This window comes from Rhynchophorus ferrugineus, unplaced genomic scaffold (genome assembly GCF_030347505.1).
Source record: "Rhynchophorus ferrugineus isolate W39M unplaced genomic scaffold, kcgeb_rfMv2 rfM4, whole genome shotgun sequence".
NCBI lineage: Eukaryota > Metazoa > Arthropoda > Insecta > Coleoptera > Curculionidae > Rhynchophorus > Rhynchophorus ferrugineus.
In genome coordinates, this window is record NW_027472583.1 from 26,095,149 (window position 1) to 26,167,237 (window position 72,089).

At 31.1% G+C, this 72,089-nt stretch overlaps 5 protein-coding genes and 1 long non-coding RNA gene across 7 annotated transcripts in view; 5 read left to right on the forward strand and 1 right to left on the reverse strand.

Moving 5' to 3' along the window:
* The first annotated feature begins 7,867 nt into the window (after nt 1-7,867).
* LOC143194723 (venom acid phosphatase Acph-1) lies at nt 7,868-19,241 on the forward strand. Its single transcript, XM_076401372.1, has 7 exons — nt 7,868-8,218; nt 10,416-10,520; nt 12,869-13,108; nt 14,305-14,455; nt 16,914-17,075; nt 17,228-17,445; nt 18,787-19,241. Exons 1-7 carry the CDS (start codon nt 8,054-8,056, stop codon nt 18,940-18,942), a joined length of 1,197 nt encoding a protein of 398 aa, XP_076257487.1. The 5' UTR covers nt 7,868-8,053; the 3' UTR covers nt 18,943-19,241.
* Nucleotides 19,242-20,026: 785 nt separating this feature from the next.
* Nucleotides 20,027-20,425, forward strand: LOC143196076 (uncharacterized). The gene is made up of 2 exons (XR_013005659.1): nt 20,027-20,154; nt 20,214-20,425. It is a non-coding gene; the product is annotated as an uncharacterized LOC143196076 (long non-coding RNA).
* Nucleotides 20,426-23,885: 3,460 nt separating this feature from the next.
* Nucleotides 23,886-26,138, reverse strand: LOC143194724 (venom acid phosphatase Acph-1). The gene is made up of 7 exons (XM_076401373.1): nt 25,980-26,138; nt 25,362-25,466; nt 24,904-25,143; nt 24,663-24,848; nt 24,477-24,597; nt 24,215-24,420; nt 23,886-24,161 (listed from the first exon to the last, which is right to left on the reverse strand). The coding sequence occupies exons 1-7, from the start codon at nt 26,100-26,102 to the stop codon at nt 24,015-24,017; spliced, it is 1,128 nt and encodes a 375-aa protein (XP_076257488.1). The 5' UTR covers nt 26,103-26,138; the 3' UTR covers nt 23,886-24,014.
* Nucleotides 26,139-41,068: 14,930 nt separating this feature from the next.
* Nucleotides 41,069-46,585, forward strand: LOC143194725 (trypsin). Its single transcript, XM_076401374.1, has 6 exons — nt 41,069-41,176; nt 45,005-45,188; nt 45,344-45,512; nt 45,579-45,689; nt 45,746-45,895; nt 46,215-46,585. Exons 1-6 carry the CDS (start codon nt 41,119-41,121, stop codon nt 46,485-46,487), a joined length of 945 nt encoding a protein of 314 aa, XP_076257489.1. The 5' UTR covers nt 41,069-41,118; the 3' UTR covers nt 46,488-46,585.
* Nucleotides 46,586-53,967: 7,382 nt separating this feature from the next.
* Nucleotides 53,968-61,092, forward strand: LOC143194726 (trypsin-like). Its single transcript, XM_076401376.1, has 6 exons — nt 53,968-54,126; nt 56,094-56,265; nt 56,377-56,524; nt 56,584-56,694; nt 56,751-56,900; nt 60,795-61,092. The coding sequence occupies exons 1-6, from the start codon at nt 54,063-54,065 to the stop codon at nt 61,047-61,049; spliced, it is 900 nt and encodes a 299-aa protein (XP_076257491.1). The 5' UTR covers nt 53,968-54,062; the 3' UTR covers nt 61,050-61,092.
* Nucleotides 61,093-62,391: 1,299 nt separating this feature from the next.
* Nucleotides 62,392-72,089, forward strand: part of LOC143194727 (trypsin) — a 13,224-nt gene continuing 3,526 nt past the window's right edge. For both annotated transcript variants that reach the window (XM_076401378.1, XM_076401377.1), the window contains exons 1-5: nt 62,392-62,486; nt 66,602-66,773; nt 69,179-69,326; nt 69,391-69,501; nt 69,563-69,712. In XM_076401378.1, the coding sequence (XP_076257493.1) occupies nt 62,429-62,486; nt 66,602-66,773; nt 69,179-69,326; nt 69,391-69,501; nt 69,563-69,712 (639 nt within the window). In that variant the 5' untranslated portion in view covers nt 62,392-62,428. The remainder of the gene's footprint in view (nt 62,487-66,601; nt 66,774-69,178; nt 69,327-69,390; nt 69,502-69,562; nt 69,713-72,089) is intronic.

Here is a 72,089-nt window from a genome sequence, read left to right on the forward strand (position 1 = left end):
AAATAAAACACAACTATTAACGGGTTTAAAATATAGCGTAATAGTACAAATAAGTGAAAAGTAAATTTAAGGCAGAAAATCCGATTCCCTATTTGTGGTTTGGCCCTTTACGCTGAAAAGTTGGAGGGTAGTAACTATTGTAAAATAGACGACACGGAGTTCTGACCGGAAAGGATTATCTAATTTCGAACAAACAATTTTTGAAACTAAATTAACCGTGAGTAAATTACAGTACAAAACTTCCACCTTTACTTAAATAATTAATATTTCTGCTAACTGCCCAATTAAATACTGGACTACTTTGTTATTTATAAATAGAATTTTTTATTTATACCGCAGATTATAAAAATTCATTAGGTATTACTTTTATATAATTTAGAGGACGCAAATTAACAAATAGTTTTTCTATTTTAACAAACGCTGATGTTTATGTGTATATGTTTATTTTAATAAGCTTGCAAAAACAGTGTGGAGATATAATATATTAAAATATATTGAAAATGAATGTCACATATTTATTTTCAATATATTTTAATCCCAGAAGACATCCTGACCTGTCTTACCCAACCTGATTTTCACCGTGCCTGGAATGGTTATTCCTTGTTGCATTTTACATTGTTGTCTAAAGACATCTACAATTACGATGACAAGCATAAAGTAGTTCCATAGCCTGCGGGATTCGTATTCGTGACTTCTTCATATAGCAGGAGGAACGTCCTGACCCCTTAACCCACACCAAAATATATCTAAATATATTTAAATGACGTATTAAATGAAATATAAATATCGGAGCTATACTTAGGACCAGGTACCATGTAATAATCAAACTACGCTTTAAATAATACTAAAATAATAAATTAATTTCGCAATGCAAAGATTGTATTTAATCAAAAACTGAAATTATATTAACGGAGCATACTGAGTATATATTAATATTTAGATAAGAATGTATAATAAAAGTATAAATATAGTATTTATATAGTGCTGTATCAGCAATATACTAAAAAGCGGCTTGTTTTTTTTTAGTAATTGTGTTTACATGAAAATAAACCACTACATTTAATATTCTGCATTTTAAAACAACTAACAATAAAATGCCATATTTATTGTATAAATCGGACAGATCTAGGAATATACCTAATAAAAGTATGAGTTTATTTCAAACCTTAAAATCATTATTTAAACTCATCCTTATTGGTATTTTGTCCTAGAGGGAAATTAGCGTTTCTAATTAACACTTCAAAATGTGTTTGATATAACCATATAACCATATAGTTATCATACAATAATGCAAGTTTCTAACATTTATGTAAAATATATCTCAAGCTATGATAAAACGCTTTGATGGTCTATCAAGAATAAAAAATCGCGAAAAAATTACTAGCAGCATTAAATTCACCGACGGTAAACTAAGACCGCCCCTAAAGCTTGTAAGTACAACTACTACCGCTAAAAATCCCATAATGATGGATCTAAAATGCTTATACTACAATACACATGTACAAAAACACTCCTTAACTTCTAATAGCAGTTTTATTAGATTTCCACGAATGTTGTCTTGTTCTTACATTAACTTTAAATGATTTACAACAAATGGTGTATTGTGTATTAAGTAGCATCGGGTACCTTTGTAACCATCTTTATCTCGTGACCTCACTGACTGACTAGATATTCCCCTGATAGATTCATACTTGGATGGTAGGTCCTTTCAGGTGAGAATCGGTGATGCAGTCTCCTATATCCGCAGTAGTCACGCAAGGTGCTCCATTAGCCCCGCCCCTTTTATATGTCTGATTTCCCGCTCTACAAACTTTCCCACACAGCATTTTAAGCAGATTATACCGCTTTCCTCACAACCGGTTACTGTACCGACGCAATACGCAATAGATGCAAAGTGCAATTGAACCAAGCGATAACGTGGTACGTAACAAATTCTGGTGGCTACAGATTAACCCAAGCAGAACTGTTCTTCTGTTCCACCGCAAGAAGGAGTTCCGCGCCTATCGCCTCCAATTCGATAAAGTCCCTATCCCATAGGCTCCAGAAAGTTTCATACCTCGGTCTCCAGTTCGACCGCAGATTTCAATAGTCTGCCCAAACTCAGCACGCCATTTGCAAAGGAAATAGCGTGTACAGCCTATTATTTCCTCCACTCTGTAGTACTCTGCAATACTCTGCAGAAAAAGCAAACTCCCAATCCCCCAGAAAGCGACGCTGTATAAAATGCTAGTCCGTCCAATCTGCCTCAATGGGGCACAGGTATATCTCGAAGAGATAACTTGAAGTACTACAAGTGTTCCAATCCAAAAAGTCCGTGCGTTGCTCAGAGCCCCATAGTTTATGAGGAACGTCAATACATACCTCGAATCAGGCATCCCGTTTGTGAAAAATGTCATAAACATGCTCAGTGTGAGGTTCTCAATAGTAACCTTAGAACACGACAACATCTTAATAAAATCGCTACCGGTCCACAAATCCCGGTAGTAAACAAACTATGACAGTTCCAGTCGTAACATAGGGTCTCTATCGCTCGCAAAACAACCATAACCCGAACATGAACATCAGCCGAAGACCATTTGGTTCCAGCTGGACAATTTAGTAAACGAAAAAAAAACTAACAGGATTTTTCATTATGTGTCATTTCGTCGAAATGTGAACAAATATTGTTATCATTGTGTTAAAAATGTCTGAGTTTGTATCGAGTAAATCGCATTTACAGGTTTTACTTTTTTTTGCTTCAATTTGAAGAAAAATGCATAAATCTTATGGTAGTCATACTCTATAGATTTTAACATGTGAATATTAGTTTCAAAAGTGGCGATTTTGACTCCGAGTGTTATGGACAGCCAAAAAAGGGTATAAAAGCGTAACTCAATGGAAATCGCTATCGCTATTAATGCTTTCGGGCGAGCACTGTGTGGAAAACGGCCGGAATATAAACAAAAACACAACGATGTTATTCTAACGTGACAACGCTCGACCACATGTTCCAAAACCCGTAAACACATACTTGAAAACATTAAAATAGGAAGTGCTACCCCATTTTCTCTATTATACAGAACTTGCTGTTTCTAATCACTACTTGTTCCAAAATAGGAGTCGTGACATATCTGAGCAGCGCTTCACTTCTTATGAAGACACTATAAAATGGGTCTATATGTGGATAGTCCCAAAAGATACATCGTTCTTTCGAAATGAAATCCGTAAATTGCCTGAAATATGAGAAAATGACCGATTTTATATAAATCTCTTGTACGAAAACTATATGTTTCGCATGACTTTTGATGAGTGAAGTATTTAGAATTAAGAGTTTCGTTTGTAGAATAACAAAATAGTATTGATTTGACACAACACTGTCAATCGTCAATTCAACAAACATTTACTTATTTCTGCTAAAATAAAATATCCGTACAATTAATTAAAAGTTTTTGTTTCAAAACCTATACGTTTCACAACTTATATGATAAATATAAAGATATGATACGTAAAATACCTATTACATTGAATATTATCGATAATGCCGATCAGTTGCAACGAAACGGGGATTCACATTAATTTTTTCATTTTATATTTAGGAAAATATAAAGACGGAGTGTAAATAGCAACAAGTCTTAATATATGTAAACAAAATATTCTATATAAAACGTGTATCTTTCTCCTTCACTGCTTCAACTACCTTAAATATTCATTCTTTTAATTCTCCAAAACTGTGGACCAGCATCTAGGGTCCAATTATTTTTAGTTAAAACTCATAACATATTTAAAATAGAAGTTATAAAATATAATGTTATATAAATTCTAAAATGGCCATTGAGCTAATAATTGCTATAGAAATAAAGATCTGGTGAGGTTATTAAACTTACCCTGGTTCATAAAACAGCATTTTACATAAATAATTTTTTTTTTGTTTTTAACAAAACAAATTGATCTTTCAATAGAAATGTGGCGGCAATTTTTTTTAGGCAGTAAATTATTCTTTTGGGTGTCATTCAGCCATCGATACCAAACTACCATGGAAGATGATTCCGGTAAGATGGCGCAACATGCTGCACAATAAATGGCACGATGGGTATTCTGCCTGAGGTAATTTAAAATAATAAAGTGAGGTGTGAGTAACGCGATATACTACAGTTAATGCAACCGTGATCCTAGCTGAAACACAGTTGGGTCTATACTGCAGATTTAGAGGATTCGACCAACGTAATCCTACCACTTTTAGCAGCCAATCTTTAATATATTTTTTTAAATTTATTTATTACATTGTTACTGATCTTTGCCGACTAATCTATAATTTGTCTTTACACTAACTTAAATCTTAAACATATATATTTAGGAAGACCCATCGGCCCTATCTTAGTCTCTGGTGTAATAATGTTTAGGTATTAACACTATTGTACACTACACTAAACAAGATCAAATGGTCTGATCTGATTCTTCGATATTAGCATGAGAATGAAGTCTTACCTCGTGTTTCTTTGTAATTATCTTGGTTTTCTGGGAGACTTGGTGCACCTACACAATACTTCTCAGGGCTGTGTTGCTTCTCAAAACTGTCCCCATAATTAAATTCCGTATCACCATATAGGTTTCAATACTTCTTTATGCAATAGCAATTTATTATGTAGTGATAATTCTTTTTGGCATATTCCTTCCAGCGAAGTCTTGCATCAAGATTTATTCCGAAATACTTACCGTTGTTGCTATATGGAATGATATTATTATTTATTGTTATTGGTGCTTGTGCCGCCTGATTATACGTGAAGTGAATATGCACAGATTTAGTTTCGTTAATTTTTATTTTCCAAGTCTGAGTCCAATCATTTATATTATAACTTGTCTGTGGCAATTTTCATGTGGCTTCTTGGCTATTGTCTCCGACAGCTAAAATCGCAGTGTCATAAGAAAATGTCACCATCATAATATTTTACATACATGTAGAGTAGGTAAATAATTCGTCGTAATGCACTCTTTTGTGGTAAATCTACTGTAGTTTCTTCTACTGTAGAGTAGGTTTCCTCGTGTTTGACTCTAAACATTTTGGCTGTAATGTAAGATCTCAATAGCTTACTGTATTGCTTCGGTAACATTTTTTGTAGATTATGAACAAAACCATCATACCATATCATATCGTAGGTTTGTGCAACATCTAATAATATAGCTGAACATACCTTTTTTACTACATAAAATTTTTACCTTCATAGGCTTCAATATTCTATGCACCTGGTCAATAGTTGAATGTGTATTAACAAACCAAAACTTTTCCACAAGAGTTTTGCAAATACCTTAGATATTACTGGTAGCAGAGAGATAGGTCTATAGACTATTATTTCATTTGGTCATTTCTAGGTTTTGGGATCATGATAATTCCAGCAATCTACCAAACGCCCAGAATATTTTTTTAGTCAAAATGCTCCATTGATCCATTGATCAAGTTGGTGAGTTTTATAATTGCCTTTCTCGGTAGTTTTTGCAGCAATTGTTCTATTATTAAGTCATAACCTGATTTCGTTGGATTCATGTCAATCTTAATAATTACTTCTTTCCATGATATAAATAAAAATCAATTTAATTAACACCATTTTACAATACAATGCCACACACAGCTTCTTTCATTTCGACATTGACTCATTGACTTTATTCATCTTTCAAGTTTGTATTTTCCTTCTCAACCTTTTTGGTAGCTGTATAAAATATAATCCAGTTTTCTATTGATGCTAAGTAGTCTGTAACTCGGTGCCCATAATATATTAATAAAGTTCAAAAAGTTGAAATCTTAAGAGTTTATAAGATCTACCAATCGGAATTATCAATTTTTCGTACAAAATACGTTTTGCAAACAGCACTTTAAATAATATAACAATTTAGCGCATTATATTAGGATTATTATTTAAAACGTTTTAATGATCGTTCAAGTGACTAAACAATATCAATAACGCAAACGATGACGACGTTAAGTTTACTCTAATACACAAAAACTAAAACTACATCAACAACTCAATGCTGACGTAAACAATATAATTTAATCTTGACCTCTTTTAAAGAGCTCCATCCATTGACATAAACGGAGAAATATTAGATGTAAACCTAATTATGAAGAATTGAAAAATTTTCCGGTTTATATAACCGGCTATAACATATTAATTGTTGTTTATCATGTTATTAGAGGAAGAACAAACAAATTTTTTATAGTGTCTCAATCGCCTGACCATATACTTTATTTCCATATAAATTGTAATATTATTCGTTATGAATTTCTTCTACCTGAAAAAGGTATCAAGATGTTTATCTTATATGAGTATTATGCATGATTTTCCTAAAACTATCAATCTGAAAATGGAGATATTATAATCAAATAACACAAATGACACCAAACTAACAATTATATTGTAAAAAGTATAATAAATATTTAGCTGAATCGAAAACATATACAGTCCCGTAAGTCTGCAATGAGGCTTCTTTTATATATTAGGATTCAAGATTAGACCTTTGTGTTTAATTGAAATAAAATTAATTCAAATCTAATAAACTGAAACTGAGTCCGGTCGACATCTAACTAGGAATAATCACATATTGCTAAACGAAAACCACTTGTTCTTGAACAAAACCTTTGTAAACATTTGTATTGGCTTATTGGACGAAAGAAATACGATTACGATTAAAAGATATTGCTATAGAAATTATTAATTAGGCCCATTTGGACTTCAAAAGAGTCAGTGGACCCCAAGAGACTAGCCAATGTAGTAACTGTAGCGACCTTGAATCATGTAGTATTTTATATCTTAAAATAACGGCCGACTAAATACCTATAAAATATTATTCCACATGTTAAACACGTGCTGTTTGCCAGCAGCTCAGACTAGTAAACAATTACTAAGTTCTGGCAACCCCGAGACGTTGATATCGGATATTATTGAAGGGTAGTTTGGATCATACGATCACAGACGTGCCACCATCGACTGCCCAAGCTTTGTCTTCAAGTAAAATCTGCGCCGCTCCCTATTATCCATTTTATTTTATATTTTTATTTAACTCTAATAAATTCATAACTTGTAAACACTACTGTTTGATTTGTCCTATCATCATTTACCGAGATAAATGATAATAAAGATAAATAGCCTAAACAACTAAACGTGAGTGACAACAGAGAAGTGTATATATGACAGCGCAACATGTCTGATTAATTGACAGATATAGACTTCAGAGCAGGATTTAGACTAAAACAGGGACACACAGGGAATAACTTACTGAAGTGATCTTCTATACATCACGTACACTTATTCGATAAAACAATCGACACGCGTTATTGAAATGTATGACGTCGCACATCGCAATGTTGCCAAATAGCTACAATTAAAACAAGCATAGCGCCAAAACAACGTTTGCCGTTTTATAAGCCCTAAGAATTTTTCAGATATTGGTAACATAGCCCAGAGGTACCAACCCAAATCGAATGTTATGCTAACTCGGTTACACTTTCTGACGCTTCAGACAGCATTCCATCTCTTTTAAACTAGGACAAAATGACGTTCCGAATTTAAAAGGAATTTTAAATTTTTAGTAATTGCAATTGGCAATATTCCACTAATATAATTATCATAAGAAATACTTATTGCCCATTAAACAGATTGTTAAAACATTAAGAGTAATAAAAATAGAATATATAATATAGGCATACGGACCCTCTATGGCAAGGAACAACACAGTAATATTCATTACAAATATGGTGAAAGTAAAAATAAGTGTAACATTTAATTAGAAACAGTCTTTAAAACTAAATACCATAGTAAATATAAACGTACGCACCCTGTACTGTACGAAACAACACAATAATATTCCATATAAATACGGCAAAAATCAATTCGTTGACATTGCGGTACTGTACAACACAAGAACCATTTTAACAAATACCTCTGCGCCCGGTTTAAAATTCGTCGCTGGAGATCGTCAAATAGGGCCAGTGGTAGGCACAAAACGCCAATAAAACTTCGTTACTTATCATTAATTGTTTCAATGGGGCCTTTGGTCGCGTGAATCGGTCAGAAGAGACGGGTTTATGATAACGGTTTTCGTGATTTTCCTTTTAGTTTTGGTAGTTTTTAGCGTTTTTAGTCTGCTGTACAACAACATGAATTGCGCTGTGAAATTCTTACTATTCTGCACAGTATTCGCTTCTAGTCAACCGACTGATAATAATGAAGGTCTGAGACTGGTTAGTGTGGTAAGTATCATTTGTAATTTATTTAAAGTAATTTCGGTAATTTAATATAAATAGTTGATAAACGTAGAAAAAATACTATTATATATTAAATGTAAACAAAGGATATCATCCTAATTAATTCATTAATAGTACTAAGTACTTTATATATATATATATATATATATATATATATATATATATATATATATATATATATATATATATATGTTTATATACTAGCAAATAATTTCACTATTAAATTTTAAAAAAATTGTCCATTATAATTTACTATAACAGAGTTGTTCCTTTCTGGTTTTTATATACTCACTATAGTCAATCTGTCTGTTTCTGTTTTGTCTGTTGAAAGCCCGAAATGTTTGATGTCGTTATCTTCAAAACAAAAATTATCTTTGATATTAATATCGTTTATATCAATGCAAATCATTTCGACAATAATCAATATATATAAGCTGAAATTATACGTAGCTGGAATTGAATCATATTAATAATCAATTTTTCATATTGAACAATATTAAAACTAATTAAAATGATATCTTGAAATTGTTAATGTTTAAATAAGATTTATAACATAATACTATTAATATAAAATTTAACTTCGAATTCTTATGGAAAATCGCTTGCATTCAAACACCAAAGCTTTTAATTTTCTTAGATTTGCCCCTGGGAAATCTAATTGGCATATATATTTATTTAGTCATACATTTACTGAATGTCCTATCCATAATTATGTAATTATTTCGATCATGTTAATTTTTAAGCAGTGATTTTTTATGCTTCATTGCTTAGAATATAGTAACATATTTTCTGATTACTAAAAGTAATCGAACAATACTTTTTTATATATTCTACACCTAATTAATAGTTATTATATCTCAAGAATAATTGAATTCATCCAAATGTGCTACCAATCTCAAATATAGTATAGATAAGTTCGATCCGTTGTTTCTGGTTAGAAATATCGTAATTCAATACAAAGTGAATGAAAAGATTAATCAATCGTTGACTGATTAATGAGAAAGGGAAAGTCCAAGTAGTCTTTATAAATTTAGCTACATACGATCAAACGCTATTATATAGAAAAATAACTTTATAATATATCATCGTATGGGTCTTATTTCTTGCAATACACAAAAACAAATCAATTGCGTCGTATCAACAAAACCAACAGCAATTGGTAATTCATTCACTTATTCATTCATTCATTCATTCATTCAGTATAACTTTGTTATACCAGTCTTCGAATATCAATTTTTCATTTCAAAACAATATCATCCAATCTCTAGAAAAATATTTTGCCACTGAATCAGCTGCTTGTAAGTAATAATTACTTTTTCAAAGTGTATCTCATTCATTTCCACACCCAGTTATCTTACTTGAGTTTCATTGAATACGCTCATCTGGAGTTTTAGGAAAATTTTTGTCAAATAATGCCTCCGAAATCATCACCTATAAGATTTCTTTATTAAAGTATTTCAGCATAATTTCTTATCAGTACTAGGTTATAGTTTTTTTCCTAATAAAGCTTCCCACAATTGCTAACTAGTTAATTCAAAATTGAATAGGAATCTTGGGTGATATTCAAATGAGTTTTAAAATTTAATAGGCTTTTAAATAATATAATAGTGTGACAAATCCCTGAAACAAAATTATTTTTCAGAAGTGAAATGAGGAAACTAATTTATATTCCCAATACAATTAACAACTATAACCCTAACATATAATGAACTAAACAATAAATTATTTGATAAACAAAACAAAAATTAACAAAGGAAACTGTTCTGCGTCATCTCTTCCGCCCATGACAATTATAGTTTATTGCCGCTATTGATAGACAATTAGTAAAAACCAGCCAAACAAACAAAAGAAAAAGCCATCAATCTCTCGGTCAACCCGTAACCCATAAAAACAAAAGACCGTGCGTAACGATTGTTCGTTATATTGGCGTAAAATCGATTACAGCTTAATCCGTGAAATGATGGTCAAATAAAAATTAAATAAAAAACGGGGATAGTTAATAAATCAGGTAGTTATTTCACAGAAAAATCGTAGGTGTTACCGTAGAGAAACGGTCGTTTTTTATTTGCTATTATGCCGCCTATTAACCAGCGACAATTACTAAATTGTTAAACAAAATTAATAACCAGTTTGTTCTTACTCTCATTTCCTCTTGCATGGCCTCTAAAACAATTTTTAACAGTTTTTCAGACACGGGGCCAGGACTCCTGAAGCTAGCGATCTGTATCCCAATGATCCATATAAACTGGACGCTTTCTTACCCATGGGTTGGGGACAATTAACAAACGTAAGTCTTTAATTCATTAAACCACTTTCAAATAATATTGACTGAACGTATATATTAAAATATATGTCGTAATATATTTGTATTTATATTTCATCCTTCTTCAAATTTCTTTCAACCTTCTTTCGTTAAGCTATTCACAACTTTCTTTAAATCCTACCTTTCACAAACCATCAATAATATCTATCTTATTATCTATAATACTGATATGAGTTAAAATACGAAAAACATAATATATACCTTCGAATTCCTATAGAAAATGACTTGCGCTCAAATGTCATTTAAATTACTTTTCTTAGATTTACTCCTGGATATTGTAAAAGCTATAGGTCTGATTGCCATTATATAATTTACATGACTGATAATGATTCTTCATTTAAATTTCTATATTTGGAAATAAGGACATGCTAATTAATTTAAAAAAGTACTCTTCTACATATTATATATCTGAATAACAGCCAGTGTATGTCAATAATTTAATTCATACATATACGTAGGTAGCCAAGTTACAAAATTCTTTAACCACATTTCTACTAATAATGCTGTTTTATTCTAATCAATTACATTTTGAAGTTTTTTTATAGATTTTAACCATTTGAAATCTCTCACAACTTCATATGAATGATAATAATAAACAACAACTTCAAATTAAAGAAAGTTAATTTTGTTGCATTTTACTTGTACGTCAAATATTGTTCTCTCAAGCATTGTTATTCAGGTTTTAAGTTGTTTGAACATTATTCATATGGTTCTATAATGGAAAGTTGTGCTGAAGGCTCCAAGCTCCAATATTTGTATCAAACTTATATATAGGTATATCATCAGCGAACATTAGATTGTTTAATTTTTCACTAAATTCTATCTTCATATTGAATGCTACTGCTATTAAATTAAATGATTTTACATAAATATATCCTTTACAATATTAAAATATGTGGAAAAACGATACATTAATATCAAGACGAAATTAATTGTCAATAACAAACAACATTTGCACCTTACAACAACACTATATTAGACGGCTTGGTGGCGCAGTGGTAAAGGCGATGGGTCCTCCCACTGTTGTGATAGCCGCGGGTTCGAATCCTGCTAGGGCATGGTCGCAAATTGATGTTTGTGATTGTTTAAAATTTGTGAATGTTCTTGGCGAGAGTGTAAAATCCGACAAGGAAAATAATTCCAGCCACGCCAGTAAGTTGGTAAGACCAGAAGTCTTCTGGGATGATTTATAAAGTTGGTCACTCGCCAGTCGGTAGGCTTAATGCCGAGGATCGTGGTTCGGAGCCCACATTACGCTTTATATCCAGTCCAGATAAACCCATAGTTGGTAAAAGGAGACTTTAAAATATATATAAAAAAAAAACAACGCTATATTCTATTATCGAAAATGCAACTGGTTAGTGCATATTTACATCAATTTTATGTAATATTATCTTCTATAACTCCCATTGTACAATGAATTACTAATAAACATCATAATAAAAACAAAATAACTTATTTTCCACTCTTTTCATGGGGATATCAAATAATATATCAGAATATCATGGGAAATTCCTGACAGATTATGGGTATTATGAAACTATTTTTAAAGACAAGCTAATTTATTACACATTCTCAATAAATTGTATGAACTAATTTAATTTAATTCATTAACGGAATTTTTATCGAATCCAAGAAATTAAAATTAATATTTTGTATGATATACAATGCAAATAGAAGGTCGTTTTTTTTTATTAATAAATAATATCGAGGTTTGTTTAGGAATACTGATAATGGCAAAAGGCTACGACATACTAATAGAGAATTTTTAATTCATCACAAGGTCTTCTGCGAATATGTTAATGTCACAAAAAAGTGGCTTAGCTCGCCCTGTCAATAAGTACATAAAATAATTCATTATCACACTGTATTTCAATTAGTTTTCATAGAATTTAAAATATATAAAAATTAAACGGCTAGGAATTCCCATATTCCCCTTGCTTCGATAAATAAAAGAAAAGATAGTTTCGCGCTAACTTGATTGATTTTCTATATTTAGTTTAATGTTTTTCTATATCTGTTTTATTGCATCATCATAAAATTATAGAAATATATCACATACCCAAATACATTTATGTATAAATGTAGTATCTAACATAATATTTGCATAACGTACGTGTTATACACAAAAACTAAAACATTTAACAAAAAAATATAGTGATGAAATTTACATATAGTTACAATTATATATGAAAAATCCAAATTTTAATTAATGAAATTGTTTGTTAATATAAATTTTTAGGTCCTATAAATATTTTAAATGGCGTTATACGTAAATGGCTGTATGTTACTTAATTCTTATCAATTTTTAGCATGGAAAAAGGATGGCATTCACTCTTGGGCAAGTCCTGCGTCAACGTTACGACAAATTTCTCGACAAGACCTACACACCTGAGATAATCAAAGCCACGAGTACCGACTATGATAGAACGAAAATGTCTGCACTACTGGCCCTAGCGGGCCTTTTCCCACCTTCCAAGACTCAAAAATGGCACGACCAACTCGACTGGCAGCCGATTCCAGTTGATTTCGATAAAAGTGCAATGGACTTTGTAAGTAATCCTCTTTTTTATTAAACCTGTTAACTATTTAAATCGACGTTAATGAAATTAACGTCGATCTGGAGAATGGTGGACGGATCGATTTATTAATACGCTTTTAAATCATTAAGAAGCAGTAGGTTACGTTAACATTCACGACCATAGTGTCACATAGCACACATTTTCTAAGAGTATTTGAGGTACATCGGAAATAAATTCCTTCAAATTAACAACAAAAGTAATGACTATCGAAAATCGAATTTTGAGTATTCCATTTTTAACATTACTATACTGATATACACTGATTAATTGGAAACTGAATGGAAAACATTATCTTATCTATCGAATTTATTAGTAAGATTAGGTTGTTTATCAGTTGTTTACATTTACAATTTACATCAATTCAACATATATAAGGACTTAATATTTAACATTGCTATAGACATTGTTTCCTGAAAAAGAAGTAGAGTAGTATAGATTTTGAAGTTACTATGACGAACTGATGTAAACTATTGACATTTATCACTGATATTAGGCACAAAATAGAGTAGCAAATTTCCCACCTGCGCTAAGACTCGCTTAAAGATGTGATTTGAGCATACGCAAGTTTTCTTACACCTCAATTTTTCCATCTTATGTTCTTATATTATAACTATAGTCCAAAGACAGCCGATATGTCATTTATTTTGTTTATATTTGCTTCCTATTAGGTTATAACTATATGCTCTCGAGGGAAAGGTATTCCAATTTGGACACTAAGTGGATTTCCGTCTTCTCGATTTCCTCAAATCTGTTTAATAAAACTCTTACTTCATGTCCATCGATACTAATTGCACAAATTGAACAATATATTGTTGTAATGCATAAGAACAAGCTGCAAGAGTAGATAAGAAAACCCTGTTGTAAGTCTTCTGTTTCGCACTTGTTCATATCAATGTAGTTTCAAGATGTTAAAGAAGCGTGAACATAAACCATTGTCAAACCAATATAGTTATATCAACACGGTATTACCACGTTGCCAGATAGATGAAGGAAATTGGCTGGAAAATATCTTAATTAATGTTTTAGCATAAATTTCTCAATAAATGTGAAAAAAACAATCGCCATATAACATTCTATATTTAAGCATATTACACAATGCAAATAATTGTTTACTGTTACACCATATTGCTTATTTCAATTGAAGAATGCTTATCATTTATTTTTAGACTTTGAAAAGACCAAACACCTACTGTCCTACATACATGAAGGAATTAGAGCGGCTCTTGCAATCTGACGACACATTGGCCTTTTTGAAAACCCACAAGGAGACCTTACAGTTCATTTCCAATCACAGCGGCAGACCTATGAATAAACTGAGTAAGCCTATTGTACATATAATAATTGCGATAAGTTCAGTCAGAATTTTGCCATAAATAATAATATTATTAAACTTCCATTATACCATTATCATATATAATATTAATGGATATAAAAACGGTTAATATATACAAGAATCGAGCTATAATCATTGAGACTAAATATTTCTTTTTAACAAAGCATTAAGTAACAACATATTCATTGTTTATTAATATATTAACATATTATTATATTATTAACAGTTAAGTCACACTATTGGTATCCATATCAAGATCAAATAAAGAATTTAGGCAATTTTTTTAGAAACAAATTTAAAACACTTGGATATTTTCTAATCGATTTTTATGTGAAATATGAACAGCTATTTTTTGAAACAATAGCCAATTTTAGTCAACATTAATATGATTTACTTGCATTCAACCACAAAAATGCATTTCTTCACTTTTAGGGTGAGTGTAATCAATGAATAAATAAAAGAATTAATGAATGGATGAAATAAATGAATAATTTTTTGTTGAACAACCATTTGACATACAACCATGACATGAAAACTTAATTTTTACCTGATGTTAACAATTTTTTTAGTGTTATTCGATTATACAGATGTTGTGATTACCTTCCATCAATTCAAATTGTCAATAAAGTATATTATTAAACACATAAGTAATTGTTCGCCCAGGCCTAACATTTAAATCAACATCTATCTTCTTAATTGTTAGCAAGAGACTTCCTTTAACAGGTCAAGTTTTTCTTATTCAACATAATTCCCTTCAACGATGATACACTGATTATAGTGACCCTCCAACTTTTTGATACCATTTTTGTAGTACGATTTGTCCTTTGCTTCAAAATAGGCCTCAGTTTCGGCGATCACCTCTTCATTTGACAAAAATTTCTTCCCAGCGAGTATTCTTTTGAGATTTGAGAATAGGAAATAGTCGCTGGGGACCAGATCTGGAGAATACGGTGGATGAGGAAGCAATTCGAAGCCCAATTCATGGATTTTTGACACGGTGCATTGTCTTGGTGAAGCTGCACTTTCTTTTTCTTCAAAAGCGGCCCTTTTTCGGCGATTTCGTTCTTCAAACGGTCCAATAACACTATGTAATAGCCGCTGTTAATGGTCCTTCCTTTTTCAGGGTAGTCAAACAAAATTATTCCATGCGCATCCCAAAATACAGACGCGATAACCTTGCCAGACGACTGTTGCGTTTTCCCACGCTTTGCAGCAGGTTTATCGTGTGCAGTCCACTCGGATGACTGTCGATTGGACCTCGGAGTGAAATGATGGAGCCATGTTTCATCCATTGTCACATATCGACGCAAAAACTCGGGTTTATTACGCTTGATCATCTTAAAACACCCGTTGTCAACTCGTCATTGTTTTTGGTCAAATGTGAGCTCGCGTGTCTCGTGAGCACACGTTCAGTTGATATCTCTGGAATGTCTGCTATTTCATTCAGTTTCTACTTACGGTCATTCTAAATCATTTTATAGATTTTTTAAATGTTTTCGTTGGTAAAAACCTCTTTTGGTCCACTGCGTTCATCGTCTTCGGTGCTCATTTGACCACGTCTAAATTTAGCATACCAATCCCTGATGGTTGATTTTCCTGGGGCAGTGGCCGGAAACTCGGCATCAAGCCACGTTTTTGCTTCAACTGTATTTTTCCCTTCAAAGAGCAATATTTTATCAACACGCGAAATTCGTTTTTATCCATTTTTTTCACAATAACAAAAGTTGCTCCACTTAAGATGCTATAATTCGCAAACTAATGGTCCTAAAGCTGTCAAATTTATACACGCAACTTTTGAGGCTTAGGGCTAACTAAAAAAACCTATGGATTTAATTCTAGTAATGCCATCTATGTGTCATGGCGGGGACTTTTCAATTGTACTGTTAGTGGCGATGTACTTTAGACACTAGAGTCCTCATTAAATTCGAAGACATTCCAATTAATATTTAATTAATATACAAACTAATCGATTTTCTTTAAAAGAAAAGTTGTTTCATCAAAACAGCTATGACTTTTAAGCTAACGTCTAAATTTTCATGAAACTTAAACCTAGTGGTTGAGTTTAGAAAACAAAATGAAAGACAAATAGTCTTTAGCGCCAGAGGACGCGTAAAGCGTGAAATATTTACTAGCGAAACATATTCAAAACGCATTTAAAACCAAAAATATTTAACTTGTATATTATAAATATTTAAATATATGTAATATAAATATGTATACTAAATATAAATAAATAATATCTAGAAACCATAACATAATAATAATAATAATAATAATAGCAGCCTAATAATGATTTATATAAATATTAATAAACTGTAAAAACCAAACGTTATTCTATGTATAAATCATAACTCTTACTTACAAATTTACCTCACTCTTTGAAGGTATTTCTTGCAATCGTGCGAAATGACAGTAATTTATACGATCTATATATCATTTCAGGTGATACATTCGCTATTTACCAAACGTTGACAGCCGAAAAAACCCTAAATTTTACATTACCAGAATGGACAAAGGATGTTTATCCAGAGAAAATAACAATGCTGGCCGCAAAGCAATGCGAAATAGAGAATCAAAACGATCTACTGAAAAAACTTAATGGAGGTAAGATATCAGCCACTGCCGCTCCATTTCACTCAGTCGTTTCCTTCTCCAGAAAACCAAACGTTTCCCGTTCGGTCTCCCGCGTTCGATCATTAATCAAGTCGACGCCGGACAAAAACCAAACTAAACTTAACCCTTATAACACTTTCTAGGCCGCATGTTAGGCAAGGTGATTGGAAATATGGTAGCAAAAACAGAGGGCTCACTACAACCCCACGAAAGAAAAATGTTCCTGTACTCCGGACACGAAAACAATGTTATCAATGTCCTAGCAGCCATGAACTTGTTCCAGACCCATTTTCCGAACTATAGTTCAGCGGTTATCATCGAGCTTCATTATCTACGTTCCAGACAAGATTACGCCGTCAAGGTGAGGACTCCAGCGCCACCTGTTATACCGAAATTAAATTTACCCTAAACCGTAACAGGTGGAGCTGCGATGCCTGAATATAATAAATAGTAGAGTAGGGAACTATCGACTGAAAGTAGCAGAAACAGTCGATAGTCGTAAAACAGTGGCAACAGTTGAAAATAGTAATTACTATGTTCAGTCAAATGAACGGTTCGACTGTTTTGTTCAATTCATGATGTCAGATGAAAATGACCGAATCTTTTTTGGTATAAATTGTGAGACAGAAAATTAGAGAGTTAATTTTATAGTTGCTTATATTTTCTAACGGTAGTATGTTATAAGCGAGACTGAGATGTACATATTCCTTCACGTACTAATTTTAAAGAAAATAAGGAAAAAAGTAATTACCGAATACTATTAACATGCAATTAATAATTTCATTTTAAAGGAAGTACAATTATTTTTATATTTTAACGTTCTGTGGATCTGTAAAGAGGAATGGAATTTTTCTATAGAATGGAATAATACCCCACAAATGTTTTATCGTATTTTAATATGTTAGTTGATATTTTTAAATAATATACTATAATAAATATACACAATACAATGGAACTTAAACAAAACTAAAGATGTACCATAATCACCAATACTAAATAAAAATTAAACATATACCTAATCATAGAAAAAAAACTAATCCATGACATAATTAAAAATGAACTCACAATAACTACTAGAGTTTTTTAAAATAAAGTAAATGCTTTATTTATTATTGATATTGATTTTTTAATAAAAATCGGGAGAGTAATCGAAATATTACCTATTATTACCATAAAAACAGTCAAAAGTATTTTACTACTTATCATTCACCATTTTAATCTTTTTAGCCTATTTTAACAATCTTAAAAAATATCATTTCAAAATGCTGCTATATTAATATATAATATATTGTTATTTACGAGCAAACTACCAAAAAAAGTACATGAAATTATATATTTCATATATAAATATATGCAAGCATAAATTGGGTACATTTGTGTCAAGCTCTCAGCTAGGGCGACAGAGCCAGAACGTTAAAAATTACTGGAATGAAACTAGAAGAACAAAAAATAAAAAGTAAAAGTATACGACTGAAACAGTTGATAGTAAATAGTAACAAAATCAGTCGGACTGAAAATAGGGACTGAAAACAGTCAACTGAAACAGTCACTGGTAAAAAGTAGTAAAATCAGTCGAACCAAAAATGAAACAGTCGATAGTAAAAAGTAGTTAATTACTAAACAGTCGATAGTTCCGAACACTAATAAATAGTCTAAATTTTGATAAAAATGTCATAATTTAATGTATTTTTATTTTTTTCAGATTTTATACGTAAAAGATGTGTACCAACCCCCTGTAGAATTAACCCTTCCGAATTGCGAGGAGTATTGTCCATTGAATAAGTTCATACAGTTAACGGAAAATCACGTACCTAAAAACTATACTTTGGAATGCGACTCCATTGTGAACTTAGATTAATTTTCTTCTAATGTATTATATTTATTTTATGCCCTTTATTTATTTATTTCTTAATATATTTATTAACCGCTTCTCAATAGACTTTTAACTATAACGAGTCTTATTAAGAAGAATGGCAAATATTTATGAACAGTATGTTTTTTTAATCGAAACTGTGTAAAGAAAGTTACAGTGATTTATAGTAAATTATTACATTATTCAAAAATGTATTGTATGTTGTCAGACATGGTTTTATGTGATTTTTATTTGATTGTGTTGTTATTTGAAATGTTAAATATATTTAAAATGTTGTTTTGTAATTTGTGTATTATTGCATTTATGAACGTGACGACCCACAGTATCTATATAGATACAATTGATGTTACAGCAAAATCAAGTCAGGATCTGTTGGGGGAGGGGGGAAATCCAGGGAAACCCTCAAATTTCAAAAGCCTATACTAAGTTTTCATACCATTTTTTATCTAAAATGATCAGGTATTTGTGTATAATGTTAATGTTGAGCTGATGTGACGGAAAATCAGAAATCGTTCACTGCAAACACTTTTCAGTTTGCTTTTTAAGCACTAAACATAGCGTATAAGAGCCGGTAAAAAAATAGGAGATTACTGCTGCTATGGGTTCGATTCAATTTATTGATTAAATATATAATACTAAAAAGAGAAAATTAAAATATTTTTAACAAAAAATTGAACCAACTTTAAAAAATAAATAAGGAACTCACTAATAAGTAGTAATAATTAAGTTTACCTGACCTAATTTTAATATTATCTTATAGCCGTATTTTCCTTTGCAATAGGAAATGATCTGTGAGTACACACATATTATGCATTTCAGTTATATATCGATTATAATTATCTACTATTATTATCGAAGTAGATTAAAAGTGAACGACTTACTATTAAAATTACTATTAGAATTAGTTTTAAGACCGTTTCTACACTGGAGAAGAATACCTTGGAAAGTTAATGATTGTGAAGTGTAACACAACATTTAAGTTAACATTCTATATATATTTCCCGGCTGTCAACTAATGATAATCAATGGCAACTCATGTGAGCGAATGATAGCTGATGACAATTTGCGTCTACCTGAATCTACTGCAACATGACAACTACTAATAACCATCCCAGATAAAATAAAATATACAGTGACACCAAGATGACTTGACAAGTAAACACACCATCGAAGGAAACAAGAACTAAACGTAAAAAGGTAAATATGCTCTCGGATGGAAGTAAAATACGTTTCTCACATATACAATTGTTAATTAGGTAGATTAGGCCTCCAGGGGGATACCAAAAAACATACATAAAAAACGTGCCTAGAAACTCTCCCTCATGGGTGGTCTGAAAAAGGGTTAAATGTAAACAAAACAAATCTAACCTACAAACTATTATACCTGTGTTCTTAATTGTAGTTTTAAGTCCTTCGATAATATATGTATTAGATGTACTATAATGTCAAAATAAATTATATTCGATAACAGTTTGTTTAATTATTTAAAACTCAGTTTATTAAAAAACTCAGAGTTGATGCGGCAACACTGCAAATGTTTCGACGTCATAAATATTCATGAAGCATTAATAAAAAAACTTTAAATAGACATATATATATATATATATATATATATATATATATATATATATATATATATATATATATATATATATATATATATATATATATATATATATTGTTTGTTTACAGAGAATCAACCTATTTCTTATCAAAATATTAGTGGTATTCGTGAAAATATTAATTTAAGTGCTCTACCAATTGTTTCGAATGCTTTCGATTTGATGTCATCATATAAAGAAGTCTTCCAAAAAGATAATAATTAATTAGGATAACTGGATAATTACTACTAATAAATACCATCTTTAATTGAAAAATACCTTAACGATATTTGTAATACTTATATACAATCAGAGTGTTTGTTAAAAGAAATTCACCGAAAAGGTAAAACTTTTAATATATAATGTCTATAGTGAATACTAAAAAACCTTTTTTAGAACGTAGTAGCTATAGCAGTGTTATAAAGAAAGAAATTTGGTTCTTGTCGTCGTGCATATTTGTCACAAGAAGCTAGGGATATTTTCAATTTGTCTCAATTGTAGAATCTATAATGATTTTCAAGGCCAAATTATTCTCAGGTGTTAAAGAAGGACTTAAAGTTTACCTTTGGTATAGCAAAAGTAGAAGATAAAACTCTAATAGATCCCATAAAATTGATGGGACTAAACAAACACGAAAATGCGAGAAGGCTTTATAGAAGAATATTTTAATTATTTTGCGTGGAGTATTGAGCTCTTAATTCTTAATTAATTTAGTTTAAAAATTAAACTTGGTTTTCATTTGTGTGCTGTTGGGCAGTAAATGTGACTTCATAAAGTAAAGTAATAACTTGAAACTGAGGACCTATCAAACAAAATATTTTCCTTACAGTTTTCTACATAACCAATTTATTATTTTATTATGTTATACATTTTATTATGTTATTTTTAACCAATGAAATGTCACGTTCTCAGCGCCCTCACTGATTGGACTAAGCAAACCATTGCCCAGAGCTTACCATTCGAGTTACACCCTCCTGATGAAGTTACGTGAATCTTGAACAAAGCTGTGTTTAGGACTCGGCTAGCCTTATAATTCGAATTTAAAGATACTCCATTCTAGGAAAAATTGAGTAATTTTTAATATTTCTAGACAAAAAACTTGATCCAGAGCTTTGAAAATAAACCCAATATACAAAACCTAGCCTTGATAAGGTCTGTCGTAATAAGATGCCGATTTCTTCCTTATATTAGAATGCGTAATGAACGTTTTTAGTTTTGAATTTTTTGATTGAAAACTATGATTGTTTAGAAAAATAACCAACGTTATTATTCATCCAAAACAGAACTCAATTATCTTCATAGTCTCAGATTTAAAAATATTGCTTAATTCGACAATTTTTTTAATGAAAACAACGAGTCCTATCCCATAATATTTTTGGGGATAATTTGAAAGACTGACATTAACCTTTAAATGAATATATTGTATTGGTTTCTTGCATGTTTCGTCCAGAAACTCGACAGAAATTCTGCGAATCCTGGGATTTAACCTTACTTTGGTTATAATCGAAATTTTATTTTCAAAGTATCCTCAATCTCTATAACCTTTTGCACCTTGCAATTTTCGTCGTTTTCACATATTTGCTAGTTTATAGTTATCAAATAAAAATAACCAACTTATGAGCGGTGTACATATGACCATCGAATGTCAATGCTATATATAATATGTGCGTAATTAGATAGATAACCTGAAGCACCAAGAGCAAAGTTGACATTTACGCAATGAAAATAATTTCCGCAAATTTAAAGACTCAATTAAAAATTATTACAAACAATAATCCAAAAAGAACCACATTAATCTCATTATATCCCTCTATTATTGTCTGTATATTCACCGATTTAGGCTAGTTTGTATGTTGCGATGTTTGTTTTCAGTTGCCATTTTAATTAAAATTTAGATGTATATGGAGAACTAGCAATTTTAACAACACAATTTTTTATTCCTAAAAACTAAAGACGTATTCTGGAACAAGATATGTAGTGTTTGATGTATCCAATAAATTATCATGAGCTTGTCTATTATTAACATAACATAAAATAATCTAAGGTTGAAATAAAATTATTTACTAGCATTCGTTTTGACTTAAAACAATTAATTTAAATTTAAATTTAAAATATTAATACACTAGAATAAATTTAAAACAATTATTTTATTTAAGACAGGTAACATTTACATAATTTTAAGGAGGATGTGAACAATAAAACAGTTATTTCTATATATCAGATACCTCGCATTTAATGCATCTTTAAGACGTCCATGTTGTTTGTGTTGGCCTAAAATGATAAAATAATCCACGAAAATACCCAACCTTACCAGTTTCCCGCCGATCTGAAATATCAAACTACCGTTACATCGTAGGAATCTTGTATGTCGTAGAAATAAAAGATGAATGAGTCTCGATAATAAGTTATCAGTGACTAATTACCCGACTTCCTCCAACAATAACTGGAACTAAAAAAGCCACGGACAAAGAAATCAACAACCACCCATCGTCGGGGCGATAACCCAAAAAAATAAACCGTTTATTTCAGATAACAGAAATAATCCTACGCCGAATCGACAGAGCATCAATTAAGAGTCGTCTGGTGATAAACTTCGGCCCCTTGGCTGAACAGAAACGTGATCGAAATCGTGATCCTTCTCATAATCACCTCTTGACCTGGTTCAAGAACGAGACCCAGGCAAACCTCAGTACCCCAGTCAGATAACGGTTATTGCCATTTTTTATTTTTCGCATCTGACCTCCAATAATTAACAAATATTTTTTTCGATGTATAAACAGATTACAACTTTAATTAAAAATAATGACCCTGATTTACGTAAACAGTTTGGAAATCATCGTGTCACACACCAAAAAGAAAATGATAATAGGTAAACAAAAACAATCGTTCAAAAAGAAAACACTAATAATCTTTAACACATCCTGCTACTATTCTTCAATATGAAATATATATTATATATGGCTTCATTAGTTTTAAAAATATCTTACTACTATTTAACATTAATCTTGATTAACTTGAATTACATCTTAAACACATAAGACAATAGTAATTAGTATCAAATAAAACTTATTTATGTAAATTTGCATACAATTTTAACTTTGATACAAAGTCCGTTTTATTTATTTTTGAATATTAATACAGTAGTAATACAGTATTCTGACAGTCATTGTTTTTAGTGTAAATTACATTACTTTTGTAAAAATCAGTACTTAAATAAACAGTATATAAATTACTATAAATATTGTTCTGGATAGGTTAAAAGAGACTAACTCAATCTTTAATATACAAAATAGAAAATGTAAAAATAATTGGTAAAAAAATATAGACTAAAAACTTAACATTTTTATTTATTCACAATAAAAAGTGAATTTACAATTAAAATTTTGTCTCTGGTTAACGCTTGCCTTGACTACCAAACTCCAGGAGAACTAATACTCAAAGTGTCAATTTGGTTGATTACTGTTCAACATTAAAACATTCTTTTTCATCTTCTGGAAACATGTGACCATAAAGACTTATAAATTTTCTTAATTTGCAGAAATTGCCACAACCAGGAAGATAAATTCTCTTTGGTTTCTCGGATGAATAATCTTGATAGAAAACCTAAAAATGTTTATTTTCTATCAAAAATTCTAAAAGTTATTTTTACTACAAACCTTCACTCCTCTTATGCCATTGACATTATGAATTTCTATTATAACATAACTACCATATGGAGGTACATGAGGATAGAATACATCCAGAAAACGCAGCAAAATGGCTATATTAAATTCATGAGCTGAATATAAAAATATTTTTGTATTTTTATATTCCCCTTTAATTTTGGCCATTGAATCATCTACAATCTTTTTCACCAAAAAGCCTAAATTTAAATAGAGTAATATATAATTAAACTATCATTAATATAAAAAAACATACCAACTGCATATTTTTTTAATTCTGGTGTTGCTGTACTAGCAATGTAATCCTTAATTGCTAAATCATGAATATGGTGATAAACATCTTTTGCCCATTCAGGATGGTCATAACCATTTTCTTTCTGAAATTAAAATAAATAATCAAAATAGGCAACATTATATAGAAAATACGACATGGAAGAAATACCTCAGTTGTTAATGTAAAATATATATCAGCAAAAACTTTGCTGTTCATTGGTTGGCCTGCGTGCTTCTCTATATAGTTTATCACATCTGTATAATTTTCATAAATTCTTAAAGCTTCAGGTGATTGTAAATAGTTCCAGAAAAGTTTATAATATTTTGGACAATTCTTTAACGGATCTGCCAACACCTAAGAAAATATGCACTTTATTTGAATAATTGTGATTACTTTTAAATTTACTTACATGATCCTCATCAACAGGCCAGTAATTAAATGGTACTGGTTGCCAATCTAGTCGATTTTCCCATACGAAATGCCCTCGCGGTGGAAACAAAGATGCTAACACTAACTGCAAAGACATTTTTGTTCTGTTATAGTCTGTACATCTGGCATCAACCATATCCAAAGTAAAATCATGTTCCAGAAAATTTGAGTATCGAGATCTCAACGCCTTGCCTATATCGTATTCTTTCCGTTTTCCGGCCTATAAAATAAGCATTCATTGTACTTTTTAATAGAAAAATTATAAACAAAATGTTAGTCATAACAGAAAACAGACTCAAAACATTTCAAAAGGTTATACGTGAATAATTGGTTGCATATATCCTAAAATGTTTAAAACATTCTTATTCTGTGGATAAAATGTAATATATTTAAATTTATTACTTAAATGAAAACAAGATGTGAAAGTACAAGTCTTACGTTGGTTAATTGTCCATTTCCAATTGGATGGTAGGTAACATTAATATAGGGATCGTTTTTGTAAATTGCTGATTTGTCAGGCGTGCGGTCCCCATGCCTGAAAACCTGTTGCACAATATGTAAAATATTACTATTTATTTCTAATTATTTCAATCTAATCATTATCCTATTCAATTAATTATATATAAAATGTAAACAAAGTAATTACCAGTTGATTTAAAACATAACAAATTAACTGTGATATATTTAAATAAAATCAACATATTATGTTTAAAAAATTACATTTTATCAGCAATTAACTAGCGATAGTAAAATTACTACTGTTGTTTTACGTTAATTTTCGGTCATAAATTTTAGTTTTTTGTAAATGTCATCATTGAATAATTGAAAATTTTAGATTTAAAAATTTCAAAGAAAGAAAATACAGGGTAAATATAAAAATGTTTTGTCAATTGTAAATATAGAAATGTTCTAAATAAAAATAATCGATATATAAGAAATGTGAACCCAACATTAAAACAACACGCTTTCATTTTTCAAAACATGATAAAATTTGCAAAAACAACAAGTCATGCAATATATAATAATATAAAAACAAATAAATAAGAAATTACTTACCACATGGACTAATTCTAAGGTATCTAAATTAACCTCCCTTCTGACGACGCCGGTACTACCCGTATCGAGCGTCAGAAGGAAAATAAATAAAGCCAAGACAGCAAGCGCTTGGACTTTGATCATTGCGCCTAGAGATGTTCGTGGAGACTGAAGACATTTTTGGTCACATTCACCATTTAAAGGATGGCACTACAGAGCCGATTTGGAGGAAAATTCAAAATAAATAGTACTAAATTCGAACGATCATGTGACTGATTTTTAATTAAAATTATTTATTTTAAAAATTATTATATTAAAGATGTGAGATTAATTTTACTTTTTTTCGTAAATCGGATTAAGCAGTCTCAAATTAAGCAGAATATTCTTTGTTAGTTAATCTACCGTTTGTAAAAAAATTAAACCAAAGTTCATACGTTATAATGTTGGTATATATTCACAATACTTTTCCAGTAGTGTTTGATAAAATTCGGTGGTAGTTTTCTTTGAAGTGCTTAGCAAATTGTAATACATAATGTTCTGTTTTGTGGCTTGTGGTTCGATATTTTCGAAGTTGAGAAATGTATTATTTCATTTATATGACATAACCAAACATTTTAATTAATTTGACACTTTTCAAAGCTAACTTTGCTATTTTTAAAACTCTTTTAACGCGAATTTTAGTATGACCCATTTCAAGTAATTATGTTGAATATATGTAAAAACATGGTTAGTTTTGAACGAAATCAATATGAGTTTATTCTTAACAGCTGCCGAGAAAATTTAAATTATGCATTGCAAGAAATACGTGGTACGGTACTGTCATAATTCCAGAAATAATCCATAGCTTTTTACATATTACGAAGAAACTAGGTTTCATGGCGGATATCGAGCATCATACAAAAAATTTCGTGATTCTTACAGCTTCGATTCTGTTGTTATATTTAACAACAATTGGGTGAGTACTTACACTTATTTTGTTGTTCGAAAATGTTGTATAATTTAAAAGGAAAAACGTTAATATTTTATAATAATATCAGTAATGGTTATAAAGGAATGTCAATTTTTTTTAATTTAGTAAGACTATAATTTCAAAAGCATTTTAATTAATGAGCGATAATCAGGTATATCATTAATATTTCAAAATATTTTCATTAATTTTGAAAAATAAATCTAATGTTATATAATTTTTGGAAATAACTAAATTTATCTTTAACGTATTTTTGTTTAATTACGAAAATTGATTAAAATTGCCAGTGTTCTAATATTAAATGTATCATGTTAATTTAATCTACATTAAATTTTAAGTACAACAATTTAGGTGTATCGGCTGCTTAAAAAAATATGGACTTTTGAAAAAATAATCGAAATATCCGAAAAAATATATTGATAATTTTTTTGCAATATATGTTGATTTTTTATAAAACCTTATAATTAAGTACCAAAATAATTAATAATTAATTTTTTTTTAATATTTAAGAAATATATTTAATTTATCGCAAATGGCGAAAAATATTTGACAAATTTTTTTAAAAATACATATATATTAATATTTTTTCTGCATAAATACGACAATATAATCAATGGGTTAAGCAGAAAATACTTCAAAATAAAAATTCAGTTGTATATTTTCAAAATATGTGTTTTTAGCAGCTATCGCTTAAAAAATATATTAATATTCAAAACAAATGAAATAAAACTCTCTAGATATTCAAAATATATGTAGCAATTAGCATCTTTGACGGCGTCTTCTTATATTATACAACTTATTTTCATTAATACTCTGTCTAACATTATTGGTGGCAGACTATAAGATCGGGATTAAAAGAATCATTGACCAGTTCATAGAAAAATATATAAATAAATCAGTTGATAAAAAGGAAACCTCATATGTAATATAAAAACGACACCCGTAAATCAATTTGCTTGAATCAAAATCCTAAATTAAAATAATTGTCAAGTTTAAAAATACATGTTACTTGTTAGAATATAAATTATTTTTATTAATCTTTAACAAAATTAAACGTAATCAAAAACACATCATATGCTTATTTAAACCACCCCACTGTATTTGAAACAAACTTGTAAAACAAATAAATTAAATTAAACAAAACCATAATATTTGATATAATATAAATTACTGTATTTTAATGCTTAACTAAGATGAAATTTAAGCATACCTGATATTTGATAAAATATAATTATTTATTACTTAATAGTTAACCAAACAAAACATATCAAAAACCACTTCGTAAAGTACTTGAGAAAAATTTCAACATTATGATTTTAATGTACATGGTGTTTGATAAAATATAAATTGTTATTACGTAATTTAAATCACATAAAATGCATTGAAATGGGTTAGGGTAGTTGCTATGTCCTAGTGAATGATATATAACTCGCAGCCCATCATAGATGACGCCAAATATATTGCAAAAAAATATAAAATAAAAATTATACCCGGTGCGGATTCTTCCTTCTCATTTTCTAGTCTTAGCCTCAGTTAAAAAGTAACCAAATTTGACAAAGTTGACGTGGCAACAATGCTGTGTGCGGATGTCATAAATTTTACATTGGTTGTTTTATTGAAAGGGCTATGTTCTTAGCAGCAAACCACGCATTGTGCGTAGTAGTGGTTAATTTTGGAGAATCATAGCCAACCTTTGTGAAACTTCGATAGTTTCCGCCTGATTTTGCTACCGTGTCATTTACAAGAAATCAAGAGAGACCATCGAACTATAGCGGCTATTTGGGTTTAGGCTAACACCGGAAGAGCTGTTTTGAAAGGTTGAGAATTGGGTTGTTTATAGTTTATTTGATATTGTTAAGATATTTCTATTAAAATAAGATACAAATATGATTCCAGCCGAACTAGCTGCTAATAGGTACTATATTGGATATAATACATAGGTAGAGAACATAACAATGACGCCACAAGTGTTGAAGTATGGGTAAATGAGGTCAAAAATACAGGATGTGTGTTGTTATATAAGCCATAATATCAATTTCTGGATACCTATACCACTTTAAAGGACAATATTAAATGTCAAAAGAACATAGCCATGATTGTATAGTATAATACATACATATTTTAATTGCAGTCTTTGCTTGTATTGAATGAATTGAGAGAGGGGTTTCCATGTTGTTTAGCAGGGATCATATATAATTTGCCACTACTTGGATATATTATTGAGTAATTGTAAAAGTAAATGGATGCTTTATTTAATGATGTTTATATTACAAATTGTTTTTTTTTTCAATTTTTTTCTTTTAAAATTATTTTAAAATGTTGTTGTTTATAAAATACTCTTCATATTACACTTTTTATATTATAGGCGATATAGAAAAATGTAATTAAAAAAATTAACTTGTACTTTTTTAATTTTCATTTATTCTATTTATTATATTCTTCAAATATACGTATAATTTTCTAACTGGCAACGTTGCAAATAGAAATATTTGTGTGCATGCTATGACTTTCCACAATTATACTCTTGTATTGTTCGGATTAGCGTGAGGCTTTGCAATAATAGTGCAACCGGAGCATCAGACACATTTGTAATATTCTGCAGTATTCCAGAACTTTTGATAGGCCAGGCCTGGTCCAGCCTTTTATTTAAAAGGGTACATAATTAGTCCATCATTTCGACTATCGATCTGCACCTCAGTTTTATATTATAAATAAACATTCAACAATTAAGCAGATGCAGTGGTATTCTATGAAGATAAGTCTCTTTATCTTGCGAGACCCATCTTTGAATTTCAGAAATTGTTTCTAAAGCTTCACAGTAAACCATTAAACTCTTACGTTTCAACAAAAAAATCTAATCTACAATGAATGAAACTGAAGCAGGTGTGTTGGTGTAAGGAAATATCATTGGAGCCAATTGTTTACTTACAAAAATTATTGTTTTCACACATTTACATATTTGCAGGTAATATTTGCTGCTAAAGGCAACAGAGAAGAAGCAATCACAAAGCTAAAACAGGCGAATGGCAATATATAAATAATGTGATATAATCAAATTGATTAATGATATTATCATCCCCCCCCCCCAATCTCGATCTGAAACTCCCTTGAAGTGAACATATTAAAAAGAAAGGAACATGATTATAACTCCTTATATTATTATTATATATAGCGATATTATTGTTAAGAAAAATCCCAAACTGTAAATTGTAATCACTATTATCAATATTTCGATAGACGGCTTATTTTTTTTAATATAATTTTATTTTGTTCATAAAGATTACAAAATGATACTGAAAATATAATTAAATGCTTATTTTAATTTCAGTACTACCGTGCTGTTTGATGTTAGAGTTATAGAAACTATTTTACCTGAATTTTGACACTTTCCGATAACAAACAACCATCGCAATAAAAGTTAAGGAAGACGTTTTAAAACTTCGGTCCATTAGAATCAACAGTGGCTTCCTTGAAGTCTAATGTAATATCGATTGAGTTGTATACACGTGTACATGGTAATAAAAAACAAATAAGAAACCGTTTTCAATATATAAACATAGCAACTAAAGATATAAAATAAATAAATATTTAATGTAAACAGGCACGATGAAGGCGAATAAGTTTATAATGTTTAAAAATGAAAAAATAAATCATCGTAATTAATATTTGTTTACTATGCCGCTGTGATATTTACATAGTTACAAGTACACTATTTTTCAAAAATATGGCTTTAATTATTTTAGAATATAGTTAACAAAACTAGAATGTAGTTTAATAAAAATAATTTTACCAAAAATACTAAACCGAAAAAATAAAAAATAATCAAACTTAGATCTTTAAAATGATAAAAACGTTTTAAAATAAAATATGTGCATAATAATCGTCGATATATTTAAATAAAAATAAACAAAAACCTTATTTAACCTATGTTGTTCACGTATTTTATATTCTATTACATACACACAATTTTGCTTAATACCGACCTAAACCTATTTATACATTTACAATATTATTTTAAGTATTACCAAGTTTGTTTCCAAACATGCTAGGGTGAAGACGTATTTTCAATACGCTCCAAGCTTTAGAAAGATATCTTTCTTAAAAAAAAACAGTATTTTATTACGGTTATATAATTGAGTGTTAAAAACGCATAACAAATGCCGCTATCCGTCTCTCAGTGGACCTAAAGTGTAGTGAATACGTGTTTATATAACCAGACAAAAAGACTGCATTTCATTTTTATTAGTCTTTTAAAATTATTTTCCCTAATTTTACAACAGTCCTTTTGAAATTCATTTATAGTATTTTTGGACAAAAACTAGTGCAAAAAATAATACTTGAGTGAAAAATGAAGTGCATAAAATAAACAATGTATTTATTTTATTTTTGGAAGTAAGTAAAATAAAATATTAACAATCTAAAAATGGCAAACCATAGCGATTCAACCAAACCACTTGCACACTATGATATAAGACTAGAACAACCAGCAATAACTCAAACAGATTGTACTACAGTCATTAACAAAAAACGATTGAGAAGCCCAGAAGAAGAAATCGCGATGAAACAAAAAAGAATCAGTGACTATTGGTTACCAACAGAGACAAAAAACAGCTTTAGCAACCTGTCAGAATAAATTGAAGAGAATATACAAACAAGCCCTGAAAAAGTTGTTCCCAAACCACCACCAATAACAGTCTATAAGGTAGGAGTAATAAAACACATCCATGACCTATTGAAAACCATTACTACGAACTACACAATTAAAACAGTGAGCTATGAAATACCCAATACCATACATTCAGGCCAAAATCCGAGAGAACATTTAAATTCGTGTTAAAAGGATTATATCACGGGACGGACTTTAACACTATCAAGGTAGCCCTAGCTAAAAAAGGCCACAAGGTCGTAAATATTCACATTATACGACATCGCATGACAGAAAACCTCTGCCTATGTTCTATATTGATTTAAAACCTAATGGAAATAATAAGGCGGTGTATGAAATCACCAAATTGGAAAATAATACCATTAAATGCGAACCACCACATACAAAAAGAATTATTCCACAATGCACGAGGTGTCAAGCGCACGGGCACACAAAAACTTACTGTCGTAAATCATATGGATGCGTAAAATGTGCAGGAGAACACAAAACAGGAGATTGTACTCGTAAAGTTCGCGATGAAAAAGTGAAATGTGCTAACTGTAACGGAAATCATCCAGCGAAATACAAGGGTTGCGCAGTTCACAAGCAACTACAGCAGAAATTTTACCCTGCCTTAATAGAAAAGAGGCATCAACAGTAACAAAAACAATCCACACCTACCAGTCTACGCACCAGACCAAGTCAACCAGACATAACTTATGCGCAAATGGTTGAAAATGGTTCAAAACAAAAACGAGGAACCACATCACAACCTACTGAAACTAGCAGCAACATCTCTAGATTAGAAAACATGATGGCCAAACTAATGGATCTAATGAGTACGATGCTTGATCTACTCACAACCGTCGTCAGCAAACCTGCCTAATGCCTGAAACCATTAACTACATAATCGCCGTCTGGAATGCCAATGGGCTCCAACAACACGCCAGGGAACTACAAATGTTCGTAACTGAACAAAATATTGACGTTATGATGATTTCCGAAACACATTTTACGGACAAACATTATTTGAAAATTCCCAAATACAAACCTTATCATACAAATCACCCTGATGATAAAACACATGGAGGTACAGCCATAATCATTCGAGTTGATAATAACCATAACACCAGTATAACCATAGAGGAAGTCCATGGACCACTAACAATGTCTGCTATTTACTGCCCACCCAAACATAACAACAAGGCAGAACACTTTCAAGAATTCTTTAGTAGCTTGGTAATAGATTTATAGCCGGAAGAGATTACAATGCAAGACATTTAATGTGGGATTTAAGAATAATAACCTCGAAAGGTAGAGAACTGCTAAAAGCAATAAAGACAGATAATTTACAATATATCTCTACTGGTGAACCTACATATTGGCCTTCAGACTTCAGAAAAAACCAGATACTATAGGTTTCTGTATTACAAAAAATATTGATCCAACAAGTGTCATGCAGAATCATGTTTCGACCTATCTTCTGATCATTCACCAATAATACTAACAATTACTTCAAAAATTATGATCAAAGATAAACCTCCTTCTCTGTGCAATAATAGAACTAACTGGCCCTTATTTAGAGAAAACTTAGACCGAAACATCTCTCTAAATTTACCGCTAAAAACTGAAATGGATATAGAAATAGTAGCAATAAACCTTACAAAATATATACAGGAGGCAGCATATTCCGCGTCTCCTAACAGTGAAACTTTTCCAAGAAAAAATACACATATATCATGTACAATACAGAAAAAGATAGAAAAAAGAAAATTACGACAGAATTAGCAACAGCAAAGGAATGAAGAGAATAAAAGAAAATTTAATAGGGCAATAAAAGTGCTTAAAGAACTAATCCAAATTGAACAAAACCAAGGCATTCAAGAATACCTAGAGAATTTGACACCAAGTGAGGCTACAGACTATTCGTTGTGGAAAGGAACAAGAAAGCTTAAGTGACCCCAGCACCATAACCCACCTATTAAAATAAAGGAAAATAATTGGGCTAGAAGCAATAAAGAGAAGGCCGACATTTCCTCAAAACACTTAAAAAATGTTTTTAAACCTTTCCAGTCTCAGCTACATAAAGATGAGGAAATAAAATTAACAATAACAAACAATAATGAGAGAGATTAATATTAAAAAAGCTCCTGGTTATGACTTAATTACTGGTAAAATTTTAAAAGAACTATCAGAAAAGGTATAAAACTATTAACACTTATATTTAATGCTATGCTACGAATTAATTACTTCCCTAGTATCTGGAAAGTAGCTAAAATATTAATGATTCTTAAACCAGGAAAAATACCAGAAGATGTGACCTCCTACCGACCTATAAGTTTATTACCGATAATCTCGAAAGTTTTCGAGAAATTATACATAAAGAAGCTAAACTATATAATAGAAAAAAGTAAAATTATTCCAGAACATCAGTTTGGCTTTCGCAATAAGCATGGGACTATAGAACAAGTGCATAGACTTGTGAACAAAATAAACACTGACCTAAATGCCAAAATATATTCTTCGGCCGCTTTTCTAGACATATCTCAGGCTTTTGACAAAGTATGGCAGACGGGCTTGCAGGTTAAACTAAAGAACCTTCTCCCTCATCCTGACTATCAGTTACTAAAGTCGTATCTCACTTATAGACATTTTATTGTAAATCAAGGCGATGAACATACCGAATTAAACCCCATATATTCAGGAGTTCCGCAAGATAGTGTACTGGGTCCAGTACTGTATCTTCTGAATACTGCCGATCTGCCCACCACAAAAATAACTACTGTGGTAACATACGCAGACGACACAGCAATCTTAGCATCCCATGAAGTTCTAGTCACAGCATCAACAAAGCTACAAACCCACCTGGAGCAAATACAATTATGGTTGGTTATTAAAGCCAATGAAACAAAATCCACGCATGTAACGTTTACCCTGCGTAGAAGAACATGTCCACCAGTGAATATCAATCATCGTCAACTCCCCCAAGCAGAGCAAGTTAAATATCTTGGTTTGTACTTAGATCGACGTCTAACCTGGAAGAAGCACATATTCTCTAAATGGAAACAACTTGGACTTAAATTGTACCAAATGGCTCATCGAGCGCAAATCCAAGTTATCATTAGATAACAAGGTGTTGCTGTATGAGTCTATACTCAAGCCCATTTGGTTATATGGAATCCAAGTATAGGGTATCGCTAGCAAATCTAATATATCCATCATTCAACGGTTCCAAAATAAGGTGTTGCGTGCCATTCCAACGCACTATTCTACAACGCGATATTCCTCTAGAACCTATAACGAGTGTAATTCAACGTGTTAGTGTGAAGTACTTCGAAAGAGTGTCGGTGCATCCCAATGTACTCGCTAATCAGCTAAATATGCGACCTGATAGTGAAGTGCGTAGACTAGAACGTTTAACATCACCTGATCTGATTACTGGACATATGTAGGCTTTAGAATAGACTTTAGAATAAGATTAATTAATTAAGATAATATTTTATACGGAAGATTGCTTAATGAAGTAATTTTCTACATGTATAATATATGCCATATAATATAGACATAAGCCAATAAATACTTATTGCCAATAGGGCAGATTGTGGAATCACGGAGAGTAATAAAAAAAAACAATTACCAACTGATTGATTAGTTTGAAGTCGGTATGAGCAACAAATGAGATTTGTGTTGTTCGTAATTTAATTTTGTGTATATATCACAAAATTATATTATTATTTTTGTATTGTTTGGTCTTGGCACCGATTTCAAGCTGATCAGTGGGTGACACTATGTCTCCATATCATTCAGCCATCTGATCTACTTACTTACTACTATCTTATTTCAGACCTATTGCTAAAAAGGTAAATTACTCAAAACATTATTAAACATATCTTTCATATATACCACATGATAATTTGATTAAATTATAATTGTCTTTACACTCTTTTTATTAGCGTCTTGCGAAAGGTGGAATAATATTCCATTTTAAAATACCTAATTTTATTATGTCTATACAAAAATTGAAATAAGAAGTCGCTGTTAATTATATTATATGTTTTTAAAAATTGTGTTATTTTAAAAGCATCTGGAATTTGCATTGGACCACTTCGTGGGTTATCTTAGTGATATTTAAAACCTATGCTTCCCTAACAGCGTTTGAAGTGATGACTTATATCACTCAAAGAGTTTTCCCCCCTAAGTTATCTTGGATTTCTTAAGTTCTTAAGTCTTAAGTTTTCTATGGATACTTTCCTTATTAAGAGTTATCTCTGAAATAAATGTATTAAATTAAGTTTATATTAAAAAACCACTCACCGTTATTTATATATTTCATAAATTTAATCTTGAATAGCACTAACATCAAGATATATAGTATATATAGTATATATATTACTTTGAGTAAATACAAAATTATATTGTTTTTCTTTAATTTAAGCGATTTTAGACATAGTGCCCATAGTAATATTCAGTGCAGCTGCAATACAATAAAACTATTTCCGATTATAATTCCAGTAGCTTAATATTTACTAGTATCAGTACTTACCTCTCTAATGCATTTTGCTGTTAAGTCGTGTTCGAAGTTATTCATTAGAGACATAATGTGTTTCAGACGATTTATTTGGCCTCGGCATCTTCAGCCAGAGTAATCAAAAGTATTAGACACTGATTAGAAATTTTTCATTGACAACCGAATGACGTTTTCAGGCTGATTCGGTTACAGCACTGTTCGAACGTATCAGACAGAATTGTATGGATACATGTTAAAAGTATTTTAACTGGAATAAAATGAGAAGAAAAATATTGTATGATATTAAAACAAATTTACAAACTTTACCAACTAGGGTATATCATAGACTCTCAAACACGGTCGTCGGCATTAAGCCTGCCGACTGGTGAGTGGCCGCTTAGAAATCATCCCAGAGGACATACGGGCTTACCCAAACTAGGTACTGGCGTGATGGAATCACTTTCTCTGTCGGAATTTGGAATCTTGCCTTTTGGACAATCACAACTATAATGACAAACAAAAAATTTAGGACTATGTCTTAGCAGGATTCGAACTCACGACTATCGCAACAGTGAGAGGACTGTCCTATAGTTTAGATCATTATATCAATTAAACCGACTGAAGGGTCATATGATAAGCTAAAAAACTGTTAATATTTTGAAAAACACACCTATTGGCTCACTGTTTTGACCTGGGCTTATCGATAAAAATCAGCCAAAGTTTCGTAATTGTTGCAAATTTTATCTTAAGTGCGAGAGGTCTGTTACTGAAGCTCTTCGTTCAAGTTATATTATTTAAGCAAGTATCTGTCATAAGCTATTCAGCAGTGATAGGGCACTGTCTTTTGTGGTTCGTTGAATAACCAAAAATGGGGAAGAAGTTATCATAGATAGGGTTGGTCTTATAGCCCCTGTCGTTATCTATTTATTTATGTTCATCTAAAATTACCTGGACCGGACGTCGATTTATATGTTTTAAAATTTAGGTTGATGTACTTTTATCGATGCATTTAACGTACTCCCAGTTTCTCTCATGTGTACTTTTTTCACATACAGAGGACTTTATATATGTTATCTTTAGCGGATCCCTTTTAGCTTTGGTTACGGAGGATATCTGAGACATCATTCCTAATAACTATAATATTATGCATCTTCAGTACCCGTCAAATGTCATACGTTATTCCTTGAAGAAGCTGAAATACAGTTAGCGACATTTTTTCAGTCGTATATTCTTTTGATAGCAGGTGAGTATCGGGTGTTATTGCTCATTAACAGAATCTTTTTATTTAAATCACTCAAGTAATATCCACTTAGATGTTACGTGTAAGGTGAAGTTAATTCTCTAAGGAATCTAGTTTGAATATGATGAAGGCACTATAAAGTAATGGATTCAGGATGGCCATTTAGGGAATGTCTATATGTGCTAGTTTTTTCTAAATCTGGTTCCCAGTTTATAATTGTCTTTTCGTCAAAGCTAAACATTTAAGAAAGAGATTCCGATATTTGAATATTGAGAATGCTGATAAGTCAGGAACTAGTCGGGTTTCTTCGTTCCATGAAACCATGGAATAACAAATCTGTCGTCCACACATTTAAACCAAGCTTGGTGGGGTGCTGGCTAAAGCCTTGTCTCCAAATTATTCCATATATTATTCCATAGTTATTCCGTATAGGTGTCAATCATGATAGGAGATATGAACATTTTAACGTTTTATGAGGGGATATGCTTGGTAGTTTCCCATGATTTTCTTTTAATTTAAAATAAACTAATAGTTGGGTGCGAATTCTGGAGAATTTAGTGGATGAAGAGTTAGTTCGAATTTTTGATATAGAATTTCATCATTACTAAATTTATCATTACACATATATTACAGGTGATATGTCTTAAGAAATGATCCTTTATTAAATGAGTTAAAACTATGCTTGTTTTAGCAATATTTTAGCTCAGTTTCATCTCGACAAATCCATTGCTTGTTATAGATTACCACATGCGACTGGTACGATGCTACCAATCCCATCATCCTCATAGTTTTTAAGTGGTGGCAAGTATATATATTTGAACAGATAGGCAGTATTGTTATAGCATCGGTGGATTCAACTTGTCACCAATTCTTATTTTTGAAGTAAAATTATTTTAGTGAAATGAAAAGGTGTTTTCATCCATGCACAAATTGCACTGGCACAGGTGTAACACAACTGGTGTAGTTGGTGGAATTATTCCGGGAAGATCATCATATTATTAAGAAAAGAATCGAAATGGATCGTCCCGAGGATGGCTTCATCAGTCTGTTCGAATTTTGGTGACAACTATGGAAGAACTGCTAGACTGATGGAAGAGGTTATTGCAATACAACCGCACAGAAATTGCTGAAACATCCTCTAGATTGTAGATATCCTAAATAAGCATTAGTTCCACTAGCATATATGCGATTTTACATGAACACTTAACTATGCGAAAATTATGCTCGAGTTGGATCCCACACAATTTGACAATCAAAAAAAGGCTCGTGTCGATTAGTGTAAAGAAATGCTTAAGAAATTCAATCGCGGTACTTTGAAAGATGTTTATAAAATCGTGACAGATGGCGAATCATGGGTATATTCATATGAGCCCGAAAGCAGAAGTCGACTGTATGGGTGTTCCAAAATGAACCAAATCCAACAAAAGTTGTTCGCGTACGAAATAATTCAAAGAAACTGGTGGCCTGTTTCTTCGGAAAAACTGGTCATATTTCAACAGTGCCTCTAGAGGATCGTAGAATAGAAAATTGTGATTGATACACAACCATTTGTTTGCCAGTCTTCGGTGGAATAAGGAAAACAAACAAGAGACACGATATTGTTATTTATCATCGCAATGCGAGCTCTCAAACAAGACTATTTGAGCACTCAAAACATCGAATTGATAAGTAATCCGCCGTGCAGCCCTGATTTGGCACCCAATGACTTCTTTTTGTTCCCATCCGTGTAGAATAAACTGCGTGGTCAACGATTTTCATCGCCCGAAAAAGCTATTGAAGCGTTCAAAAATCATGTTTTGAAGGTACCTCATTCGGAATGGAATGAATGCTTTGAATATTGATTTGCGCATATGCAAAAGTGTATCGATCATCGTTTGGAGTTATGTGAAAAACAATTAAAATATATTCGCAGCTCAACTATTAGTTTTTTTCCTATTCCCGAAATATAAATAGTGACCCTCGTATTGATTAAGATGTCTACGGTTTTAAAGATATTTTTATATTATCACTCCGATAAAATATCTATACCACTTTAATCTGATTTTTTATTGCATTAATAATGTATTACGATCTAGATTTTATATATATTGTTACAAAAAGCTAATTTCGTAGAAATTAGTCATAATGAACTAGTTAAAAACTGAAGTTATAGGAATGATAAGGTAATTTATCAACAATATCATATTATTGTACTGAATATATTTCTACAAAGTAACAAATAAATTTTTATAGTCTTTATTCAAGAAAATTTAGACCTTTGAGGAGCAACTATGGATTTGCATTAAAACATAAAATTAATTGGTAATCGAACGATGACAAAACAAAGTTTTACGATTAATTTCCAATGCTAATCGCCGTATAAGTAACGAAGAGCTGCACAATGAACTTGTTATTCGTTAACGTTATTCGAGATTTCGCTTAAAAACAATACCGTTAGTGGACAACACGCAGGAAATCAGAAGATTGAAGCGAACCAAAACCACACGACCTTATATAGTTTTATTCTTCAATTTAGCTTAAGTACTTTATTTAAATCTTAGAAATACATAATAATATATTTATCCCGTACTCATCTTGCTTGATCTAACTACAACAGAACTTGTTTCCTATGGCTTTCATTTATCTACTGCTATCTACTTCGTCGTACGTCCCACGAAGGAACTAACAACTCACCAATAAACAAGAAATTAAATTTCTATTAGACTATTTTATAGCTGTTAATAGTCTAACAGGTCAATTGAAAAGTCCCCGACCTACCATAGCAAAACACATTTTTTTGGTAAAATTAGTTTTTTTTTATTCAACATAATTCCCATCAAGGGTGGTGATACACTGATTATAGCTACCCTCCGACTTTTCGATACCATTTGTGTAGTACGATTTGTCGATCGTACGTATCAGTTTTGGCGATCACCTCTTCTTTCGACGAAAATTTCTTCCTAGCGAGCATTCTCTTGAGATCTGAGAAAAGAAAATAGTCGCTGGGGGCCAGATCAGGAGAATATGGTGGATGAGGAAGCAATTCGAAGATTTGATTTAATTATAGTAGCGCCATCTATGTGTCAGGCCGGGGACTTTTCAATTGAGCTGTTAATTAAGCTTGAACTTAAATATGTTTAAAGGTTTATTAACTTGTTAGACCTAATCTATTGTGTAGTTGATGTTTTATTTTCAGGAAATACTTAATAATATATTTACCTCATACATCACATGTACTGATTGCTTATGTATTGATCTAATTTCAACAGAACAGTAACAATAAATCAATTTGTAAATTAAGATTGTACTAAACATATGTAATACAAGATGCAGGATTTAAAAAAAAAGATGACTTTGTTAACAATGATTAAATCGTAGTAATATGGATATGAGTGAAATTAATGATAAAATTTCATTGCTAATTCGATTCCTTTTATTCTTAATCAGACTATTTTAAAAGTATTAAGGTTAAGGTGGTTAACAAAAAGGCAGTATGAGGAAAACATTGGCATATAATTCGACGTACAATAAACCTCGCAATTTATTTTAATAAATAGTAAACGGAATTCAATATGAATTAAGGTGGTTAACAAAAAAATTGATATTGATAAATTAATATTTTTATCAAAATAAAAATATGTTAGCCTTATCGTTTCAAATTACTTTCTTTGTGAAATATGGATTACTTGTGATTATTCATATCTTTTTGTATTTTTATGTTTAGTAATCTAATATTTTTTGTTGGCTATCAGGTATATAATGGAATGTTTCACTCTCATTTCACCATAACTTGTATTGCATTTGCACTTTGTAAATTGCACCATGTCTAATTTTAAATACGTTCTGGTCTTCATGTTAGTGGCATTTCTTTCCTGCCTAGGTAAGCATCGAACAATCAATTTTTAAGCATTTTTAATAAAATCAATGCAATAAAATCAAATTTTTTCAAAAAAAAAGTTTTTATCGATTATATATAAGATTGTGACTTAATTTTGCTGTATTAACATTCAATAAAACAAAATAGAATAACATATGTTATTGAAAAAGCCTACGAAAATAAAAAAGTATGATCTGCTATATACTTAGATGTAGCACAAGCCTTCTATAACGTTTGGCATGAAGGCCTTGTTCATAAACTAAATAAATAATAAAACTAAGTAAATATGTACATGTGCAGTTCACCTATAAACAGACTGTACAAGCAGCAATAACATTAAATAATACTATCATTCCATATAGCAACAACGCTAAATATCTCGGAATGAATCTCGATGCAAAACTTTGCTAGAAGGAACATATAAAGAAGAAAAGAACTGGAATTGAAATATATGAGAATACACTGGCTAATTGGAAGAAAATCGCAATTATCAGTACATAAAAAATTGCTATTATATAACTAAATACTGACACATATATATTATTACACATATAGGTTGAACATACGGAGTTCAATTATGGGGATGTTCTGCAAAGAGTAACATAAATATAATACAAAGTTTTCAGAACAAAGTCCTGAGAGGTATTGTGAGCACCCAAATGCTATAGGACTGATCATATATATATATATATATATATATATATATATATATATATATATATATATATATATATATATATATATATATATATATATATATTTTGTAGCAGTAGAAATATATGGAAAAGACTATTACACGAATTGGCTGGAAATAGTATCTAAAAAACCACTTTTCATGCTAAACAAAATGGAAAGTTTTCTATGGGGTATTGTGTTTTCTATGTTGATGAAGGATGCAACATTCTTAAATACAAAAATTCATGGGCTAATCCGAGAGATACTTCCATAACGATACCGTGGAAACATGTTTAGCAAGGTGTAGTGAATTACGAGCTGATAAAACCATGATAAAACTGTTTTAAACTGTTACTGCAAAGTGAATGATATATTTTGGTAAAAAGATTAGTAATAGTGGGTAATATATTCAAAGTGGTTCTCTTATATGACAGCGGTCTTATAGGACAGATCGATGCATCACAGTTTGTAGTGCATAAGATTTCGAAATGCTTATAAACTAATAATGGATCGATAATTGGATTGTTGCCAAATCAGCATAATGTTTTCGACACGGTTTCCAGAAAGAGAAGAAAAAGTTTTGATTGATATTTAAAACATTTTGATCATTATATATTGTACCAATTGTTTGCAATAATTGCTTTTTTAAAGTTAATAATCTTATTTTACAAATTCATTTATTGATACTGTTTTGTTACACCCTTTAATGCAAATGAATGGCGAGTACGGGATAAATACATCAGTATGTATTTACCAATTTAAATTAAAACTAAAGTTAAAAATGCACTTTTGCATTAAACAACTTTGTGTGGTTTAGTTCCCTTCAATCTTCTGGTTTCCTGTTGTCGAGTAGCTGCATTGCCTCCACGTTGCTGTGATTTAGCAACCTTATCTCATGCTTTAAGGCGAAATCTCGGATCACTTCGTGTATCCATTTAATTACGAGGCCATCTTGCAGCTCTTCGTTGACTTGACTTTGACTCTAATCTGTTTTTCTTTTTATCTTACAAAAATATGTTTTCATTTTAATCTACCATTGAGATATATTCCGAAGTGCTGACTTAGCTGATTCTGATTTGATTGATTTTCCAGTCTTTAGTCCATTTGTAGATTTTGTTGGTCGCTACTTACCTATAATTATATATTGTTGCCATGATATCTATGTCGCCGGCAAATGTTCCAACTACTATTTCTTTTGTTGTTGGGGTATCAGCAATCTAGAGTAGATGTAGGAGGGTCTCAACATACTACCCCGTGGAACTCCAGCCGAAGTAGGCGAAGTGTTAAAAAGATAATCAATCCAGGCAAACAGCTAATAATTACATAGATTTGTATATTTGTGTGTATAAAATATGTACAGGAACTAAAAGAATACTTTTTATAAAATATAAAAGGAAATATATTTTCTTGTTAAGAAATAATGTCTGCTCCATTATGGAGATAAGTTTTCCTAAAAACTATGGTCTATTAATAAAGTATGAGGAATTTTTCAATTGGAAGATCGCGCACTTGCTTTATTATATCATCTTATTTCATTATTATCCCTCTCAAGTATTCTCAAATGATCCGAATTTGTGAGCTATCGTTAGTTGTTATGCCAAAATTAATGATTATTATCTATTGTTAATTAATTAAAAACTTTCCAAAAAGCATGATTATTTAGATATGTCAGCTGATACCTTAATAAATCAATAAATGTTAATAAATATCAATAAATATTTCCTTTATTAACTATATCATATCTATATCATGTCATGCATGACGCAGTATATTTCTATTTTTTCAAATTGGTAATGTACTTATCTGAGTATCTCTGAATGAGTGATCGCCCTGTGGATTTGGAGAAGCATTATAGAAAAGGATTTAAAAACTGATTTAAAATTGATATGTTACTAAAACTTGTTTTTTCCGTATTTTCAATAGAAGAATTGTATTTGATACAACACTTTAATCAAAATAATAAATATTTTGTATAGAACCATACTAAAATATATGCAAACTATCTCAAGAATTTAACGTAAGTATGAAATAATAAATGAAGTAATACATGATGTATATTAAAACAGAAATATATATATATATATATATATATATATATATATATATATATATATATTAATTAAATTAAAAGAATAACGAACAATTAGGCAATTCATGTTGTACAATTTGGATATGTATATTAAAAAAATATATTTACAATCATTAAATTAACTGTTGATTTTCCAAAATTTAGGTCTACAAAGTAAGTAAGCAACATAATTGATAGTAGGTTCAAAGACTATGTATATATATAGTCATACATCTTATTGCATTAATCATTAAACACCTTAAAACTTATCAATGCTTTAAAATGCACTTTTAATAATTCATAATTTCTTCTATTTGCCTTATGTAGTCCATCTATGGAAATTATGGAGTTGGTTTCATTTTAACTCTTGCATATATTCATTATTTCATTTATGTGCTTATACAGTTTTTACCTTTTATATATATTTCTCATTTAAAATGTATATTATAAAATAAATAAAAACACTAGGCTGCTTAAAAAAAGAAAATTTTACTTGAATTTTTGAATAAAATTTTATTGTTTTTATTTATTTCACTCTTCGATCTTACCCTTGCAAATAGATGATCTTTAACTTGTTTTCTATGGCGTTCATTTATCTATTGCTGTCTACTTCGTCTTACATCCCACGAATGAACTAACAACTCACCAATAAATAAGGAATTAAATTTCTATTAGATTATTTTATAGCTGTAGATAGTCGAACAGGTGAATTGAAAAGTCCCCGGCCTACAGTAGTAAGACACATTTTTTTGGTAAAAATAGATTTTTTTTATTCAACATAATTCCCATCAATCTGTCGATCGTACGTATCAGTTTCGGCGATCACCTCTTCATTGGACGAACATTTCTTCCTAGCGAGCATTCTCTTGAGATCTGAGAACAGAAAACAGTCGCTGGGGGCCAGATTTGGAGAATATGGTGGATGAGGAAGCAATTCGAAGATTTTATTTAATTCTAGTAGCGCCATCTATGTGTCAGGCCGAGGACTTTTCAATTGAGCTATTAATTAGGGTTGGACTTAAATGTCTTCAAAAGGTTTATTAACTTGTTAGACGTAATCAATGGTGTAGTTGATGTTTTATTTTCAGGAAGCCAGAAAAGTTCAACCAATACGTGCGATAGAAACAAGCGTGTTGTTGGTGGATTTGATGCTGACATTAGACAACTACCGTACCAGGTGTCATTACAATTTGATAACCAACATATTTGTGGAGGAAGTCTGATAACCACTTCCTTGGTTTTAAGTGCGGCGCATTGTTTTTTTTTCTTAAGGTAATTCAAGTCAATATAGGGATTAATAATTTTAAACAAATTTTATTAAATTTTCTTGGAAGGATTTTTAAACTTAAAATATCAATGATATAATATTAAAATTGTAAATAATTTTATTCGTATAATATATACAATTATTTACTGCTTATTTACAGAGGCAATGCTCCTTTCCTTGAAGGAACGCTTGATCCTTCTGGATATTCGGTAAAATTAGGCAGCAATTTAACAAAAGGCTGCGATGGGACCAGCGTCGACATATGCTTTATAAAATTGCACGAAAACTATAACATCTACACTAATGATAACGATATAGCCATTATTAGGGTAAAGTTATAATAAATGTTTGTTTAAGAAAGATATTATTTAATATACATAATATACATTTCACAGTTATGTTCAGACGTAACATTAAGTTCAACAATTCAGATTATTGATCTAGCTCAAAGTCAAATGTATGCTGCAGGAAATTTAGCGAGAGTTAGTGGTTGGGGTTGCGAAGTGGTGAGTTCATTGCTGTAATTGTGGTTATGTGAGCATTAATCATTCATTAACCATAGGAGAATTGCACACAAAGTAAAAAGTTAAAATCAGCTTTGTTAAAAATAACAACACAACAGTTTTGTCAGAAAGCGTATGCAGGTTTACGTCAAATAACCAACAACATGATTTGTGCCAGATCTGAAATAGGTGGAGAGGATGCTTGTCAGGTAATATTATGGAATTTTTATCTATTAAATGTTGTTTATAATTTTTCGGCAGTGTTATATTAAAGTATACGGAGGCGGTATAATAAGTAATTGGCCTCACCGTCCGATGGCGTTACTATAGCAAGATTTTCTATTTGAATTTCCAGCCGAATTGCACTAGTAGTTTTGTTTGAACCGTGTGTGGAAGCGGGTGGCTGATTTTGGAGAAATTGAAAAAGAGCAATATCGGTTGGTGACTCGATTTGTACTTTTTCCTCTCGACGAAACATGTGTCTAAAATCATTATAAAAAATTACAAATATTTATTTGTTTGTTTTAGGGGGACAGTGGAGGGCCGTTAGTATGTAACAACAGTCTAATTGGCATTGTTAGTTTTGGAAAAGGTTGTGCTCGTAAAGACTATCCGGGAGTATACACCAAGGTTGCCAATTATATTAAATGGATAGAAAATAACTCTGATTTCCAACCACTTAATAGGAGTATTGAAGGAGTACTATTGCAGTGGTATTCGTTTTTATATACGCATAAACTATACGCTATTATATTTACAATTGTACTAGTGAATATAGCGCATTTATTTAATTTGTTCTAAATAATTTCATTAAAATATTTAGCTCTACTGATTCTCTATATCATAAACCTGAGTGTAAAATTGTTTTTCATTCAAATATTATTTGTTTACTTACGTAATTTATTCAAATGTTTACTTGTTATCATCTACCCTTACACCCTTATTAGTCTACCACTTGGTTTTATGTACGGTAACATTATATTTTTTCACTTTATATTATATATTATAGCTATAGAGGAGGAGCTAAACGTAGCTTAACATTTCAAGTGACCATTATAAAAAAATGTTTCATATAAACTGTACAAATTAGGGTCTTATTTTATGTTCTGGTTATGGTTATTCTTAATATACAATCACTCAAGTAGGTGTCGTTTTATTTTTTACACACGTCCAGCGAATAGTTTTATTTATTTAATTTATGTCGGTAGATAGGTGCAGTAACAATTTAATTCGGTTTTGGCCATTTCCCAGCTTATTTAAAATTTCGGAAATAGTTGATTGATCAACTGTTAAGCTATCTGAAAGTTCTTGGAAAGTTTAAGCTGAATACTCGCCCAAAAAGTCCTGCAATTAATTGTCTTCCAACTTTTTGCTCATCATGGTTATTTTTTAAATCATTGAAAAAAACCGACAATTAGGATATAATGAAATACATCGGATAAGTTTCTAAATGGGTTCGATAGAGTTTGTCAACCGATTTCGTAAAGTGAAGCAATGATCAGATATTGTCCCTTGATTAATGAGAGCATATACTGAATAACTTTTTTTAATCAATCTCTTAGAACGTCAACAATCTACCCGTGGGCAATAAGTATTATTGTATGATTTTTGTTATCTAATATAACCATCCTAACATAGTAGAAGATTACTTCAGTAAGTGATCTGCTGTACAATTTATAATCTAAATCTTATTTTGGATACTATTCTAACTTATTCTAGGGAATATTAAATCTCACTCTATGTGTCTACTAATCAGTTCGTATGGTAGTTTGCGTTTGAGCCTATGCACTTCATTATCATCGCGCACATTTAACTGTTTGGCAAGTGCATTGGGATGCACTAATAGTCTTTCAGAATACTTCGCACTAGCACCTCGAATCACACTCGTTTTGGGTTCTAAGTGGATATCACGTTGAATTAATTTCTTGGACACGTAATATGGGGCATCAACGATGACTTGCAACACTTTATTCTGGAACCTCTGGAGGATATCCATGTTAGATTTGCTAGTAGTATCCCACAGTTCAATACCATAGATCCAGATAGGCCTAAGTATTGACTTATACGGCAAAACCTTGTTATATAATTATAATTTAGATTTACGCACTATCAGCCAATGCATTTAGTTTAGTTTAAGCCCAAGCTGTTTGCGTTTTGTCGCTATATGTTTTTCCCATATCATACGACGATCAAAATGCATTCCCACATATTTAGCGTTGTCTGCTTGCGGAAGTTCATGATTATTCAATTTTACTGAAGGACATGTTCTTCTACAAAGGGCGAATGTCATATGGGTAGAGTTTGTTTCATTTGTTATCATGTGTATCAAGCCACTTTTTCAACAAGAATTCGACTTTGTTAAGATGAAGTTGAAGGTTTTTTTAGCTGATTTGGATCCTCGTGTGTTGATAAAACCGCTGTATCGTCAGCATATGAGATCGGTAGATCAGCTGTATACATAAGATATAACAATGAGCCAAGAACACTGCCCTGCGGAACACCCGAATATATGGGCTGTAGGTCAGTGTATTCGTCACCCTGTTTGACAATAAAATGTCTGTGAGGTACGATTTTAGCAATTGAAAGTATTGGGCAAAAGCTTTTACAATTTAACGTGCAGTCCAGTGTTCCACACCTTGTCGAAAGCTTGAGAAATATCGAGAAGTGCAGCGGAGCAATATTTTTTATCGTTTAAGTTTTTGTTAATATAGTTGACTAATCTATGTATTTGTTGGTTGTTCCGTGTTTATTACGGAAGTCAAATTGATGGTCTGGAATAATATTTCTCTCCTCTGCGATTAATTGATTCTTTTAAGTTTGTTTTACCTCCTTAACAGTGAATTTCTCAAGTGGCAGATCCATTTGAAACGAAGTGTTAAGAAAGCCAAGTATGTTATTTTCTTCTGTTGCGGATATTTCAGACGGGTACGGATTAAATACGGTTCTTAGGTGTTTAGAGGAAACTTCCGCTTTATTTTATCATTCCTAGCCCAGGTACTGTTGTCAGTTTTAATGGGTGGATTATATTGTTGAGGTTTTTTAAACTTTTTTGTTACTTTCCAGGGAGAATATTCCGTTGCATCAGTTGGCAAGTTAAGTTTTGTAATTAGTTTTGAATTCCTTGATTTTGTTCCTTATTTACTAGCTCTTTAAGCTCTTTTGTGGCCTTGTTTAATTTTATTTTGCTTTCTTCTGTTCTGATTTTTTGCAGTTTTTTTTTCAGAAATTTTTTGTTTAATTATAGATGAAATATAATTATAATTAAACTTTTGATATATTGCTCTATTAGGTGCTGCGTACCATGCGGCCTCTTGTATAGTTTTGTTATATTTTTTGCTGCTATTTCTGCATCTCTTTCTGTTTTGAGAGCTAAATTTAATGAAAATAAACTGCCTAATTTTTCTCTAAATAATGGCAATGGCATGGTGACAGACACCATGATGTTGATATATTTGCATTGTGGTTTATTCAGCTAACTTACTACTATTTACTTGATCAACCCATTTTTGGAAAGGAGCGAGATCATTCTTTGGGAAACGATGTCTAATTTCCGTAATAGATTTTTACCCCGGTACACTAAATCTTTTACTACACTGACGTATTGTCATCAATTTTATATTCTTACTCCATAATAATTAATGTAAAACAGAAAATATGCACAACGTAAAACGAAAATTTCTTGATCTAAACAAAAACCGAAACCTACAAACAACAAATTTAAAAATGGACGCCCACTGAAAAGGCACACAATTTGATCGTTGATCGACCAATCACGTTTCATGTTAGTGGCGGCACCAGGAATTTAAACTAACCAATCACAATTTGCGATCGCAGCGCTACCGCTGATTGAACTAAAGAAAACATTTCCCCAAGGTCGCCTATACCGTGAAATTTCTATTTTTTCTATGGACCTACATTGTGACGTTTTAACGTCATAAATTGAGACTACGTTAGTTCACGTTCACTGCTACTTTGGTTATACTATATAAGAAGTATTGTTAGCCTCAGTGGACATTCATATATCACCGCATCTTCTTCATGAAATAAAATTGTTTCTATAAGTTGAGCACCACACCTTAGAGAATACCAATTTATATCGATTAAGATGCCTATATAATAAGATACCTATATTTTATTACCTCAATAAAAATTTTTATCTATAGAACCATATCTTTAAAGCAAAGATAATTTGATGAATTTCACTATATCATATGTGCAACATATATGTATCTTTTGTTCGTAGAATTTTTTATTTACAATCCCTAAATCCTTTTGTTTACTAGTCATCTTAACATCATAACTAGGTAGATCGTGAGATAAATTTAGTCACTCTAGTCAGTTTTCTTTATTGCATTAATAATGTATTACGTTCTATGTTTTATACACATTGTCATAGACAGCTAATTTAGTAGAAATTAATAAATTGGTTAAAAACTTTAGTTCTAGGAATGATAAGGTGATTCATCAGCAATATCATACTGTTGTAGTGAATATATTTTTACAACGTAACAAATAAACTTTATAGTCTTTATTCAATGATAGAAGATACATACACATTTTTGTTTTGATGTGAATTTTTTTGAAATTAAAAAAAAGTTTTAGTTGAAATCGTTTAACATTTCTTGAGATACTTTCATAGAATAACCAATCTTGGAGAAATATTTCGTCAGTCCAAATAACTGCAAGTACTACAACCGCCTACTGGAAATGTTTCGGCTTGTTGAATTGTTGGTTCACTTAGTTTTTTAACGTACTTTAATTGTTGTTTGTTATATATATTTTTAGACCTCCTTTTATATTGGTAAAGTATTGCGACTAACGAGTATCACTACTAGACGATTAGGTTGCATCCTCGATATAAAAAGAAAATCAAAGAAATAGGATGCATCTATACAATATTATTCTATTAAAAAATATTTGATATTGAATGGCTGTTTTCATTAGTTTTACCCCACCTATAATAATTTTTATAACATAATTTTAAAAATAATGTTTCGGTGTGGTTGCGAACATAATGTTAAAAAGCAGACTTAAAGGTTTACTTTTAGCATAAGAAAGTAAAGAGATAGAACTTATTCAATTGATGAAAGTCAAAAAACATGAAAGTATGAAGAAGGGACAGGGCGTTATAAGAATTTTTTAATATAAAAGTTGCTATATGTTCAATTAGACTGCAGCTAACAATAACGGAAAAGGAAAACTGTTACCGGATGTAGAGAAATACCAAAATAATAGATTGATATATTGCATTACAGAATGAAATATAATGTACTATAATTTCGATGTTACATAAGGGCATTTAATATTGAAGAAAACGAAGCTGAAATAAACATTGGCGCTATATACTGTCCACTAAGGAAAAAAAAGCAACCACAATACAGGGATATATTTTTAAAATTAGGACCAAGGTTTATTTTTGGAGAGTACTTTAGTACTGAACACACATCTTGGGGTTCACGATTAATAACATCTGGAAAGAAAAATTACTTAGTCGCAATAATAAATATTACAAATTATGATTATCATTTAGGACAAACCCATTTGCGAACAACTCACCCACCGACAATAATAAAGTGCCAAACATAGAGGAATTTTTGTATTTCGAAAGGCAACTCAATACATCGAAAAAAAAATTAAATTTTATGCGAATGTGATGGCACTACAGCATTTTCAACACTAGGTGTGACAATACTGATAAAAAAATAAAATACAAAACAAAAATACTTAATCTTAATAACAAAAAATATTAACTGGGGCAAGTTTAGACTAATAATATATGAACAAATCAATATAAACGTAAGACTCACAAGTATAGGCGATCTTGAGCAACAAACTCGAAATATAATTAAGTAAATTCGGTCAGCTGCAAAAAGCTACCCCAGCATCAAGAAGGAAATCAGAATATGAGGTAAATTACCTCTTTGAAATTAGAGACTTGATGAAGAAAACATGAAAAGTTAGAAGAATTTGGCATAGATGTTGCTGCAGACAAAACAGTGTTTAAGAGAATCAGACGAATCAAAAGATTAAAGAATATAAACAGAATTCTTTAAAAAAATTGTAAGTGTATTAAAACCGGAAGTGGAAAAATATTACTCGTTATGGAAAACAAATCGATTGATCGCTTATTAAAAATAGTCGAAATGAATGCGTTCGACATAATGACGAAGAAACGTTAATTATAAAATATAACCAACACATTCCAACCAAATGGTATAGAACCCATAATGTGTACGAGTAATATTTATTGACCCGATATAGTTGTAAATCTCATTTCTCCAATGGAAGTTGTCACAAAAATTTTCTCAATCTCAAGATTGTCAAAACAATCTCAATCTTAAAAAGGCTCCTGGAAGTGACGATATTTCTAACTAGTGATAATTTATAATTATGTTTAATTGAATGAGCCTTTTAAAAATGATATTAAAAACCTGACAATTCGGATCTTAGAGACCTATTTCCCTGCCATTTGCAATACTAAAATTATTTAAGAAACTGCTGATTTCTAGTTTTTATTTCGAAATCATCACTCAACAATCGGCTAAGTGCACAGAGTAACAACGGTTGTTGAAAAGGCTTCCGAAGAAATGAAATATAGCCTTTCATTATTCCTGGATGTCTCATCAACTTTTGATTAAGATGAACAAATTGCTACCGCAGAACTATTGCCAACTGTTGGACTCGACTGTTTCGTTTCTTTTTTCTACTCTCGTATGAAGGGGCATTCTTAACACGTATACCTGTTTTGACTGGAATTTTCCGGGGTAATAAGGCCAGGGAGTGTTGGAGCCATATCTGTATCTAATACATATATCACTTCTGTATCTGCTCTACACTCCAGATATCCCAGGAGAAAAGAAAATGTAATTGGAATATTCGCCGATGGCACATTTATTATGGCAAAAGTATCTGCGTAAGGCTGTAGAAAATGTATAAGTGGCGGTCAACAAGATCTGCTAATGGGCTAGAGGCTAGAGAATATAGCTTAATAGGACCAGACCTGTCTATTTTAATTTTGCGTTGCGGCGAAATTACAAAAAACTTAATTATATTACCTGACGGATTCCTCAGGCAGAATCAGCTATATACCTCGGCATTCATTTTGATAATAACAGAATCAAAAACCTGATAGTAGGGATATACTTGCTACTTAACCTAAAATCAAATAGACTGGTTTATCAGTCAATGATGAAGCCGATTAGGATCTATGGGGTGCAAATATGGGGTTGCACTAAAACATTAAATCAACTAGCAATCCAATGTACCCAAAACAAAGTTCTACGAATAATTAACAATACTTATCTACTCAACCTCAAAATAAAATGCAGTTACTAAGTTATTCATTTCGTCTAAACACATGAAATAATGTTTACAAAATAAGGTAGAGCACCTGGACAACACGCAGAAAGAAACACACATGACCTTGGATAGTATTATTCTTTATTTTAGCTTATATAGTTCAATTTTTTTCTCCTTTTAAAAAGTCTCCTTTTACGGGGGTTTATTGGACACGATCTAATGCTTAACGTGGGTTCCGAAACATGGTGCTCGCTATTAAGCTTACCAATTGGGCAGTGATCAACTTAGACCATCCAGGAAGGCCTTACCCAGCCTGGTTACTGGCGTGACTGAGACGATTATTTCTAATCGGATTTTCCACTGATGCCTTTAAAGATATTTATAATTACAATCATAAATATAATGTACATCCATACCCTAACAGGATTCAAACCCGCGAATATCGCAACAGTAGGAGGACTGTCCTCTCGCCTTGACCACTACGCCAACGAAATCGACTATATTTTAATTTGGGAAATTCATAGTGATGTATTTATCCCAGATTCACCTTACTTGTCTATTGATACAAGTACAGCACAATATATGCAATAAATTATTTTGTAATTGAGATTAATGATTAGATTTCTTTGTTAACTTGAATCCTCATATTCTAAACGCAGCTATATTAAAATAATTAAGTTTAAGAATGTGACGAAGCGAATATTGACATATAATTTGACATTCAATAACCCTCATCAGTTAAAGTAAATTACCTAGCTTTTGATAGTATTATCTAATAATATTATCTAATAGTTGTAAAAAAATTATTTAAAAAAATGTTTTATTTTATTTAATAGCAAGTTGACTTGCACTAATAGTAAAGATGTTCTAACTAAAAAAATTGCTAATCACAAACAAACCTTTTTATCACAAAAATTATTCTTGCCTTATCATTATGAATTACTATCTCTGCAGAATATGAAATACTTGTACTTACTTATTATTATCATAATAATATCGCCATCAGATATATGATGGAATCATTCAGTCGGATTCTCATTTCAAAATGTTCACCAGTATACAGTGTTGTTTTTCACCATGTTTGACACACCTACGAACACACGTTCTGTCTTCCTGCTAGTGGCGGTCCTTTTCTGCCGAGGTAAGCGTCGAACCCTACATTTTTAAGCATTTTCATCAAATGTAAGTAATTTAGTAAATATTTATATTATTCGATTATCCGAAAACTAAAAAAATGCGAATAATAATGTGATATGTTAACAATTCTCTAATTATTTTATCTAACAAATAAAATCAAAGAGCAATATTAATACAAACAAATAGCTTTAATATAACAGGTTCCACGTAAAAAATAAATAAAATCAAAAAGGGTTTTCTCTTAGCTCCTCTATAACGTTGACAGATCTTACATCACACGAATTTCAAATATTTTATTTAGCAATATAAATTCGTTCAGTCAAGAAAATAGTATACTTTGACACTTCTTTATTAATTAAAATTGTATTGTATAATATTATAATTACAAAACAAGCAGAAATTTAAATTAAATACTTTTTTTTAGTAAATGTGATAAAATGGGTTATATTTGATTATAAAATATACATTTTCATAAATATGTAGTAAATTATATGTTATAGTCTCCTTTTTATTAACCATAATATCTCGACTGTATATGGTGTATATTTCTAGACTTGGCTTTTAACCAACGGAAATAGTTGTCATGATAGTTAATAGCAATGGCATGACAGGGATGGTTTTCCACCTGTCTGTTTTGACAATTTGTAAAAAAAAATCTAAAACAATAAATTGCAAGATGTACTAGGCTAAAATCTTCTCAAACTCTGGTAAAGTTGAACTTCTTAGCAGCACAAATATAGGGAAAAAACTACCACATGAATTCACTGAAAATAGCATTTCAAATTCCACCATTTCAAAATGGTTAATTTAATTGGTTTTGGTAATTAATTGGTCAAATTGGTTTAATTTCTTGTTAACCAAAGAAATGAGAGGCTTCAAAGGCCTATTGAGACTGTTGACGGAAGATATACTACAACAATCCCAAGTGTAAAAATTCATGGGCTAGTCAAAGAGAACCCCGATATCGAAGCAAAGTATTTATGACCATAAAGTCATGATGCACATATGCTAGCATCATCAAGGTGTTGTATATTATGAGCTGATAAAAACTATTAAAACTATTACTGCATGGTGGTTCTTCTTACATGACAGTGGTTGACCATACAATTCATCTATTGAATCTTGAATGAGAATCATCCAGCCTATGGCTCATGATATCAGAGCCTTGTGATTGCCATTTGTTCAAATCGATGCAGCATGTCTTGAAGGGCATACCATTTCAAAATGCTGAAAATGTGGCAATGTATTAATTATTGGCTAGCTGCTAAATCAGCATATTCCTATCAACATACAAAATGTTTTGATTATTATATATTCTATAAATTGTTTGCAATAATTGCCTTTTTAAAGTAAAAAATGACCATAATTCATACAAGCATCTAATAATTGCATGTTTTGAAACTTTTGGAATAACTTTTTCTAATTATTTAGATATCAGTTGATTTCGCATCAATAAGTATTTGCTTAATTATTCTGAATATTCCTATAATTTCCTTATATTTTAAAAGCCATTGTAATGTACTTATCTGTACGTATCTGATTAATATTTAATTATATGTACTTATATTGACGACGTTTCAGAAACTCATCTGCCATCTTCAGATTTTGCTTTCTTTTTTTCTACTTGTTTTGCTTGTATCACCAGCTCAGCTCGTATAGTGAGAAGTACTTCAGCCTATGAAGATTCATGCACAGCCTCAAAAGTTACTATTGGAACCTAAACATTCACGTGATTTTCTGATAAACCATTTCCTCGTCAACTTCTCTCTTCTGTGATTTAGCTCCTTTGCACCACAATCGAATGGCTACTTTGCTGTTTTGGTGGTCAGCCATCTTTGCCACACCATGATTAATATTATCATACCAAATTTCTCAAGAAACATGTTTTACTTTAGCCCAATTTTCTCACATTTTAACATTGTTTTTTTAGCGGGAAAATATAACCATATAATTGAGATTTTTCGTTTTCAGGAAGCCTATCAGCCAATATATGTGAAAACTCGCGTATTGTTGGTAGATTTGACGCCGATACTAGACAACTACCGTACCAGGTGTCATTACAGTATTTTAAGCAACATTTTTGTAGTGGAAGCCTGATAACCACTTCTTTGGTCTTAAGTGCTGCGCATTGTTTTTCTTCAAGGTAATTGTAGTCGATATCGGAAATTATAATTTAAAAAAAAAATTCTTTTTCTGGGAGGGATTTTCTAAATCTTATCATGCTAATATACAGTTAGTAACTACTTATTTACAGAAGCAACTTCAATCCTTCAGGGTATTCGGCAAAAGTAGGTAGCAATTCAACAAAAGGTAGCGATGGGACCAGAGTCGACATATGCTTTATAAAAGTGCACGAAAACCACAATATCCACACTAATGATAACGATATATCCATTATTAAGGTAAATTTTAAATTAATGTTTCCTTAAGTAACACAGCAATTTAACATATATTTCTGTAGTTGTGTACAAACTTAACTTTAAGTTCAACAGTTCAGACTATTGCTCTAGCTCAACGCAAAATGTATGTTGCAGGAAGCATGGCTATAGTTAGTGGTTGGGGTTGCGAAGTGGTGAGTTCATTGCCGTAATTGTGGCTATATGAGAATTAACTATGTATTAACTATAGGAGAATGGCAATGAAAGTAACAAGTTAAATTCAGCTTTGGTACCGATAACAACAGAACAGTATTGTCAGAAGACTTATGCAAGTTTGAATCAAATAACCGATAACATGATTTGTGCTGGATTTGAAGAAGGTGAAAAGGATTCTTGTCAGGTAATATTATGGAATTTTTATCTATTAAATATTACTTATAACTTTTCGAAAGTATTATGTTATAACATATGTTTATATAATAGTAAATCCGTTTCTGAATGCTGAAAAACCTCTAAATGCTTCCAAAACTGTATAAGTGTCATCGGGAACTAATTTTTAACTTTTAAGACAAGTTGCTGTTAAAAAGGGGCAGTTTTAATACATATTGTTAGAAACTGCCCCTCCTCCGTTGATTAGACACTCCCATCTCCTTTACAAGATCAGGTACGAGATAGCACAGAGTTGCCTTGGTTCCATCGGGGGGATGTTATCAAATCGCACTGTTAGTTCTATTGGTCTTCCGGTCATATACTGAATAAAATTTAACAATATTCCCTTATATAAGTTATAAAATGCTTAGTGTATAAAGCAGGAACTTCACAGCAAGTGGAATAATGCAATCTTTGATCTTTAGCAGCATTACACCCTGAACTGATGTGATCTGTAGGAATGTCTTGTTGACTCGATTTTTTATCGGAACAATCTAATTAGGTGGAAGAAATTCGCATGGAAACAGAAATTATCGGCTGAATATAAATTTGTTTATTTCCATATTATATACTGTAGGTGTTTGATGGGGACATGGACAGGATATTAGCTTAGCTTATTGTATTAGTGGTGGTTTAAAGGGTTGTAGTGGTCGCTACAGATCTTTCCACAAATAAATGGACTAGTTCATAGATATGTTCTAATTCTAATAGTGATATAATATTAAAAGAATCCTGCTGTAACTGAGCTGAGCTGTAAACCAAACCTAATCCTCAGAACTACAATACTTTTGTTACGTTTATGATACGTTTTTAACAGGATTAATTTTCTTGGTAAATTATTTATTTTCTTAAAAAATAATTTTATTCCGTATAATTGAATGAAGTGAAAATAAAACAGAATCATTATCTTTCTGAAATCCTATCGATTGTGCGAGTTATAAAGTTATCAAAAATAACTTGTTAGGACGACTATATGGATGTGAGAATTGATGATGGACACGTAGGGAAGTGATAGAAACTAACGGGATTGTTTATGATTTTTTCGAGTGATTAACAATTTACAGTTGACGTCACAACTACTCGAGGAAACCCTAAGAAAAAAGAGACCGTCCAGTATCCGTATCGGGATTTTTATAGGTCCAGCTCCATACTTGGGTCCTTGATTGAGGGCGGGACTTGAATTTTGGGAATTAAATAATTCTGTAAAAACTTTTGTCTCCTGGGGAATACTATACTATTTACATAGACCAATTCAGATTGTTGTTATCCTATTTCTTCTGATACAGGATGGTTGCTTTTAAACGAACCCCTTACAATGTAAGCATTTCAATCATCAAATTCACTGCCAGATTGGAGATTAGAGATTACGTAATATCCTAAGTAATCCACGCTTGTAGGGTGAACTGTCCACAAATAAACCTTGTAAATGAAATAAATTTGTGTATAAATTAAATAATTATTTTGTGCAATAAGTAAAGAATATAATAATATTTTTTTTACTGCGGCTAGATTGTGACGCCTTAAGCAATTGTATAATTTACTTATGAGTTCATTTAACATTGCTCACATGTTAAATTCAAATATATAATATTTAAAGGAACGCATCATATTTTTTTTTAAGTTGTTTTTCACGTACTTTGCTTAGTTCCAATGATTGCCGCATTACATTCAGCGCTTGGAGACGAAAAAAATCTTGTCCCAAAACTCGCGAAATCGAAACTGGAATGCGAATGGGAAAATATGGCGGGGTTATGAATGACATAGGATTTTAATATGAATACATAAATTATTTACTTGTAATTATTATACAATAATTTTATATTCTTTAAAAACACCAAGACGGTACGTATTAATTAAGCACTGAATATTGCCATTCAGGGAAAGAACTTAGTACACGTGACATAAATAGGTGATTCACAAGACATTTTATTTTACTATGTCATTGTGAAAAGTAAGGCTATAAACAAAAGAATATGTACCGGAGAACCAAACGATGAAAACCAAATGATTGTTGGGGACCAGATAACAGGTCAATTGAAAAGTCCCCGACCTGTCACATAGATTACAATACATTACGATACTACAATTAAATCCATATGTTTTTTAGCTAGCCCTAATCCTCGAAAGATGCGTGTATAAATTTGACAGCTGTCGGATTATTAGTTTGTGAATTATAGCATTTTGAATGAAGCAACTTTTGTTATTGTTTGAAAAAATATTATATTGAAAAAATGGATTAAAAGGAATTTTGTGTATTGGTAAAATATTGCTTTTTGAAGGGAAAAAACACTGATGATCAAGTGTAATAAACCCGAGTTTTTGTGTCGATATATGACAATGAATGAAACATGGCTCCCTCATTTCACTCCGAAGTCCGGTTGCAAAGCGTGGGAAAACGCAAGAGTTGGCTGGCGAGGTAATGGCGTCTGTATTTTGGGATGCGCATGGAATAATTTTCATTGACTACCTTTTTCAAGGTAGTTCATATTGAAGGACCATCAACAGCGACTATTACATAGCCTTATTGGACAGCTTGAAGGACGAAATCGCCGAAAAACAGCCACATTTGAAGAAATAGAAAGTGCTACTTCACCAAGATAATTCACCGTATCACAAGTCAGTGCAAACGGTGGCAAAAATGAATGAATTGAGCTTTGAATTGCTTCCTGATACACCGTGTTCTCCAGATCTGGCGCCCAGCGACTACTTTCTGTTCCCGGATCTCAAAAGAATGCTCACTGGGAAGAAATTTTCGCCGAAACTGAGGCCGATTTTGAAGCAAAGGACAAATCGTACTACAAAAATGGTATCGAAAAATTGGAGGGTCGCTATAATCAGTGTATCGCCCTTGAAGGGAATTATGTTGAATAAAAAACTAATTTTACCAAAAAAATATGTTTTACTATGATAGGCCGGCGACTTTTAATTGACCTGTTATATCCAGAAAATACCGCGAACCGTTACTACGAACGAATTGTTACCGCCGAATATTTTCTCACCATAATGGTATATATGCAATGAATCAATGTATAAAACTCTTTATTAACATAACCTAATTATTATATTAATGATTTTAATATTTCTCCACCTAAATTAATAGTTTTTCATTTAGTGATATTGAGGCATTCAATCCGTACAGATGCTAATCATGGAATGTTGTTTAATAATCGCTTGATTGAAAGAAATCAACTATCGAAGCTACCTATCATAGAACGTCCAAAAATTAATTTTCGGCACTCATTACTGTTGTTATTTCATTCGAAGAAATCTGCTATCGAAGGCCATCAAATATTATTAGATAATTATGATCATATTCCAATTATTTGTTCCAAAGCAGTGATTTTAATTCTAATGACGAATAAGACATGCTTGATGATTTATTCGACGACAAGTTAAATTAGCGGATAGCAGATTTCTATGATTCTTAAGATTTCGAAAGTGGATCTACTACGATGATCTTAAGCGCGAAAAGTGATGGATTGGTCTAAGGAAGTCATCTACACTGATATAGAATAAGAATATTCAGAACATTATAATCTTGCTGTACAAAAAGTGTAGGGTATTACTGGTTGAATGAGACTGTTGCTACTACTTTACCAGCGTCAATTAAATAAAAGACATATTCTGGTACATAATACATGTTTTGGTTGATTACATATTTTTGTAAATGAACATAGATATTGCTAAAAAATGTATGAGAAGTTTGAAGGTGTTCTTTCCGAAATTGAATGGCGGAATCTGCTACTCTTTTGGTTATTTGGTACATAAGGATTAGTACGCTATAGTAACCATACAATCTTGACGTTTGATCTGTTTAAAATCATTGTAGAAATTACTAAAAAATAACATCTTTCATTAATTTTAGGGGGACAGTGGAGGACCGTTAGTATATAACAATACTCTGGTTGGCATTGTTAGTTTTGGAATAGGTTGTGCTCGAAAAGACTATCCGGGAGTATACACCAACGTTGTCAATTATATTAAATGGATACAAAATAACTCTGATGACGAATCACTTAATATCAGTACTAAAGGAATACCACTGCAGTGGCCTTCGTTTCTACCATCATCACTGTACGCTTTTTTATTTAACATTGTACTATTGTATATAGCATATTAATTTAATTTATATTAAATAATTTAAATAAAATATTTAACATCAATGAGTCACTTCATATAACTGACTGTTACATGTATTTCTGTGCAGATAATATTTGTTGACTTACTTAATTGATTCTAGTGTTTACTCTATATGTGCTTACAATCTTATTAGTCGATCACTTCTTAAAATTTATCATAAATAAGATAAGAAATTAAAAAAAGTTATCAACTCATATCACAGATAATTAATATCCTATGTGAATCAAAAAATGTTTCTTATAAACTGTACAAATTATTATTTGACTTTTTGAACATACAATCAAATAAGCGTCGTGTTACTTTCTACACTCCTGTAACAAGTTCCAGAGAATGCGAATTCTCGATTACACTTACCCAACCAGTCGTTTTATTTATTCAATATATGTCGGTAGACAGCTACAGTGACAGTTTAATTCAGTTTTAGCTGCTCGTGATGCACTTTACCGCACCGATACAATCATATGTACAGTAGGATTTCATGGCCGTGAATATAACCGCAATGTTGGTATGAAAGTTCTGTGAGAGTTTAAGCTGAATTTTCTAGTCCAATGCATCTTGCAAATTATTGATCATCGACTTTATGCCCTTCAAGCTCATTTAAATCATTGAAACGAAAGCGGATAATTACGGTATATTGAAGCAACATCAGATAAGATTCTAAAAGGGTTCGATAAGATTTCGTCAAATCTAGTAATGTGCCTTGATTAGCATATGCATGTACTAAATATTCAATAATACTAAATGGAAATATGATGCCAGTACCTTCGAACTTAATAGTAGGTTAGGTTGTTTTTTTTACATTGATACTTGTCATTTTCGCCAATAGATTTTGCTGAGATTACTTACATCTGTTGTACACAGGGCTAATTGAAAATTAAATTTTCTGTCTTATTACTGAGATGTTATAATGACATACACTGAATACAACTTTAGAGACAAGCATGGTTCGATGTTTTGATGAATTAAAGCACCAAATATTACGGTTTCAGCGTTACATTTGATGATTTAATTAGCAGTGATCAAGATCTAGAAACATGGAAATAACTGATATAATTGATAAATAGACGGCGTTGGTAACTCAACTCTTACACAAAGTCTAAAATCAAGACAAAACCTGTTCAAAATAAAAACAACTTCATCGAAAATATGTGTTTATAACGAATATGGAAAATTGCCTCACCCTCATTGTTTTAAATAACTTTCATTGTATAGTATTAATTACTTAATTGTGTGTATGTCTTAATTTTATAAATCTGTATTTACAGTACCTAAATCCTTTTATTTGCTAATGAGTATTAATACCACTATCAGAGAGATAGCGATTTAATTCAGTTAGGCTCGAAGCTTCGCTGTATCACCATGCATCAATTATTATGCGTTGTTGTTTTATTAATACCGGCAGTTCCTTTCTGTAATGGTAAGCATCAGACGAACTATTTCTTAAGACATTCTAATTAAATACGACTAATTTTGTAGAAATTCTTAAAACAAACTAAAAAAGTCTATGAATAATAATTCGGGAACTCGTTAACATTTTTTAAACTGTACTTAATACTTGATTTGGATTCCAAAGTACAGACATTTAGTCTATCGACTCCGTGAGGAATTTGGGGACCATTCTTGCAAACTTTCGGTCATACACAGTCTGATAAATCACATGATTGGAGTGGTTCGTGATTGTCTGGTTTATCACTATTGCCTATTGGCAATTATAAACAATTAAACACATAAAACACCTTAGACTATGCTATCAAGTTGGCAGAATAACGAGTGACTATTAGCTAGAAAGACGTTAATATTAGATATTTCACAAGCAATAAAAAAACATTAAAATAATTAAATACCAACTCTATTATATTCTATTATATTTTCCAATTACATTATTAAAATAGGTGAATCATAATGTTCAGGAATACTCGAGTCATAAAAAATTATATACAATTAGATAAAAATAAGTATAACGTAAATAAAATCAATAAAATTGTTTTCAGCAGAATAAACAAAAGCAGTGATAAAAACATGTTTAAGCTTTTACACAGAATTCTAAAAATAAATACAATGATATTACCTTAGGAGTATCAGTTTTTAAAGATTTTTAATTAAGTCTTGTATAATACTTCTCTTGAGCAATATTTAGTTAATAATTGAAAAGAATACGTAATATATTGTATCAAAATATTCTGTAGAACAGGTAATTTGATACATATATGAATAATACAAAGATGTAAATTTACTTTTAGCTGTTATTTAAATAAGCTATCTTCTTATTTAATTTAAAACATAATATTTAAAACTTCAATATACCTGTTCCTATTCTAGAATGATTTTTTTTACCGAGAATAAGGATATATGGTAAAATCGGATTCGACAAAATTTTATAAAATAGCTACTGTTGACTAAATAGTAAAATCTGAAATAATGTTGAGGGATTTACGATGGTTCAACTAAGCATATCTATAACTTTGTTAACGTCATGTGTCATTTTGTTTTGTATTAACTACGATGATTTTAATTACTGCTCAACAAAGAGCTATTTGTTCAATATTATATTTTTATGTTTAATTGAAGGAAAGCCACTTTTAAAAACTAGGAGCTGCCAAGTATTTTGATCAGCGATGTTTAGTGGTGATAATGCGAACTATCAATATAAACAATCTAACCAAACTGTAATATTCGAACGTTTTGATATATCTCTATACAAAATAGTAGTTTTGCATTTAGTATTATTGATTTCTTTCAGTGTACACCGGTGTTATGATCCAATGACGTTCAAAATTACATTTTCGACATGAATTATTTTTGTTCAAATCTATGGTGATGCTGCTTTTTAAATCCCAATTGTCGGTTTCGGTTTTGGTCAGAACAACTAAGAGGAACAAGGATGTTCGATAACAAAACATTGAAAGACTTATTGCACGAATATCGAACTAAAACAGCCCTCCAAAATCTTTCAGAACCCTTAGCAATTGACGAATGAACTGATTCAATGAAAACGTATTCAATGAATGGAAACACAAATTGAAATAAAATAATAATTTGAGCTATTTCAACATCGCGGTTTCATTATATTTCAAAGAAAAAACAGAAAAACTTATGAGTTAGTCGAGGAGGGGCATTCACATCGATATCAATGTGGGAAATTCATGTCCATAAAGTTTTCCTAAATATAAGCAATATAACAGGTCAATTTAAAAGTCCCCGGCCTACCATAGTAAAACACATTTTTGTGGCAAAATTAGTTTTTTTTTCAACATAATTCCCTTCGAGGGTGGTACACTGATTATAACGACCCTCCAAATTTTCGATACCATTTTTGTAGTACGATTTATCCTTTGCTTCAAAATAGGCCCAAAGATCACCTCTTCATTCGACGAAAATTACTTCCCAGCGCGTTTTTTTTTCAGATCTGAGAACAGGAAATAGTCGCTGGACGTTCTGGATCTGGAGAATACGGTAGATGACGAATAAATTCGAAGCCCAATTTCTGGATTTTTGCCATCGTTTTCACTGACTTGTGACACGGTGCACTGTCTTTATGAAGCAGTACCTTCTTTTTCTTTAAATAAGGCCGTTTTTCGGCGATTTCGTCCTTAATAATAATTTTTTAATAATCTTAATTTAATAGTCGCTGTTGATGGTCCTTTCTTTTTCAAAATACAGACGCCATAACCTTGCCAGCCGACTGTTGCGTTTTCCCACGTTTTGAAGCGGGTTCATCGTGTGCAGTCCACTCGGATGAGTGTCGATTGGACTTCGGAATGAAATGAGCCATGTTTCATCCATTGTCACATATCGACGCAAAAACCAAGTTTTTGCTTCAGCTGTATTTTTCCCTTCAAAAAACAATATTTTATTAACACGCGAAATTGATTTTTATCCTTTTTTTTTTCAAAGTAACGAAAGTTGCTTCACTCAAAATGATATAATTCACAAACTGGTAATCCGACAGCTGTCAAATTTATGCACTCATATTTTGAGGGTTAGGGCTAACTTAAAAACATATGGATTTAATTCTAGTACCGCCATCTATGTGTCAGGCTGGGGAGTTTTCAATTGACCTGTTATATTTCAACCTTGAAAGACAATTTTGTAAGGCGATATTTTAAGAACCACTCACATTATGGCTTTGAGCTTTTCTAACATAATATAGTGAAGTAATGAGGAGTGAGTTTATTTTTCATGCTTGCATTGTATGGGTTCAAGTTTATTTTATTCTTTACTATCTATATTATTTCATTATTATGTTATGTTTTCTCTATTCCATGCCATATACACATTTCAAATACAAAATAATCCATATATTGTGGTATTCTACATCCTTCTCCAGATATTCTAAAAGCTGCGAGCTATTGTGTATCATAAGCTACATTTGAAAATTATAGTTGGATTTAACGTATTATTTTATCTTCTACTGTTAATTAAGTATAACATTTCCTAAAACGTGACAATTTAGATATGAGTTGATTTATTATACAACCATTTGCTTAAATAATATAATAAATCTTTCTTTTATTAATCTAGATATTAAATACATATAAGCGTAGTATTATTACAATTGAGTGATGCCTGCTTGCATGTTTTAAAGGTCATTGTAATGTTCTTATCTGATAATTATCTAATAGAAATATTATTACATTTATCCATATATCTAGATAGAACTATGTAGATATGTTAATGCAAGTGCAGTATATAATGTATTTAAGCCAACATTTCTTCCAGTTTTCCGAAAGAGTTTTAGAAAGCCTTTTTTGGTTTCCCAAATCGACGACTCAAAACAATATACCTGAATGTTTTTTTTTTACTTTCGATAATCTCCGGAAAAACCCAACGGAACTAAATAAAGAATAGTAAATATAGAGAATTAATTGCTCTGAAAGGACGGATCATTATAAATAACCAAGAGTTTTTTTCCCATAATTCCGATCTCTTGAAACGCCTACGAGTAGTATTCATCATTATTGCCAGTTTAGTCAACTAAACAACTTTAGTTATGAATAACATTACGATAAATATTAAACAAACAATAGGACATATGGTGCGGAATTGAAGGAGTTGTTGGACTTTGCTACCACACTCAGAACTTCTACACTAATAAAAAGCTTGGATTTGGTACAAAAACAATAATATTGGATGTCATATGACTTAAGATCTATAAACATTGTACGACGTTATTTCTCATATCAGCGGCTAATCCAAGTGCCGAAAATAAGGGGGTTTTTCTATCTCTTATTTGCTAGAAAAATGTAATTGATGGAACATCCTACACCACCCTCAGTATTCTCCAGATATTACGTTTTTGGATTATTTTTTTACCCGGTAGTAGCATATAGCCTGACTGAGCAGTAGTTTCCTTCTTTTGAAGATTGAATTGATTCTCATAATTATCATACAATTTTCTTTGAACTTAAATATATTTCTTATAATATACTTATATATAATTTATGTTAGTGTATTAATATACTAGTCGTATTATATGTTATAGTTGATCTATTTTATTTTTATAATATATCTATTTTATTTTTCCATTTTTAGGTAATCAATCCGCGAACATTTATAAAGACACGCGAATTGTTGGTGGATTTGATGCCGATATTAGGGAACTACCATACCAGGTGTCATTACAATACTTTAACCAACATTTTTGTGGTGGCAGCCTGATTACTACTTCCTTTGTTTTAAGTGCTGCGCATTGTTTCCCTTCAGGGTAAATATGCATTTAGTTCAAAATCGTAAAATTGTAATGTTAAAACATATGCTTTTGAATTATTGGAATTATTATTTTAAGATGAAATTGTCAAAGTCATAACATGTCTTTATGTAATAATTTTAGCTACAAGAAGTGTCAGGCAGACTAATATAGTATTAAATGAGTATGAGGTTTTGTTCGTAATATATTATTATCTGGTAAAATCCATGTCATTCATCACAAACACAGCAGTAGTCGACTTTAACCGTATCAGTAATAACCATAATAACAAATAATAATCCAGGTGAATTTAACGTAAATTTTCGATCCATATATCTAATTAGAAATTGAAAGCCTGGTCAATCAAGAGTCTGATCTACTGGAGTATTAGTGTTATGAGCCATATAAGTATATAATATTATTCAAGCACTAATTATTGATTTTAAGTTCCTCGCAGTGTTCACATATGTTCATTATGCCATGTCGTTTTTGGTCCTTGATAGTATATTTTTGGTTCTGTGCTTCATGTATTTGAATTACCGATATCTGTTGGTAAAAATGAGAGGTATTGATGTGAAGGACTGTTAAATTCGATGGCTAGACATTTCTTGACAAATATGTTCAAGGACAATAAATTGCAAGATTTATCGGAAGAAAACTTCAAAGAATTTTTAGACAATTTAGCATTGCCGAAATGTTTCTAGTCGTTTACATGTGATGGGAAATATACACAGAAAGGAACAGCTACTACATGAATTGGCTGAAATACCATGTTGAACCGTTTCAGCATTGCAGTTTTATTACTTGCCAAGCAATGATAAAAGTGTTTTATGTAGCTGAAAAGTACTCGCTGCCTATATTAACATCTGTATTAAAAAGAATTAGGAAGACGATTGAAATTAGCTAAAGTTATTAACAATGAAACCAATCATTTAAATTTATTTTTCCAATACAAAATTTCGTTTTTGTTAAGCTAAGTTACCATTTTAAAATCACAGAACGTTCAAGAGCATTAGCAAAAAAATTATCAATAAATTGTACAACTTTATACCACCGTGCTACCAGCCTACAAGAAAACAATATCTTCTAAATCTTACATTTGCAATTATATACTTTAAATAATAAATTATGGATAAATTTTACTAATGGCAAATATATCCCGAAACATATTTTTATAACATCTTTATTAGATACGCTTAGTACAATCTTAATTATTATTATTATATAATATTATAATTAATATTATTATTACAATTAATTTATTACTTTTCCTATATGCTTGGATTAATTAACAAGCAAGACGAGTGCGAGAAAATACATCAGTATGTATTCCTCAATTATAAAATTATAATTATTTATTAATTATTAACTTATAGCTATAGTTTACACTAATAATACACACTAAATGTTCACACAAGTTCGTATGGTTTTGTTCGTTTCAATCTCATGGCATCCCGTGCGCTGTCCAGCAGTTGTATTGCTTCCACGTTAGAATGATTTAGTAATCTTCTTTCGTGTTTCAAGGCGAAATCCTGCACAACTTCGCAAATCCATTTGATTTCCAGGTCATCGTGCAGTTCTTCATTGGTTACATAGCGATAGGCATTGGTAATCAATCGAAGAATCTTGTTTTGATAGCGCTGTATGACTAACTGATTTGAATTTTTAGTACAACCCCATATTTGTACCCCATAGGTCCAAATTGGCTTTATAATTGTATTATAGATCAACCTCTTTGATTTTAGATCAAGTTGAGAGTATCTTCCGACTAACCAGTATAGTTGTTTTATTTTGGTTCTAATGTGTTTTGCTTTTTGTCTAACGTGATGCTTCCAATTTAATCTACCGTCAAGATGGATTCCAAGGTATTTTGCTGATTCTGCTTGAGCAATCGGGCATCCATTGAGTGATATAATTAAGTTTTTATTATTTCGCCTTAATGCAAAATTAACGTGGACAGATTTGGAGCTATTAAGTTGAATTTTCCAATCTTTTGTCCATTTGTAGATTTTGTTGACTGCCACTTGCATTTTTTCTATTGCTCTATGCAGAGATATATCTTTTGCCATAATAACTGTGTCATCAGCAAAGGTTCCAAGAATTGTTTCTTTTGTTGTTGGAATATCAGCAGTGTAGAGCAGATACAGGAGAGCTCCTAAGACGCTACCTTGTGGAACTCCAGCCGAGATATTTTTAAATGTCGAGAACGCCATTTCGTGCGATACTCTAAATTTTCTTCCGACTAAATATGACTCCAGCTATTGACAGTCCCGAAACATGAGTAGCAACTATAAGAAGTAATTCTGAATATATTCAGTGTGTATCGAAATATTTAATAAATAGAAATATTTAAAAGAATTCCCCATTTTTTTCTTTGGTTTTAGAGTGCACGTATTTTTATTTAATTGAGTATTAATTCACAGAAGCAACTCCAATCCTTTGTGGTATTCGGTGAAAGTAGGTGGCAATTCAACAAAAGACAATGATGGCATAAGAGTCGACATGTGTTCTGTGAAAGTGCACGAAAATTATAACTCTAGCACTATTGATAACGATATATCGATTATTAAGGTGAAATCAAAGTTTTTTTTTTAATATAGAATATAATGTAATAATTTAGTAATTACTTTTGCAGTTATGTTCAAACCTAACATTAAGTTCAACAGTTCAGACTATTGTTCTGGCCCAACGCAAAATATATGTCGCGGGAAATTTAGCTATAGTTAGTGGTTGGGGTTACGAAGCGGTAAGTTTATTTCTCTAATAGTGGCGATGTCTTTCTAATAAAATTAATAACATATTGATAGGAGAACGGCAATGTAAGTAGTAATTTAAAAGCAGCCTTGGTACCTATGACAACGAAACAGTACTGCCAAAAAGCGTATTCGAGTATGATTAACATAACAAATAACATGATTTGTGCTGGATTTGAAGAAGGTGGAAAGGATGCCTGTCAGGTAATATTACGGCATATTGATATGTTAAATATTATATTTAATTTTCAGCAGTATATGTTTATATAGCAGTGTCGGCCTTTATAATTGCTCTTTAATAACTAAATGCTTCTAACTATCGATAGAAAATTGAAAGTTTGTCAAGTTTTAAAACAAATCGCAGTTACATTATTTAAGTAATAGATGTACGTGTTACATAAATTATGAAACATGTAGGAACTGAAACATAAACATCAAAATTCCACTGCTGGGCAACACACTTACTGCAATCTGCCTATGGTGGCATAATATCCTAATCTGCTATATTTGTATCTGGAATCCATAGATTATGCATATTTTTCAAACTATAATTTGTTTCCTAATTCTAATAGTACATGACTAAGGAACACCTTCAACCCACCTTTTGCGACGTTACAGCTTGAGATATGAGTAACTAAGTAACTACGGATCGACTGCCAATTCAACGTCACCCTGAGTTCTCTTCCCGATAAATAAATCTATTATGTTTAATTGAATGCTTTCAAAATAGAACAAAATCTCTGATAGAGCCGTAGAAACGTAAAAAATCAAAATAACTTTTATTTTATTCGAAAACGATTTTAGTTTGACGGAAAAAGTGACTACTTGTTGGAATAAATTTACAAACAACACTATCGGTCAAATTCTATTTTAATATTCGTTTATGCCCTCATTTTTAAATACTTTAATCAACACAACTCATAGTCACATACAATCGAAACACTAGCTGTATAAAATATATATAATGTTTCTGTGCGGAGATTTGATAATTAGAGGGAAGAAATTGTACTGCTTCAATAGAAAAAATACAGGAATACAGTGATAGGAGAAGAAAGTGAAGAATGCATCTACCGTAGAGGTATTAGACCGAAGCGGCCAGGATATAGGATCCTTCAATATGATGTGCATGTGAACGCTTACCTTGCCAATCTTACTTATATGGCTCTGGGACCTGATGCTATTACAGTATTACAGTTATCACATCTGTAAACCTGGTTTAAGTCGGATCCCTAAGGCAAATTCTACATGTTTCGTCCAGGACCATATTAGAAATGAAGTTGTTCGTTTAAGATGCTACAATCAGTGCAAAATTGATTGAAAAACAAATTCGGAGAGGCAGACTGAAGTGATTTAACTATGTCTGTAGAATGAAAAGTGGACGAATTCCAAGTTTTGCGGCACCAACAGCAGATTATTGGTTAAGAGTATAGTAGTCTCCCAAGTATTAGCTATTGATTGGTGATGACGATGATGGACGAAAACGTGCTTTGATTTTTAGATATTGCACACGCTGTATAAATTGCTATACAAACTCCATAAATCTGTTCATTTTTTTTATTATATATATAGTTATAATTTTATTTCATAGTAGGCCTTTTTTAAGAGTTTTATCATTTTATTGTTTATATGCTTGGTAATTATTACGGACAAACGCTTTCAGTATATAGATACCCTATACTTAGCTAAATACCTTAGCTCATACCGCTATATTTAGGCATTTGCGGATTCACGCATTATGCCTGGAAAGGCATGGAAGATGTACTTATATATACGACTAACAATTGATCGAGCTATGGTACGGACTTGATTAAAAAAGGACATTAACTGGATAAAAAGCAAGCAAATCTAGCTCACGTTGCTCGCGTGCCTCCAAAGATCCTTAACTGATCAGCTCAGGTCATCTTTTCTCCCCGTTTTTTTATCGTTTCCTTCTTCGTTCTTTTTTAAAAAAATCAACCCAAATCCAAGTCTCTACGTTTTTTAACCATTTTCGGGGCTCTTTTTCCTTGGTAAATGGTTCGTAGCCTCTAATGAATGAGCAATTACTTTCTGAGCTTGACAATAATATCCGTCCAGCACCTTCTCCAATTCCATATCTTTAAACTATTTTACCTTATCAAACTTTATTAATTCAAAGCATTGTTTGACTTTCTAGCGCAAATAATTTAGTTTGAACTGAAAACTGAAACTATTCCAGCCACATTCTTTCATTAATGTACGTCATAATATTATCAAAAAAGTATTATTATTCAAAGCGTTTCAGAATTATTTATGGCATAATATTATCCTCTAAGTTATAATTTATAACAATTTTAACCTTCTATTAGATAGTGGATAGTTCGTTTAGGTATTTGATCACGTATCATTATTTTTTCAGAAGCGTACAGGTTTTTTGTTAAATATCCATAATCTATTTTTTGTTGTTGCTTTGTTTTATCTCTTTATATGTTTTTATTTTTACGTATTTTTAGATTATTTAATCTATAATCCTATTTATTTTTTCATATTAGCAATATTGTGGAATATCCTATAATTTTCTATATCCGCATAATTTTTTGCTAGGACTACCATATTATCTGAA

Bases quoted from the DNA above. Each gene is read 5' to 3' on its own strand.
- LOC143194723 (XM_076401372.1), top strand. From the start codon at position 8,054: ATGATAACGGTTTTCGTGATTTTCCTTTTAGTTTTGGTAGTTTTTAGC. The intron at 10,521-12,868 runs GTAAGTCTTTAA...ATCAATTTTTAG, and splicing joins GTTGGGGACAATTAACAAAC to CATGGAAAAAGGATGGCATT. The intron at 14,456-16,913 runs GTAAGCCTATTG...ATATCATTTCAG, and splicing joins CAGACCTATGAATAAACTGA to GTGATACATTCGCTATTTAC.
- LOC143194724 (XM_076401373.1), bottom strand. From the start codon at position 26,102: ATGATCAAAGTCCAAGCGCTTGCTGTCTTGGCTTTATTTATTTTCCTT. The intron at 25,467-25,979 runs GTAAGTAATTTC...ATTGTGCAACAG, and splicing joins CCTTAGAATTAGTCCATGTG to GTTTTCAGGCATGGGGACCG. The intron at 24,598-24,662 runs GTATTTCTTCCA...TTTTAATTTCAG, and splicing joins ATTTTACATTAACAACTGAG to AAAGAAAATGGTTATGACCA.
- LOC143194725 (XM_076401374.1), top strand. From the start codon at position 41,119: ATGTCTAATTTTAAATACGTTCTGGTCTTCATGTTAGTGGCATTTCTT. The intron at 45,189-45,343 runs GTAATTCAAGTC...GCTTATTTACAG, and splicing joins CATTGTTTTTTTTTCTTAAG to AGGCAATGCTCCTTTCCTTG. The intron at 45,513-45,578 runs GTAAAGTTATAA...TACATTTCACAG, and splicing joins ACGATATAGCCATTATTAGG to TTATGTTCAGACGTAACATT.
- LOC143194726 (XM_076401376.1), top strand. From the start codon at position 54,063: ATGTTTGACACACCTACGAACACACGTTCTGTCTTCCTGCTAGTGGCG. The intron at 56,266-56,376 runs GTAATTGTAGTC...ACTTATTTACAG, and splicing joins GCGCATTGTTTTTCTTCAAG to AAGCAACTTCAATCCTTCAG. The intron at 56,525-56,583 runs GTAAATTTTAAA...ATATTTCTGTAG, and splicing joins ACGATATATCCATTATTAAG to TTGTGTACAAACTTAACTTT.